Source organism: Gobio gobio (genome assembly GCF_949357685.1).
Source record: "Gobio gobio genome assembly, chromosome: 23".
Taxonomy (NCBI): domain Eukaryota; kingdom Metazoa; phylum Chordata; class Actinopteri; order Cypriniformes; family Gobionidae; genus Gobio; species Gobio gobio.
Window position 1 is genome coordinate 13794365 of NC_137119.1, and position 72089 is coordinate 13866453.

General features: G+C 41.2%; 1 protein-coding gene across 1 annotated transcript; it reads right to left on the minus strand.

Annotated features, from left to right (window-relative positions):
* Positions 1–18368: 18368 nt before the first annotated feature.
* Positions 18369–41808, minus strand: eef1e1 (eukaryotic translation elongation factor 1 epsilon 1). Its single transcript, XM_079805854.1, has 4 exons — positions 41707–41808; positions 40275–40472; positions 23754–23849; positions 18369–20670 (listed from the first exon to the last, which is right to left on the minus strand). Exons 1-4 carry the CDS (start codon positions 41788–41790, stop codon positions 20527–20529), a joined length of 522 nt encoding a protein of 173 aa, XP_079661980.1. The 5' UTR covers positions 41791–41808; the 3' UTR covers positions 18369–20526.
* Between the last annotated feature and the right edge of the window lie 30281 nt (positions 41809–72089).

Below are 72089 nucleotides of genomic sequence, written 5' to 3' on the forward strand. Positions count from 1 at the left end.
TCTCAAGATTACGTAAGAGGTAGCCGGCCCGGATTCCAGGCATGTTTAGTTGACCGAAAACACTTACAGGTCCCCTACCCGCCAGTTCTCGGGGAGACCACACGTGGAGGTTTCAGAGGTCTGGACACTGATGCCAATAAGTCAAGTCAAGTCAACTTTATTTATATAGCGCTTTTAACAATGTAGATTGTTTCAAAGCAGCTTTACACTGTTAAACAGGAAAATAATGCAGCATAATTTTATTCAGCTGTATAGCCATTCTGGAAAAAAATAAAATAAGCAGGTCCTTCCCAGGGAAGGGTTGTCGTGAGGAGCATCAGTTCTGGGAACCAGGTCTGAGTGGGACAGTAAGGCGCAACCATCAAGACCTGCTACTCATCCTCCCTGACCTTGCACAGTCACTGTGCAAGCAGGTTCACTGGGGGAAGCGCATATTTGCATAGGCCCCCGGGGCCCGAAATGTGCTAGTACATCCGTACCGAGGGTCCCCTAGACCAGGGAATAAAATATCTGGCAGAGGAATGTGTCCAGAGAGGCAAACAGGTCTACCTGTGCGGCTCCGAAATGTCTCCAAATCAGCTGGACTGCCTGGGGGTCAAGTCAACTCACCTTCATTTATATAGCGCTTTTTACAACACAGATTGCTTCAAAGCAGCTTTACAGTGAAAATAGGAAATACATTTTGCTTTAAAAGAAAAAAAAAGCTTGGCGCCACTTAAACAACACCATCCTCAGCTAAGACATAAAAAAAAAACAATGCGTTCCGGACGCCCATCCGCATGGCAACAGCACCTGGTGGCCAGAGAATGCAAACCATGACATTTTGAAATAGGTTTTGAAATAGTTTACAGAGGGAAAGGGAAGGGAAGGGAAGGGAAGGGAAGGGAAGGGAAGGGAAGGGAAGGGAAGGGAAGGGAAGGGAAGGGAAGGGAAGGGAAGGGAAGGGAAGGGAAGGGAAGGGAAGGGAAGGGAAGGGAAGGGAAGGGAAGGGAAGGGAAGAAGCTTGACGTATGATGTACGTGTTGATATACGCAACAGTCAATGTGTTGTCCGTCTGGACCAGTATATGCTTGCCCTTCAGCAGTGTTCGGAAGTGGCACAGAAACTCGAGGCAATTGATTTGCCACTGCACTTGAAGCCCTGTCCAGAGCACCGAGGTAGCATGCCTGTTGCACACGGCACCAGAGCCAGTGGTGGAGGCATCTGTTGAGATAACAACATGCCTGTACATTTGTTCCAGGGATACTCCTGCCCATAGAAAAACAAGGTCTGATCACAGGCTGAAAGCGCAGCGACAGGCCAGTATGATTGTCACCTGGAATTTGCCTTGGTGCCATGCCCATCTCTGGACCCGGTCGTGTAACCAGTGCTGAATGGGGCAAAGTTTGCTCTTTTCTCAGTTGACTTGAAGCCCCAGATGGCTGAGGTGCCTGAGCACCAAGTCCCTGTGTTTGCACAACTGATCTCATGAGTGGGCCAGGATGAGCCAGTCATTGAGATTGAGGATGTGAACACCCACCTCCCGTAAAGGGGCAAGGCATAAAGACACAGGGTGACAGGGACAACCTGAAGAGGAGCACCTCTTGCCCATCTCTGGAACGCAAAGCATAGGAATGGTCTGTGTCAAGGGAGAATTGAGACATAAAAGTATGCATCCTTCAGGTCAATCACTGCGAACCAGTCTTGGGCGTGAACGCATTTGAAAAGGCATTTCTGCGTTAGCATTTTGAATGGAAGTTTGTGAAGGGCCCGATTTAAAATACGAAGATACAAGATCGGTCGTAGCCCACCGCCTTTTTTGGGTACAGTTTTTAGTTTTTATCTTTTTAGGGGCTGTAAAACCTGCTGTAGGGACCGACTCTATCATGTCATCCGTCAGTAGGATTGCAATTTCCGCAGTTAGGAGCATCCTTGTCTTCCACTGAGGTGAACCGGATGCCGCTGAACCTGGGGGGAAGCGAGGTGAACTGAATTCCATAGCTAAGTCTGATCGTCCAAGTGAGCACACTGCCCATTGGCGATAGAAAAGGTGTACGAGAGTGGAAAGGCATATTGTCGCTCACTGTCAACCAAGCCCTCTTCGGACCCAGAGATTAAAGAAACAGAACTACCCTTGTGCATTATGAATGTTTTGGCCTGGTAGACTTGCAGTACTGTAAAGCTTAGCAGCCAGAGCTGCTGTTGTCTCACAGGTGCTGGATGAGAGTTGCGGATGACCCAACCAGGTGGTGGCACACTACACCTGGGGAATCCCCATGAACCCCCAGACCACTCCACCATCAAGGGTAGTGAGAGAGGGAAAACTTTTGAAGCAGATTTTGGCATGTTTGGCTTCCATACTGTCACTAATGCTTCCATACAGCCAAAGTTCTTCATGCATCTCCGGGAAGAAAGGCACAGGGCAGGGGCAAGGTGATTTCCGCTTCACGCTGTACCCACAGAAACCAGTCTTCTAGTCTGAGCGAGTTTGTGGGCGTAGCGGCCCGGGAAAGCATGGCTGTCAACTCTGAATCAGATTCAGCATGAGAAAACACAGCGGGAAGCTCTGCGTCATCTTCATCTTAAGAGGACAATAGCCCTCTCTCAGATGCAGCTATCGATATCTGATCCTTACCCAGAGCAACGAGTGACGTGTTGGGATGCCGTGACAACCCACGCTGTCAGCCGTCAGCTTGGTGGCACACGACACGCTGAGGTGCGGGAGGTCTGCAGGGTTTTTCCGGCGGAAAAGCTCTTACTGTACCCCTGGGTCTCCCAAAGTGTTGAGCAGACCCCGGCTGTGTTTTACACATGAGCAGTGGCTGGGCAACAAAAAAAGGGAACTCAAGTCTTTACAAGAAAGGTGAGTTGCAACCAGCGTGCTGACCTGGTCATGCTCCCAAGGGAGAACATGAACCACCCATGAACGCCGTCTCAGCATGCTTATGCCAGGCATGTGAGACAGCATATTGGACGGACAGACTTTAAGAAGACATGCTCTTTTAGAAAGGCTGCACTGTATGCACAACATAACCAACCCTTCGTGATGAACTTCGGCCTGGTTTTTCTTGTACCAAATGAATGATGATTGCTGAGTAGAATCAGTTTAGATGTAAATCTCACTCGCCAATATCCATTGGCTTGTTCTGTACCACTTAAAGGTGATTGGACTCAGGCAAGATCCCAATATGTCAGTCACTGACGTTAACGTTGAACATTTGGTTTTGGTGATTCTCAAATTCACACAGTTTTCCTAGAAGAATAACAACTTCTCTATCAGAGTTCTCTATCAGTCAGTCACTGACGTTAATATTGAGCGTGACACACTGATAGGGAACGTATGATGAAAATCACCAAAACACTTAATGCTGCTCCAAAATATTTATATTTAAATTTAGTTAGCTGACGCTTTTATCCAAAGCGACTTACAATAGAAGTACAATAGGGAAACAATATGTAAATGTTTTGATAAGTCCCAGTTAGTCTATCCCAGTGCACATTTTTTTAAATAAATCAAATAATAAATAGAATGATAGATAGATAGATAGATAGATAGATAGATAGATAGATAGATAGATAGATAGATAGATAGATAGATAGATAGATAGATAGATAGATAGATAGATAGATAGATAGATAGATAGATAGATAGATAGATAGATAGATAGATAGATAGATAGATTATAAATATTGTAAGTATTAGTATTAATGTGTCAAGTCAATTGTTTTATTATATTAATAAAAATAATGCAAAAGTTCACATAAAATATACTGCATATAATGTGCATCCACTCACAGAGTTCTGAGGCACTGTTAACCTAGTCTGGTCTTGAGGTACTCTTATTATTTAAGACCATGTTGATTGGTCAGAGTTTGTGTTAGGCATATGTATGTTGAGAGAGCAGTCAGTGCCTGGGCCGCAGCTTCATGCCTGCAGACATGCACCTAGCCAGTGAACAGTGAAGGCTGTGCAGCAGGGACACAGTCATGCAGGAGTAAAAGGTACATTTCTGGTTCATAAGCATGTCCTGTCAAGGTTAATCCATTAGAGACAGCCATCTGACTGCCAGCCACTGATGTGGCCGCTGTATGCCCAGAACGCACCTTAAACAGAGATGTTCTGGGCAGCTTATCTCTTTATCTCTGATCTGAAGTCTTTTTGCTGAATTTGCTGAAATTAAATGAACATTTAAAATAAAAACACATATTGGCCTAGGACTACTTCCTTTTTCATTCTATATGAGCAAATATTTATTTATATTAATAAAGCATTTCATATTTAAAAATATAATAAAATATTTATTAATATAATACAAATATTTAATAAAACATAATATTTGTGGACATCTTTATATAAAAAGATATAATGAGCTATAATTGACAGATTATGTTAATTAAATACTTGTATGTGAAATAAATTGTCTTATTATGTACACATTAAAACTATAATTACAGTAGTTATATAAAAATTGGCTTGATAACACACATTAGAAACATGAATTCATAGTATAGGGAGGTATAAATGCTGGTTAGGTAAATCAGTTTCACCATATTTAATAATTTCAACTCATGTTTATTTATTTATTTATGTTGTTTTATTTTTCTTTGTTCATTTCGCCAACTCTACATGATTTCTGCATTTCTGTGTTCATTACAGAAATATGACAAGAAAAAAGTAAATCATGGCTTTGAGAAAAACTCTTAATTTCACTCCAGGTTTAAATAAATTAGTCAGGATTAATTAAAACCTGCATTATAATGAAGCACAAATTAAAAATTCACAACCTGTGTGACAAATATGGAGATTCGAACAGAAGATATGCTAATGAGATGTTATTTGAGTGTTTTCTGACCAGTGGCCATTAGGAGGGTAGCTGAGGGCAATGCACTGCCCCTGACACATGAACCCAGATAAACAACTGCAGGCTGGAATCCAGTCTATCAGCTTTATGCCCCTGGAACTCCAAAGAGCTCATAAAAAGTATTCACTTTGTCATGCCGTTTCAGTTGGAATTACTTTTAGTATCACTTCTCACAGCAGCCCCAAGACATCCTATCAGAAGAGATTAACACAGGAGGTCTTGCTAAAGTTCCCTGGCAAGACCTGTGGGGCAAAGGGGGCAACCAGAGGAGGTGGTGTATGGAGGAGATCAGATACCCGCTTGTTTGTGAAGATAGCGGAAGAAAGGTGCAATTAAATTGTAAATTGAGCTATGATATCAGGCCATCATCTTTGATTTGATTTGTTCAGTTGCATTGGTAGAAATGATGCAAAATACCTTACATGAAGGCAACAGGTTGGCACTTGTGTAGACCCAACACATGAAAATCTATTAGATTCTATCAACTCAAGATGAAGAAAACAATTATTTTAACAATATAATTATTATTTACATCCAAATATTTCCAGAATAGAGACCATGGCCACTAATTAGGAAATAAATTCCCACAACCTTATTTTTGGCCACGTTTTATTAATTAAATCCCTTGTTTTGGTTAAATCGTGGCCACTTTGTACTAATTTGTCCCTAATTTTCAATTTTGTTAAATCTGTGACATTAGTTAACTAAAATGAGAGATGAAATGATAAGTTGTAAGAGCAAATTCTTAAGCCAGATCTTGTTTTTTTCTTCCATGTCATGTGTGTCTCTGTACAAAAGGACCAAAACAAAGTTACAGTATAAGCAGAAGAAAAGACTAAAGAGACTACACTTTTCGTTCCATTGCCTTTCATGAAAATACGAGAGAAACAGAGGAACTGTCTTGTTAACGATTGTAATTCTGGTTCCCAGAGAAGGGAATGAGACTCTGTGTCAGATGTTGACACTATGGGAATGCCTCTGCGTGATTGTGTCTTTAAGCACGTGTGAAATCAGTCCAGTGGCATGGTGGGACGTCACTTTGAGCATTGGTGGGTAAGGCTTACACTTCTCCGGTCCGCCATCTGAAAGGGAGGTGGGCAAGATTATAGGTTGTGCCACATTGGTGGGAACCTTCAGCATGCCTAGGGTGGAGGAAAGCCTTCACAATTCCAGGGGCAAACATAAAACTTACCCACCAAGGTTGAAGTTGTTCTGCATGGCCTGGTGGGTAATGTTGGGGCATTCAGGGATGATGACGAGATACAACTGTGGTCAGAATTATTGGCACCCCTGGTAAATATGATCAAAGATGGCTGTAAAAATAAATCTGCATTGTTTATCCTTTTGATCTTTCATTCAAAGAATTCATAAACATATAACCTATCATTGAAGTAAAATAATTGAAAATGGGGGGTAAATCACATTATGAATTAAGTGCTTTTCTCCAAAACATGTTGGCCAAAACTATTGGCACCCTTTTATTAAATCGTCTTCTCCTATAATGCCTGATGAGTTTGCAGAACACCTGACAAGATATCAGAGACCATTCCTCCAAACAGAATCTCTCCAGATTCTTCAGATTCCCAGCTCCATGTTGGTGCTTCTTCTCTTCAGTTTACCCCGCTCATTTTCTATGGGGTTCAGGTCAGGAAACTGGGATGGTCATGGCAGAAGCATGGTTTGTTCTCAGTGACGCATTTTTGTGTTGATTTTAATGTTTGTTTTGGATCGTTGTCCTGATCGAAGATCCAACCACTGCCCGTTATAAGATTTCTAGCAGAGGCCGATTTTTTATCTGTTGGTATTTTCTAGAATCAATGATACCATGTATTTAAACAAGATGTCCAGGACTTCCAGCAAAAAAAAAAATAAAAAAAAAAATAGTCTGACAACATTAAAGATCCAGCATTATATTTAACCATGGAAATGGGGTACTTTTGTATCCCTGTTTGCACCAAAACCATCTGGTGGATTTGCTGCCAAAAAGCTTTTTTTAGTTCCATCCGACCATATAGAATCCGGTCCAGTTGAATATACTGGAGTTTGTTTTTGGATGCGTGAGGAGGATTTTTTCTTGAAACCCTCCAGAACAACATGTGGTGATTTAGGGGTTGTTTCTGACCCCAAGACTCAACTAATCGCTGCAATTTTCCATCTGTGATCCTTGGAGAGTCTTTGGCCACTCAAACTTTCCTCCTCACCATACAGGACAATATAGATACATGTCCTCTTCCAGGCAGATTCATAACATCTTTAGTTGATTGGAACTTCTTACAGTTTTTTCTCAATTGTTTACACACAGATACTGGTACTTGAGACACAATGACCATAACATGTAACTCATGCACCAACCCCCTGAACCAATTCTGCTAAACTACAAGCACTATTCCTGCTATACACTCAAATTGCAGTTCTAAAACACTTTTTTCAAAACACTACACAATTCTCTGCATTTGGCACAATTTTCATGCAGAAAATCTCGTTTTCACAAGGAACACACTGCCATTCAAACAGACTCATCACATGGGCAAACACCTGTCACACAGATTTACAATTAGCAAACAGACTTTAGCATAAAAGGGCAACAGGTGAGCTCTTCTGTTTTGGAGCAGCATAGTTAGTTTTTTTTTACTGTATAGTAAATTCTTATGTTTTTTTGTATGTAGACTGGTGTTCTGAGTAAATATTTTACAACACACCTATGTATGTACTGTCTGTAGTAAGTGTAACACTGAACAAAAAAAAGTCATAATGATGAATGGAGAATAAGTGTTTTCCATTCATCATAGAGCTTTAGCAAAAAATTGCTAATTACATTTTTTTGAGGGGTACTGCCCATTGTGTGTGTGTGTGTGTGTGTGTGTGTGTGTGTGTGTGTGTGTGTGTGTGTGTTTTTTCTGTGTAGAGTTCTGAGCATATGAGGCATACCCTTAGAAAATGTGTGTAAACAATTGAGAAAAACTATAATTATTGCCCTGATGGTAGAAATGGGAATTTAGCTATTTTCATACAGCCTCTTTCTATTTTGTGAAGCTTAACAATCTTTTGCTTGATCTGACCAATCTGATTAAGGGAATTTGGCCTTTGAGTACTCCTGTGAAACAAGAAGTAATAGCCAGACAATTTCATGTTCCTTGCCACCCAGGTGTGCAAAAAATATAAATATTAATTGAAATGTACTTCAGAGATATTTTACTCATAAAAATGTATAATGTTATAGATCTAAATATAATTATATAATCAACACTTTTAACAATTGTTAAAGGTCCCATGGCATGAAATGTTCATTTTATGAGGTTTTTTAACATTAATATTTGTTCCCCTAGCCTGAATTTATTCATGTGTTACCTGGGTTGTCACTAAAATTCATGAGGCCCCGTACAAAATGTTTAGTGATGGGCCCCTTCTCCCCTGCATTTATGAGCATGTGATACTGTATAAAGGACTTTAGTGTCTTAGAGTAGTGGTTCTCTTACGAGAGGTTCTCTCGTATTGCGTAAGTTCCTTACGCTACGGGAAAGTATTCTTTCTTCGAGATTTCTGAAAAACCCAAAATTATCCTTAATTTTGTAACATTGTCAACGCAGTGCGGCAGCCTGGCAGACCATAGCAGGCTATTCCAGCGTGCTATTGGCTGCTCTGCTGGCAACTGCAGCAGCCTATCGGTGAGCCCGCGTGACGTGGCGACCAATGAGGGCGCTTCGCGCCCACCTGGCTTCATTTGCCTACAGGTGGGGCGTGGCCACGTGTATATAAGCAGGGCTCACGGGCTGCATATTCGATTTTCTTTTCTTCAGCGAAGCCCTTCGCATCGCTGGATCTGGAACCCGCCGCCGTGACCGCGCAGACAAGCAAGCAGAGGACAGCGCCTGAGGAAGCCGGCAGCATCGCGCCACCTTCAGCCTTCCGTGCCTGCTCTGCTATCCGGCAGCCCCATATCCTTTTACGCTCAAAGTGTTGTCGCCGCTGCGTCACACTTTTCACAAAAAGAGCCGAGCGTTGATACAAATGTCTCGTTCCACCTGCGGCTCGTGTCACGCGCAGCTCAGCTCCGGGGACCGCCATATGATCTGCGCTCTCTGCCTGGGCCGTGATCACGCCGCCGCCGCACTCCACGCTGGCGGATGCCAAGAGTGCGAAGAACTGACGATGTCGACCCTGCGGGCTCGACTCGTCCTGTTCGAAGATGATATCCCTCCAGTCCCTGCCACGCCGCGCAAGAAGAAGCGCCGCTCGCAGCGGACTCCGGAGCTCGCAGAGAGAAGCTCGCCGGAACCTTTCCCGCCCGCTTCACTCTCGCCTTCCCCGCCCCCACCCCAGGCCGCCATTTCTGTTGCCGCCTCCGGGGATGAGGCGGATGCGGCCGCAGAACGCGCCGACAGCTGCTCCATCATGGCTTCCGACAGCGAGGACTGGTCTTCCGCATCCTCTTCAGTCCGGGGCTCCGGACGCTCTCGAGCGGGTGAGGACGCCGAACTCTTGCGCCTTCTCACCCGGGCTGTCGAGCAGCTAGGCCTCGAATGGGCCCCGCCCAAGGTGGCAGCGCCGAACCGACTTGACGGATGCTTCCTAAACAGTCGCCGCCGTGCGCCCACCTCCAGGACTGCACCCTTTTTGCCGGAGCTTCACGAGGAGCTCGCAAAGTCCTGGAATGCGCCATTCTCCGCGAGGGTCTCGTCTCAGGCTTCTTCGACGCTCTCACAAGTTGACGGCGCGGCCGAGAAAGGCTACAACGCTATCCCTCCGGTGGAAGAGGCGGTCGCAGCGCACCTTTGCCCGCCTTCTGGTTGGCGCTCAAAGGCTGCCCTCCCGTCTAAGGCCTGCAGAGTGACGTCATCGCTGATCGGCCGCGCTTTCGCTGCCTCCGGTCAAGCTGCGTCCGCTCTGCACTCTATGGCCGTGCTGCAAATCCTCCAAGCTAATCTCCTCCGCGACATGGACGAGAAATGCTGTGACGCTGAGTTAATCACGGATTTGCGAAGCGCGACGGATCTCTCCCTTCGCGCCACCAAGACCGCAGCACAGGCCCTCGGACGCTCTATGGCCTCCCTCACGGTAGCTGAGCGCCACCTCTGGCTCACGCTCGCGGACATGCGAGAAACAGAGCGCGCGGCCTTCCTAAACGCCCCGCTCTCTCCGTCTGGGCTTTTCGGACCAGCGGTCAAGGGGATCGTCGACCGTTTCTCCGAAGTGCAGAAAACGACGCAGGCCATGAACCTTTTCCTGCCTCGACGCCCCGGCGCTAGCAATAGCTCCGCTGCTCGCCGTCCTCGTGACCAGCCAGCAACGAGCTCCGCGCAGCGCCCAGCGCGGCCCCCTTCGTCTCAGAGAAGACCGAGCGGCCGCCCCAGATCGCGCTCTTCCAGCCGTGGTAAGCCGCCTCCACCTCGGGGCCCCCGGCCTAGGATCACGCTGAAGCCCGAGCCTCCAAAGTCCTCCTAGCAAGAGGCGAGAAACGACGGTTAAGTCCCGCCGCGGCCGGACCACCGTCAAAACTCTTTTTCCTGTCAGCCCCCACCACTGTGGCTGCTGCAGATGGATTTCACGCAGCCAACGAGCCGGCAAAAATGCCTTCTCGCCTGTCAACAACCGCCGTTTTTACGGCGAACCAGAGAAATCACAAAAGTTGCATTATTTCTGGTCGCACGGCTCGCGCCGTATGTGTTTCAAATGCAGTAAATGTGCCCACTTTTCTGTGTTCACCCCATGCACACAAGCACTATAAACCCTGTGTCCCCCACTCACATAAAGCGGCCACCGGCCGCTCGAGTGCTAGAGTTAGGTCACGTGTCCGCTTGTTTGCGTCCACGACTAACCACCACACGCGCTGTCACACAGCCACTCTTAACCGGTCATGTTCCACGCGTAAGAGTTGTGCCCGCTCAAACGCGCTCACACATTTTCGCGAACATTATGCCTCAGGCGCCACGCGCCACGCCACACACCATTTATTTTCCGCCCAGGGTGGCCGGAGCGATGAGTGTAGGGCCGCACACAAGCCACTCCCCGCTCGAAGCGGCAGAGATGCAGTGTGTAGGGCGGCCAGCCATCGCGAGCGATCGGCTGGCCCACAGCACAGAGAGCGCGCGCACTGCGCCCGCCCCTCCTATACGGGCCGTCAAACCCGCGAAGCGTTTCGAGCCCGGAGGCCGTTCTATCCCGTGTGGCGCACGCGAGAGCGTGGGAAGCCATTCCAGGTGTATCAGAATGGGTGCTGAAAACAGTGAAGCACGGCTACACTCTGCAGTTCGCTCGCCGCCCTCCGCGCTTCTGTGCGCGTACAGAGACGAGAGTGAGCGAGGAAGTAGCACATCTACTTCGAGCAGAAATAGCCACGCTGCTGTGCAAAGGGGCTATAGAACCGGTTCCCCACTCTATGAGCGAGTCAGGCTTTTACAGCCGGTATTTTCTCGTGCCAAAAAGGGATGGGTCGCTCAGACCGATTCTGGATCTGAGGCGTCTGAACAAAGCTCTTATGAAAAGATCGTTCAAGATGCTCACGACCAAGCAGATCCTCGCGCATATTCGCCCGAGAGACTGGCTAATCTCCCTAGATTTGAAAGATGCATATTTTCAAATCAAGATAACGCCGCGTCACAGGCCATTCTTACGATTCGCCTTCGACGGCCAGGCTTATCAATACACCGTCCTTCCGTTCGGCCTGTCACTAGCACCCCGTACATTTACGAAGTGCATGGACGCGGCCCTCGCTCCTCTGAGAAATCGAGGGATGCGAGTATTGAACTATCTGGACGATTGGCTCATCCTGGCGCAGTCGGAGGCCGAGCTCCTCGCCCACAGGGCAATGCTGCTCAGCCATCTGGACAGCCTAGGGCTCACGGTCAATTGGACCAAGAGCTCATTAGTGCCCACGCAATCAACCTCATTTCTGGGTTTGAATCTGGACACTGTGGCAATGTCAGCCCGCCTGTCACCCCATCGCGCGCGCCAAGTTCGGCGCATGGCTGCGTATTTTCGGCCAGGCAAAATCGCACCTCTCAAGCTGTTTCAGAGGATGCTGGGACGTATGGCCTCAGCTGCAGCTGTGCTCCAGCTGGGCTTAATGCGCATGCGCCCGCTGCAATGCTGGTTAAACGCCCGAGTGCCTCACAGGGCCTGGGCGTCCGGTGGCTTCAGGATCAGAGTGACTCAGGGCTGCGTGTCAGCCCTAGAGCCCTGGTTAGTAGCCGACTGGTACCAGAGGGGAGTGACGATGGGAGCCATCTCACACCGCAAGGTCATCTCGACGGACGCCTCCACCACGGGTTGGGGCGCCGTTTTCGAGGGCAGATCAGCCTCGGGCCTTTGGTCGAGCGAGGAAAAACTCCTACACATAAACTGTTTGGAGATGATAGCGGTAGAGAACGCGCTCAAGCAGTTTCTCCCGCTTATACGAGGACACCATGTGTTAGTCCGGTCGGACAACACCACAGTGGTGTCCTACGTGAACCGGCAGGGCGGTGTCAGGTCCAGAGGTCTGGGCAATCTGACAGAACGCCTGCTCGTGTGGGCACACAGCTCGCTGCGCTCGTTGAGAGCTGCGCACGTGCCGGGCCACCTCAATGTGGGCCCGGACAAGCTGTCCAGGGGCCTCATTCTCCCAGGAGAATGGTCCCTGCACCCCCAGACAGTCCAGCTGGTATGGCGCCTGTTCGGCAGAGCGGAGCTCGACCTCTTTGCAACAAAAGAGAACGCCCGCTGCCCGACGTTTCTGTCCAAAAGCGAGGATGCGCTGTCCCAAACTTGGCCCAGCCTCCCGCTGTATGCTTTCCCGCCGATCTCCCTATTGCCCCAGGTCATAGCGAAAATCAGGGAAACGCGCCGTCCGGTGCTCCTTATAGCACCGCGCTGGGAGAACCAGATTTGGTACCCAGAGCTGGTGAAGCTGTCGCACTCACCCCCCTGGCCAGTTCCGCTGAGAGCAGACCTTCTCTCTCAAGCAGGAGGCTCAGTTTGGCATCCCCATCCAGAGCGATGGTCTCTGCATGTATGGGTGACCAACGGATACCCGTTGACCTGCCCGAAGGGGTTATGAACACGATTTCACACTCTAGAGCCCCCTCGACGAGGCGGTTATATAGTTCTAAGTGGTCGGTGTTCACTGAATGGTGTGTTTCCAAGGGATTGGACCCACAGCAATGTGGGGTCCAGCGGGTGCTCTCCTTCCTCCAAGAGCTTTTGGAATTGGGCAGGTCCCCTTCCACGCTCAAAGTGTATGTGGCGGCTATAGCAGCGTTCGCTCAGACGACGCTAGGTAGCACGCTAGGAAGGAACGAGCTCATCGTCCGTTTCCTCAGAGGAGCCAGACGGATGAATCCCCCGCGGCCCCCGTCGGTTCCTATATGGGATCTGGCCTTGGTCTTAGAGGCCCTGAAGGCTCATCCCTTTGAACCGCTCGAGACTGTGGAACCAAGGTTCCTTTCGCTGAAAACCACGTTTCTGATAGCTCTGGCTTCAGTGAAACGCGTGGGGGATCTACACGCGCTCTCAGTGAGCCCGGCGTGTATAGCGATCGGCACTCCCTTCAGGGCGCAGATTATCTCCCTCTCGGCTCTGCCAGCATCCGATGAGGGGGACGGTGGCAATTTCCTCTGCCCTGTCAGGGCATTGAGGGTTTATGTCACACGCTCCGCCGCCTTCAGGCGTTCTGAGCAGCTATTTGTTTCGTTTGGTGGGCGCACTAAAGGTCTCGCCTCCTCGAAACAGACCCTGTCCAGGTGGATAGTGGACGCGATTGCAACTGCATACGCTTCCAAACACCTGCAGTGCCCGCTAGGTGTCAGAGCACACTCCACCAGAGGCATGGCCTCTTCGTGGGCTTGGGCCAGAGGGATTTCCATCCACGATATCTGTATGGCGGCAGGCTGGGCCTCCCCGTCTACGTTCGTGAGATTTTACAATCTGGAAGTTCCTGCCTTACAGGCGAAAGTGTTATCAGTTCAATAGGGCCGTTGGTTCTGCCCAGTGATTCTGCGCAGACATAGCTCACATACTGGTAGTAAGTTCGGTACTAGGCTCATGTGAATTTGAAGGAGACCGGCGGTGCCGTTCCCTCATTTACGAGACGAGCTGTTGTGAGTTTGAAGGTGACCGGCGGTACCGTTACCTCACTCATGTAACAAGATATTGTGAATTTGAAGGCGACCGGCGTTGCCGCTCCCTCATTCATGAGACAAGGTGTGGTGAATTTGAAGGAGACCGGCAGGTGCCGTTCCCTCATTCATGGGACAGGGTGTTGTAACCACCCGTCGTAAACCACCCGTCAGTTCGAATGAAGTGTCTGTATATGTGGTGGCCCGTTTTTTCTTTACCGGCCACCCTGCCCGAGCAGTGTTATGGTCCCCGGTTCCCTGGGATACATATGCTGTATGCGAGGCGCGCACGGCGTTGACAATATGTTCCCGTAGCGTAAGGAACTTACGCAATACGAGAGAACCTCTCGTAAGAGAACGATACTCGGTTACTTAACGTAACCTCGGTTCTCTCTAGAAGAGGGAACGAGTATTGCGTTCCTTGCCGTGCGCCCCGCTGGCTTTTACGCTTCAGAACTAAGAAAACCGAATATGCAGCCCGTGAGCCCTGCTTATATACACGTGGCCACGCCCCACCTGTAGGCAAATGAAGCATTGGTCGCCACGTCACGCGGGCTCACCGATAGGCTGCTGCAGTTGCCAGCAGAGCAGCCAATAGCACGCTGGAATAGCCTGCTATGGTCTGCCAGGCTGCCGCACTGCGTTGACAATGTTACAAAATTAAGGATAATTTTGGGTTTTTCAGAAATCTCGAAGAAAGAATACTTTCCCGTAGCGTAAGGAACTTACGCAATACTCGTTCCCTCTTCTAGAGAGAACCGAGGTTACGTTAAAGGGGCTATATGCAACTTTTTCCCCAAAATAAACGTAACAATAGCCTTTTTATTTTACCATTTATGACTCAAACATCTCCTGATGAGCATACTGACACCTTGTCCGCTCACAGTGGGTGCACCTATAAGCCTGTATCCTATTTTTCCTATTTTCTGGCGGGTCGTCTTTTCCCGCGCTGTCTGCGGATGTGACGTCACCACCGCTGCGAGAGCGAGCAGAAAATGAGAGCAGTTCTGTTTTTTGGCCACAGGTGTCAGTTGCGAGTTTAAATTTCAGAAAAACGCATATAGCCCCTTTAAGTAACCGAGTATCGTTTTTAACCCTGGTCCTTGAGTACACATAACACTGCACATTTTCTCTCTCTCTCTTCTGACACACCAATTTGAGGTCTTAGAGTTTTTACCAATGAGCTGCTAGGTTGAACCAGGTGTGTTTGATTAGGGAGACATCTAAACTGTGCAGTGCTGGGGGTTCTCCAGGGCCATTTCTCAATATGCGTTCTTGTCTGTACTTGTGTTCTCGTGGACTTGTGAAACGTCGCTGCCCAAGTACTGTTCCATTTTGAAGTTCACATCTAGCCAAATACAGTTCAAATCCCTGCATGTGTTCTTGATCCTCCCCTTTTATTGAAGATGCATCTAGAGGTGACTTGAGTGGATTTGAGAAAGACATATCCCAGAATGCATCTTGCACCAACCAACAAGCGTCAATAGCTTATGAGGAAACCAGTGTAATTTAAAAATACTACACTGTTAATGTGTCAATAAATGTAGTTTTAAGACTTTTCAGGCGAGAATATACTTTTTTAAAGCTCAAATCTGTGGTTTATTTATAAAGAGATCGCCTATTTGAAAATTATAGTAAAAGTATCTGGTGTTTTTTGAAGTTGTGAGATCCAGCGATCGTTAACCCCGTCGAGAGCAGCCTTTCCTCAGCTAGTCCTTCTGACGTTTGCCGCTGGCTCTGATGTCTCTGTAGGGGTTAAACATGAGATAGAATTCATCTTGTGTAGATCTAACAAGTGATCTTTGGTCTCATGATTCTATAATTTGTTCCCTGGCAAAGTGAAGTTTCATAACTTTATATATTTAGGCTATTTAACTTTACCATTGTACCACTGACTTTGTATGTTTGACTGAAATGTTTTCTTTATTTCTTGTATAGCTTCTTATACCTTTTACTTATACTTTTAATGGCTATTGATCATACATAAACTGACATTTAACAAAAAGAGACTGGGTTGTGTTTTATGTCATATTTAATTTTATTACAGTGATAATCATATATATGCACAATTGTGATTTTTTAAAATGAAAATGAAAAGAGACAGAGTGGTGTTTTATGACATATTTCGTTTTATTGTAGCCTAAAATATACATACAGAGACCGGAGTAGCCAGAGTGACGCTATCAAGAACGCTGCTGTTCCATTAGCAGAATCACCAGACTTGCGTCCATCCTTGGGAGTTTGTTCTCCTGAGTCGAACTTGGCAAGTCTGAACTACCAAGGACTTGGTATTGAGAAACGTCCCAGTAGCTGGGTTGGGATCCACTGCCTTAAGCCTAGAAGGGCATAAAAAGAGAGATCCCACATTTACCATGTTAGTCTCTCCTCAAGGCTCATGCCTGATCTCACAGAACGTGTTCTAGGGGCTGTTATTGTCTCCCTTACTAAAGAACAATAACACAGACTCCTACAGATATAATGAATGCCAATGCACCTTCTATGCTTGGCCCCTAATCTCTCGAGATCCAGGACAATTTCATGTCTTTAACCCCCCCCAAACCTGTGGTACCCTCAAGCCAAATCCATAACCCCTTAAATGAGAGTCTCAATGCACACATGGTGCACAAGGCCCACATCCCTCTCAGGAGTCTGTTTCATGCAGCTGGGACAGGGTTCCGTGCAGCAGAGAATCTATTTCTGGAAAAGTCTGTCATCCGTGTCAGTGTTAAGGTGCCATCACGGTGCCTGGGGTCACACACATGTACTTTAGCACCTTTTAAATCAGACGCCTTCTGTGATTTATGAAGTGAGCAAGGAGCATCTCAAAGATTCTACACATAGACTCACACCTGTGATCCTTCCATCTTATTGCAGAACATAGGTAAGAGGGTAATACAAAGGTAACTCTGGAGATAAAAGACGCTGCTCTCTTTACTGAGCCATTGTGTATTTAAGTAAGAGTGACAGGCCTTTGATGCTAGTGTTTAGCTCAGAATACCTCATTCCACGATAATATGCATAGCTGCATATGTAAAACGCTTTTGCCTCTGAGACATTTAATTCGCAGACTCGCAAATGTTTTTGACATTTACATTGCCTCAAGTGGAGTATTTCCACCTAAATTTGCTTCTCGTCATTCTAAAGTAAAGCTATTAATTGTGTGTGGATGCATTACCACTGCGTAACTTTTTCCTCTTCCTGTTTTCCTTCAGTCATGTAATTGCAGTAGACAATCAGATGCCTGCTTTATGGGTGCATGGTAGAACTGTCACTTCCTGTTGGGTGCAGATAACACTGGAGCTGTCACAACCAGTTACTTTGCGCTAATGCGCCCCATGCAGAGCTGATAGTTTCATTGAATCAATCAGGGTCTTCTGTTTTCCCAGCTTCACATCTCGCTTGGCATGCAGCTCTTTATCTTGTTAACAAGACATAATGAACAGTTGGTGAAAACTTCAGGCACTTCAGGGGACAAGATGCAAACAAAATGTGAGCGCAGCCTGGCAAAGTCAATGTGTATCCATCTTTCTATTGTGGTCTGTAGCTGTGTCAATGATGCAAGCATGTTTCATTCTAGTAGAATTCTTGTTACAGTACTCAACTTTTCAGAAGTATTACACCCATTGTCCTGATGTGCAACTTAATGTATCTTCACTAAGATCCTTCTGCATAAAAATAAAGGCATTGGCAAAGTGCTAGTATTTGCTCTTCCTGAAGTCCCAGGAGCCTTTTTGGAAAGCAATAGGTGGTTTGTTGACCTTGTGGCATGCTGTGAGACAACCTGCCATGTGGAAGCTAATTCCCCAAACTTCTTGAGAACTGCAAGGCAAATTAATTGCCAGAGTTCAATTGAAGATGAGACTGAAATAAAAGAAGTCTGCCTATGAAGAGTGGATTCCCTCTAACTCTGCATAGAGGACAAAGGTCCGAATTTATTGGAGTGTCCTATACCTCCTGCTGTTGATCTTTGTGACTTCAACTTAGAGCTAAAGCTATAACGACCTCTTGACACCTGAACTGATGTTTGAAAAATGTGGAAAACTTCAGTTGAAATCTTTTTAAAGACATCCATTCAGGAACATCTGCTACATGGGGTTTGGTCATCTTTTGTAGACGTGAAAGAGACGATAAATTTCATCTTGATGAGGGAAGCCTCTTTTAGATTAGCCGCCCAATTAAATCTGGAGACAGAAATAAACAGGCAGACAGAGACTCCACTGTGGATATCTCCATTATCTGGTCACAAGGCCTGTTCTGATGACTGCAAGATTTCTGTCGCTTCTTCAGTTTGCACTTCCACAAACACACATTGCTTTGTTCCACAGCAGTTTTTCTATGGACACACTGAATGTCAGATGAGAATTCTTTGAATTCTGCAAAAAATGGGATGTGTCATATATCCAGAAGGAGGACTCGTAAAAAAAAGGACACAGATAGTTCGGTTTTCATTTATTGGCACAAGAAAACATTGTTGACATTAAAGAACACAAACTTGAGCTTGAGAGCAGCAGACATTTCATAAAGAAGGCTTACAGGAAAGGAAGTATAATAAAAAGAACAGAGGGATGTTTTTGTCAGCATATGCACAGCAGATAAGTAAACGTGCAAAAACACATCTCCCTTTCATAAGAAGAGGATTTTCCACCATAAAGGCTACAAACAGAGAAGCTCCAAACCAGATTGGCCACATGTTGTAAGTTGTATGAAGCATTTGGTTTCCCAAAAGATGTTTTGAGTCATTGGTTTATGATCAATAAAGCTGCGATGCTCTCAGGAACAAGTTTCCTGGAACTGGAAAAGCATTTTTATCCTAAACCCTTTTTCAAAATGACACTTGAACATTGAAAACCTTTGATGCATGATTCACATAACATAGAAGTGGATTAAGCTTTTGAACACTTGAAATGTCTAAAGAAACCCACATCTATGAACAGTCCAGAAGGGGATTGTGGGGAAAAATTACACACTGGTTGTAGATGGGAGTGAAAAGCGTATGAAAATCCGGATACACCAGTGCTGTCTGTGCGGCTAAAGCTGGTAGTCTGCCCGCTGCCCCAGAGCAAAAACATGACATCCTGTCAAACCCCTGACTACTGCCCACACCAGCGCTGACACTACGCGAAAGAGACGAACAGCAGAAGAAAATGCCAAAATGAGGAAAGATTTGTGTGGGTTCAAAAGAAGCATGAGGGACAAGTTGGAAATTTCTTTCAGTATTATCTTCTTATGGAATTAAGGACAACCTTATCTGAAAAAGCAATTAATACATTTATTTATTTTAAATCATTATTAGTCATTATTGTCATTATTAGAATTAAATGCGGTTCCATTAGCAAAAGAAAGTTTCATTTTAACCACAGCCACTATTCTCATTGATCATAAATTTAACTACACGCATACTAAACTCACAAATAAATTAACATGACATGACTAGTGGCCATGAACCAGCTCGCACAAAACAAAACAAAACAGAAAAGACCTGGGGCCCGTTCTTCGTACCTCGCTAACTCAGTTAGCCGGATTTGATTGTTGACGATTTGGCATGATCTTGGATTGTTTGGTTCTTCGACGCTCATCCTGGACTTGCTGTCATAGCAACAGGTCCGTTAGCTTAAACCTGCTCGCGAGCAGGCTTATTTCATGTAAACAGGATTAGATTGCATCTTGAGGTAATACTTAAAATCTGTCCCAGCCACTGCTACTTTATTACAAGAGTTCATTACTGAACCAGGGGTAATAATAATCATTTTAAATAATAATAATATACAAATTTTAAATTGTATATGTATATGAGAATGTATATAATATTATAATGTTGTGTATAAACTATAGACACAGCCACTTGATTAAGCGATTTATTTGTGATGGAATAATTACTTTATAATTTTATTGGAAGTTTGCACACATGTTGTACAGTTAATCTGAGCCGTACATTAATTTAAGTGACGGATATTATGGGATGGCTTGATGCAGCGCAGGAGATGCAGAGAATTTGATCTTGACCCTTAAGAAACTTTAATACTAAATCGAAAATATAAATAATTGGTAATCATGTAAAAAAAAACATTTATCATTGATCTATTATAACTTTTATGTTGGTTTGGTCGTTTAGCTGTTTCCTTATAAAGGTCCAGATATTCGTGGGTTTTTTTGTGTAATTTGCCAAGTTTTTTGCAGGTGGCTTTTTTAATTATATGATGTCATTACGTTGCTCTCTTGACGCCAGCCAATCGCTGCATTGCTGATCATGGTTTCGAGTATCGATGCATCTGCCCTCTTCAGGGAAAAAAAGAACGCGCAGTGATCTTAGATCATTTAATCCAGATATTTTAATCCAATCCGCAAATTCGTTTGAAGAATCAAATTAGCCAGACATCAGTTATCACGATTAAAAGATCTGGGATCTGTCAAATCATCTCAGATGTATTAAGCGAGGTATGAAGAACGGGCCCCTGCTTTACTTGTCCTGACTGTTTGGGTAAACGTCAGAATTGTGGAGTAAAACACAAAGGGACAGCTCTGTGTGTTAGGTGAGCTTTGATATGGTGACCTTAAGGTCTGGCTTATTTGACATCCCATAGTAATCAAAACTTTCAGTGGTGTCCACTCGGGTAAACTCTGTTCCTCAGAACCACCACAGGAGGCAAATGGTGCCGTATGCCTGGATAGTGCTGGATATGATCAAACCACCTGGTGACATTCAGATAACGCTCTTTCTCCTGTATAGCCAATTCCACCTAAGAGAAAGTGAGGACAAACATGAGATGGTGAACATTAAAGGTAAAACTTACGTGTACAACACTACAGAGACATCCAATACAGTGCATACAAAAAGTATGTGTTTTTTTTTTTTTACAGTGTGCATCTAGAATAATTACAATATTATATACAGTGAGGAAAATAAGTATTTGAACACCCTGCTCTTTTGCAAGTTCTCCCACTTAGAAATTATGGAGGGGTCTGAAATTGTCATCGTAGGTGCATGTCCACTGTGAGAGACATAATCAAAAAAAAAATCCAGAAATCACAATGTATGATTTTTTTTAACTATTTATTTGTATGTATGATACAGCTGCAAATAAGTATTTGAACACCTGAGAAAATCAATGTTAATATTTGGTACAGTGGCTTTTGTTTGCAATTACAGAGGTCAAACGTTTCCTGTAGTTTTCCACCAGGTTTGCACACACTGCAGGAGGGATTTTGGCCCATTCCTCCACACAGATCTTCTCTAGATCAGTCAGGTTTCTGGCCTGTCGCCGAGAAACACAGAGTTTGAGCTCCCTCCAAAGATTCTCTATTGGGTTTAGGTCTGGAGACTGGCTAGGCCACGCCAGAAACTTGATATGCTTCTTACAGAGCCACTCCTTTGTTATACTGGCTGTGTGCTTCAGGTCATTGTCATTTTGGAAGACCCAGCCTCGACCCATTTTCAATGCTCTAACTGAGGGAAGGAGGTTGTTCCCCAAAATCTCGCAATACATGGCCCCGGTCATCCTCTCCTTAATACAGTGCAGTCGCCCTGTCCCATGTGCAGAAAAACACCCCAAAGCATGATGCTACCACCCCCATGCTTCACAGTAGGGATGGTGTTCTTGGGATGGTACTCATCATTCTTCTTCCTCCAAATACGTTTAGTGGAATTATGACCAAAAATTTCTATTTTGGTCTCATCTGACCACATGACTTTCTCCCATGACTCCTCTGGATCATCCAAATGGTCATTGGCAAACTTAAGACGGACCTGGACATGTGCTGGTTTAAGTAGGTGAACCTTCCGTGCCATGCATGATTTTGAACCATGACATCTTAGTGTATTACCAACAGTAACCTTGGAAACGGTGGTCCCAGCTCTTTTCAGGTCATTGGCAAGCTCCTCCCGTGTAGTTCTGGGCTGATTTCTCACCTTTCTTAGGATCATTGAGACCCCATGAGGTGAGATCTTGCATGGAGCCCCAGTCCGAGGGAGATTGACAATCATGTTTAGCTTCTTCCATTTTCTAATGATTGCTCCAACAGTGGACCTTTTTCACCAAGCTGCTTGGCAATTTCCCCGTAGCCCTTTCCAGCCTTGTGGAGGTGTACAATTTTGTCTCTAGTGTCTTTGGACAGCTCTTTGGTCTTGGCCATGTTAGTAGTTGGATTCTTACTGATTGTATGGGGTGGACAGGTGTCTTTAAGCAGCTAACGACCTCAAACAGGTGCATCTAATTTAGGATAATAAATGGAGTGGAGGTGGACATTTTAAAGGCAGACTAACATGTCTTTGAGGGTCAGAATTCTAGCTGATAGACAGGTGTTCAAATACTTATTTGCAGCTGTATCATACAAATAAATAGTTAAAAAAAATCATAAATAGTGGTCTCTGGATTTTTTTTTTAGATTATGTCTCTCACAGTGGACATGCACATACGATGATAATTTCAGACCCCTCCATGATTTCCAAGTGGGAGAACTTGCAAAATAGCAGGGTGTTCAAATACTTATTTTCCTCACTGTATATATATATATATATATACTACATTATATGCAGCATTTTATACAACTAAATTAAAAATAAAAGAATACACATGTTAATAAATACCTCAGGGATAATTTTACAAGTGTCTATTTTAGTAAATCATGTTTTCATCCATAGATTTCAAAAAGCATAGGAACTTGATACATTTTGTCACTGAAAACCATGTCCTCCGGTGTGACACCATATCCTGATTTTAAATCGGGCAACTCTACTGACAAGTTTAATTAGTTGAAGGACTCCATTCAAGGTCATGTTACTGTGAAGCTCATGTCGTGCACATGATACAATTTTGTCTCAGAATTGTTCAAATATTTAACTTTTTTGGAAGCACTATAACAAATGTTAATTTCTGCTCTCCTTTGGTGCGACATCCTTTAATCCTTAAATAATGTCACACCATAGGACACATGGTAAAAAAGTAAAAAAAAAAGTTAAACAAAAATGAATACTTGAAATTAGTGACCCCTTATAATTTCTCAAACATCCGACTTCACATAATATGCTTTTTTTTCTGCAAAAGTGGTTGAACAAAAAAGTACTGCTTATTTGTCAACTACCCATTTACTTTTTAATATGGCAAACTTTGTGACAATAATATAACACACTTTCATAATTTGGCATAATCGTTTATTATTACTTGGGAAAGGCAATTGAGCCTTCTATAACAAATATTTAAAAAAAGATACAAAAAAAAAAAGCCAATCAGTCATGTGGTCTGTGCTTTTAGACATTTCCTGTTATCTTGAATATTTTTATTTTTCAGAGCTGGTATAGGTAATTGGTTCTACAACTCACATAAATAGTTGTACTAGTGAGTAGTGAAGGGGTACATTTTGCAGGCATTTGTATTCACTTTGACAAATGGCAAACAAGTTCCTTTGTGGTTCAATGTTTTACAGTAAAGCATGAAATCTACTAAGGGGACGAATACATTTTTAGACACTGTACATCTAACTGGCTCTATCTCCAGGGAGTTTAAACTGAGTGAAGCACAAATGCCTTCTGGGTAATGACAACTATGTCAGTCATTTAGTCAGTCAATTACAAGCACTGACATGTAGAGATGTGATATTCTATTCCCTTTCTCTCTAATTCTCATTTCATCCCTCTCTTCCTGTCTCAATGGGCTCCTTCAGGCTCCTTAAACTTCCTTGGCTGCTGTCCTGGGAAATGACATCACTATGTGTCTCATCTTTTTGCTGTATCAGGTTTCTCATGTGCTTGAAGCGTCTTACTGCTTTAATTGGAACTCTGCATCACTTCTCTCTAACGACTGAAGTTCACCGCTGAGGGACTTACAACGATGTGGTGAATGCCGTAATACATGAGGATGTCTGCCAGGGTGAAGACGTTCCCAGCCAGGTAAACTTTGTCCTCCAGGTATTGGTTAAGCTCCTGCAAGGGAAGAATAAAAGGAAGTGACTCTGGGTATGCTGTGCTGCCAAAAATGAGAATTTGTTTGGAGGGTAAACAGCAGTTCTGACCGTCATGCATAAGAACAGGGATAAAACTTTAGATGCATTTAACATTGACAGCCTGAAGGCTTGCTTTAAACAAAGCACATCATACAATACATTGACGCATGAAAATTTGGTTCACGAATAGTTTAGCAGGATCACCAACATATAAAAGCTCTGTTACTAACACTGTTGTTCCATTTACTGCAACTTAAGAGGTCAGAGCTGCTGGCAGTTTAACAGGGCTCCAGAAAAAAATTAATAAGCACAAACTAGACTTTGTAATTAGAATTTGCAACAATTTAAAAATCTAATCACCACTGGTTTATTTGCATCAATATGTGGTTTTATCAGATTCACCAGTTGAGGAGACTGCATTCCAGTGTCTTTTTCACTGCTTTATGGCAGTGAATAGCGACCAGGCTAAAATATTAAAAAATTATACAAAAGTATCACGCAATGATACAGTTAGACGTGCACCGTATATGGAAAGTGTTCAGGATGCATACTATAAGGTTTTGCGAGAAAGCAACCTTATTATTCAGTCAAAATACTGAGCTCGGCCGTTACTCTGTACGCGCTCCTGTGAGTGCGTGCGAGCCGTCAGCAGCCGCACTGTTGTCATGGTACCCAGGATAAGCACACACACTCACCATTTTGAGAAATCAGGCTCAATAGAAACAAACGCGACTCGTCTTTTCTATAAGGTATATGATAATAAATAATACAATAATACTAATAATAAGGTAAACCTCCTGAAGTGAATGTTGTGCACCGGTTATCATGACAACATTGCACGAGTGGCTGCTGACGGCTCGGACGCACTCACAGGAGTGACGGCTTTATTTTCATTTCAGGGTGAACTATCCCTTTAAGAACACCACCTGTTTGTGGCGTATTGCTTTATTGATGGCTTTAAAAGTTTCTCATCCGATCTACTTTTAAAGCCAGACCTATATATGCATTAAAAAGGCCTCGTGAGAATGTAAGTTTGTTTGTTCGTTTGTTTTTAGCGGCATGCCGCTATTTTCATGGTGAAACAATATCAGGGTTTTTACTATTTATTTTTGCTAAAAACTCAAACTATATTTGGCTTAACTTTGTTAAATTTCTTCAAAAGAGTTAACTGAATAAAAATTTTTCTCACAGGGTTAAAAAAACTTCACTGTATCTGTATATGCGGGGTGTTTGTTGTGCAACGAAGCAATGAAGTTATGTGTTGTGTAGTGATTGTATTTTTGCTTGTGAGGTGACCTTGGGTGTTATGAAAGGCACCATAAAAAAAAAAAAATCATTATTATTATAAAAGCAGCACAATATATTAAGACATGCTTCAATGATAAAGAGTTATGACAGAAAAAACATGTTGGTGGATCTACTAGTATTAAAAATGTGTGCCATCCTGGAATGGCCTGTTCTGCAATGGGTATAAACAATCTGGTCCCATTGGTTTAAGATTTGACATGAGAATGGAAGATGACCATCTAAAGGCTAGAGGCATTCAAACACTTCAATGAAGGTAAAATGAATTGTAATATTGTAGTTTTATGGGTCTCTGATTGATGGAGTTCAGGCAGACAAGTGCGTGTGCTTGTCTGAGTGTGTGTAAAAAAGTAGCTCATCTGATCACTGTTCACTGCCTCCATTAGCCCTCAAGACGCTGTGCTGTATTGTGCACAAGTGCTGAAGATGCTCCTGTCCCCTGAGACCTACACACACACACACACACACACACACACACACACACACACACACACACACACACACACACACACACACACACACACACACACACACACACACACACACACACACACACACACACACACACACACACACACACACACACACACACACACACACACACACACACACACACGCTGTAGTATCCAGGCTTTGGAAAGTTTCACATCAAACTCACAGTTGCTCTGTTTGATGAAGAGTGGATGGACAGCCTACAGACACATCTGTGTTACACTGGACCGTGTTGAGTTATAAGACCTTGGCCTAAGGGGTTTATATCTTCTCTCTGAAATGAAGCTTAACATTGAACACAGTTCTGCACAAGTGTACAAAGTGATATGATTGTATTAGAACTATATACAGTTCAGATTATGCCCAAACATCCAACCAAAAATGAAACTTCCGTCATCACTTACTCACCCTCATGCCATTACAAACTCATAAACATTCCTTCATTAATATATTTCGAATGAAAAGCAAGTATGGTTATACCGTTGACATGACATGAGGGTGAGTAAATGATGACAGAATTTTCGTTTTTGTGACCTAACCCTTTAAGATGTATAGACAGTGGGAAAAAAGGACATTAAATATCAGAGTACGCATGAAACGGAAGTTGCGAAAGTCTTTTTTCCTATTGTGATGTAAATAAAATAAGACAGGACAGTGGGAAGGGGAAGTTATTTTGATTAAAGATTATAAGAGCAAATAAAAAAATTTATTAAAAAAAAACAGGTTTATACATTATTTATCCTTAAGCCCTATTTGGACGGTAATTGTTTCTCACGTGGAAGTCCATAAAAATAAATTTGCATGCCACCTCAGTGATAAAACTCATGCATTTGCATGGTGATTTATTCAAGGTGGAGCAGCGAGTTTTGTGATCCTGCACACCTGGGAATGCGCTGCTCACTTGGTCAATAACATGATTGTATGCTGTAAAAAAAAATGCCCTATGCTTGGTATAAGAATTAATGCATATTTAATTTAACAATAGGAAAAGATTTTCCTTATTTGATTATTTAAGTCTGTTTAAAAATAGGAAGATATATAGATGCGCATTAAAATGGTTTTCTGTCTTGTATTTTATCTCAAAACAAAGGATGTCATTTTATTCCACATGGAAATGAGCGGAAATAAGTTCATACAGCCTCTTATTTACATGAGTGAAACATAATGCTGCTTGGTTATTTTAACATATATAATTGCGTAATAACGGCCCATTTCAAATGTTTACGTGCTTTTCTTTTTCTTTTTTGAGTGATTAAATATATTGCCCCTGTAAATACCAGAATTTCAGTAATAAAGTCTAGATCTTTAAAATGCATCCAAATTACAGCGAAGCGCAATCGTACGGTGCTCTGCAGTAGTCAAAAAGGATATACAGGTGCTGGTCATATAATTAGAATATCATCAAAAAGTTGATTTATTTCACTAATTCCATTCAAAAAGTGAAACTTGTATATTATATTCATTCATTACACACAGACTGATATATTTCAAATGTTTATTTCTTTTAATTTTGATGATTATAACTGACAATTAAGGAAAATCCCAAATTCATTATCTCAGAAAATTAGAATAATGGGAAAAGGTTGAATATTGAAGACACCTGGTGCCACACCTGGTGCCGATATTTATGACGATATAGAAAAAAAATATATGGAACAAAGTTTTATTGGTTATTGCAGCTGGTAGGCAGCAGCATTTATTAGTGCCAACAAAACCATAACATAACATTTTAGTTTAACAATAACTAATGTACTTTATGCCATGGTCTGTCTGAATATTTGATTCTGATTGGCTGGAAGGTGTGCAATAAAATTGTTTAATGCACAGGTAGTTCCAAGACAGATGAATCCTCGTTCTATATTAATGCACTGTTTTCATTTCAGGTGTGTTTACACGGAGCACTCTAATCAGTTTAAAAGTCCAAAAGTCCAAATGAAAATGCTGCATATAAACACTGCTTTCATAAGGATACACACATTTTTCTGAAGTGTTAAACTTTTTATTTTGTAACAATTTATGAAGATAATGTTGGAATAATGACACAGACATTGCGTTTTTTTCCCCAGGTACTTTCTACTTCAACTGCACCTGACAGAAGAATTTCTTTTTCGGAGGTGTTTCTTACAGCAACACCAGATTGGTTTAGATAAAGTCTTGTGTAAACTGTGCACAGAATTATTCAATCGGAATGACATAAAAGTGTGCATGTAAACGGGGCTATTGAAGTGCACACACGCATACATCCCTCGCATTCAGAGAGCGGAGATCGCGCTGCACATTCATGAGCACAGAAACTTGCTCCGCGACTTTTAACAATTAAATAGCTAAGTTACTGGATCACTACATTACATTTCTCAGCAAACAATGGGGTTACATCGCAATTTTTCAGTAATAAACGCACATCTTGGTTAAGAGACACGCTGAACAGACGCAGTCACACAGGTACGAATCTCTCGCTCTCTCTCGCTCTCTCGATAATTAATCCAAATAAATGCTATAATCCATTCATTCAAATAAATGTAATTTTACGCACTACTTTATTTCTGTGTCTGATTCAAAGAAGGCAGAATGCTAGATCTAACGAGCCGTAACTGATGAAAATAACTGTCAATGTTACCCTTCCGGTCAAATATTGCACTGCAAACCAGGGCTCCGAACCGGTTCAAGGAACGAAAACGAACGAAATTTTAAGAGGAACAAAAACGAAAACGAAATCAAAATCAATTTGAATCGTTCTGAACAGAAACGTTAATTTGAAATGACCATTAACCGGCTAATAACGTTATTTTATCGTTCTCTTTAATATTTTTATTTGGCAGTGACCAATCATGAATTGAGTAGTACAGCATGTGACGTTGATGGATCAAGCGTGAGTGAAATGCCCGCGCACCAGTCATCTATGAATCTACCATCAGTGCAGACTCAGAGCGCGCATTTTCATGCCTCAAGTACATTTCTTTCCCCGCTGAGGTTTACAATGAATGTGCAGGTATTGGAGGACATTCTTTTCGGACGTTTAAATAAGCAGTACGGACTTTAAGCTCAAATAGACTGATTTAGGCTAGTTTATGGATTCCGTTTAAGCCTATCCAAGTAGGCTACTAGCATCTATCAAACATTTTTCGTATAGTCTTTCAGATTGCCAATACAGGACAGGTCAATGTTTTCTATAGACGGTTGATGCTTCGTATTAAATGGTATGTTATATTGCATTAAATGATCAAGCTTTATTAGCTGACTGAATTTGATTATGTGATGCAAGGACGTGTTGCGCAGTGTTTGCTTTGAAATTAGCAGTTGACGGTGCATTAATGGATATCCAGTTTATTTATTCATACATTTTTTAAAACAAGTCGTGTTGAAAAAAAGTTATGTAATGTTACAAAGAATGTTATCACTCTTCTGAAAAGAATTAGGCATATAGAGGGCCACTTTCGATAGTCTAACGCTCCAAAACAGGTCCGCTGTTTATGCTTTGTAATTAATGCATGTATTTCTGTTGTGGTTTTAAAAATGTTATGAAATAAATATACAAGTTTAATTACCATGCGTTATATTATTATTGAGTGAAAATAAGTCGATTTATACATATTTGTTTAAAGTATAGGCTAAATTAAAATAACGTTATTAACCGGTATTTTTTCAAATCAAACCGTTTTCGGAACAGTAATGTTTATTGAGGAACGCAAAAACGGAAACACTATAATATCGATTCTGCTCGGAGTGAACCGATTGATATTTTTTTCCGTTTTTAAGCCCTGCTGCAAACATCAATAGCAGCTTTAAGTTGTCAATGTTTAGTTAGCTGTCAAGAGGGCTGACCTCTTGTAACCAAGTAGCTCCCTTTTTAGGTACTAAGTCGTTATCGGAGGCTGACATGCTGCTCTTCGTGTATACTCTGACAGGTGTTGTTGTTGTGCGTGTCGCTATATCATTGATATCGGGATATGACACTTTTTATCATGTAAAAATTTATACCGGTATTATCGTGGACGGTATGATATGGCACACCCCTACTTGACAGTAGGGATGGGCGATATGGCCTAAAATCCATATTGCGATAAACATTGCAGCCTCTTGCAATAACGATATATACTGCGATATAAAAATTATAATGGAACCATTTCAGAACCGGTTAGACCCTAAGGAAAGCCAAACTGCTAAATGTATTTTTTTTTTAAAGAAAGAAACGTTGTATGTAGTTTTGAGAACATTTATTGTGCAAAACTGTAATTATAACATATTGTTGCAGATAAATACAATTCAAGTACACTAGCTGCAGAGACTTTAACAAAAAAAAAAGCAGAACGTTTTAAAAAACGTACTGTACGTGCTTATCCATATAATGGCAGTGAATAGCAACCAGGCTAAAACTTTACAAAAATTATACAAAAGTATCACGCAATGATATAGGGAGATGCGTGCCAGATCTGTACCAATTTCAGTACCACAATTGTTTTGTTTTTTTATATTTAAGTATTTAAAAAAATTAAATGCAATTCAATAAGTTTATTATTTATGATGATAATCATTATAAGTAAATAATACATAAACATTTAAAGGCTGTATGCTGTTTAAAAGTAAACATTGTTTATAAAAAAGATCAAGTGAAAAATAAGCAACCATCTAGGCATAATTTTTATTATTATTAGTTGAGACGAATTATTATTACATAGAGACAAAGTTAAATCTACTGTAGGCTACAACAGTAGCCTAATATATTCTGAAAAATTTCTCACGTTAAACCAAACTTTTAATTTTGACGGGTTGCCGTGAACACCTTTGAGTGTCTGTTCATTTTATGATATGACAGTTTTCTCAAACGAAATGGTAAATTCTCATGAAGTGATGGTTTACGCGTTCGTGTCCTCTATAGCAGTGTTTCCCAACCTTTTTTCAGTCATGGCACCCTTTGAAAATGTTCTCCATTTTGTGGCACCCCCTCGCATACGTTACGCTAGGGGTATAACGGTACAGACTGCTCAAGGTTCGGTTTGTATCACGGTTTTAGGTTCGCGGTTTAGGTACGGTTCAGTATTTGCTATGTTCAGGGAAAAAAGGACTACTGTCAAATAAAAATAAAGAAAATAATACGAACAAATAATATAAAATACAAGCAGCAGCACAAATAAATACTTTTGAGCAAAGATACTAATAAAATAAACTATGCTTTTCAGGTTTTTCAGGTAGCCTACGTCTAACATTAGTTTTCAGGTACAGAAAATTATCAATGTAAAATAACATTGCATATTTGACTGTATAAACTAAATATTAATCCTATTAAACTTACAAAAGCATTTCAATCAAGTGCAGTGAGTGATGTCCTTGTCTTTTGTTGTTTGATATTAAACAGACAGCAGTAAAGGCTACTGCCCCTTTAAGACCTAATGCATGGATATGCGTCGTCTTTCTCGACTGTATAAAGTTTACTTAAGGCATATACAGACTATGTCTGCTAGGATACTCATCAAGATGGACATGTTGACATACTTTTTGTGTGAGTTTGTCCGTTCAAGAGCAAGACTTGAAAGAGAACTCAATATTTGCGCGCTGTGAGACGTGTGCGCGCTTTCAGATGAGTGCACAGAGACAAATTTTCTCACAGCGCTCGCGACTTCGCATTCGCGTCTTCTGGCACTACACCCGGGTGATGACGGCGAAAATGACTGGTCATATTCGAACATACGGCAGCACTCGCATGCATTGAACAAAGTTTACAAAGAGAGAATTATTTTAAAGAAAGAAAAATGGTTCCGGTTGGGAAACACTGCAGAGACTACAAAGACAGTGAGCGAGTGTGTGTGTGTGTGCGCACGCTCATCTGTGTGTCCAAACAATGGATGTTGCACCGGTCTTTTTTACCAGCTCCTCCGTTTCGCTTTCAGCTATGTTTACTCAAGATGACCAATACGATGATGCATTGCTGCCAGTTGCAGCTCGTGGCTTTAAATTTTGCGGGTAGATTCTGTCATCAGCGTGCATTATCGCGATAGACTTAAAATCTCTATCGTAGGCCAATTTTGTATTGTTTATATCGCATATCGTTTATATCGTCCATTACTACTTGACAGTTGTCCAAAAGACGACCATTGACACCTTGCACAAAGAGGGCAAGACACAAAAGGTCATTGCAAAAGAGGCTGGCTGTTCACAGAGCTCTGTGTCCAAGAACATTAATAGAGAGGCGAAGGGAAGGAAAAGATGTGGTAGAAAAAAAGTGTACAAGCAATAGGGATAACCACACCCTGGAGAGGATTGTGAAACAAAACCCATTCAAAAATGTGGGGGAGATTCACAAAGAGTGGACTGCAGCTGGAGTCAGTGCTTCAAGAACCACTACGCACAGACGTGCAAGACATATTGTCGCATTCCTTGTGTCAAGCCACTCTTGAACAACAGACAGCATCAGAAGCGTCTCGCCTGGGCTAAAGACAAAAAGGACTGGACTGCTGCTGAGTGGTCCAAAGTTATGTTCTCTAATGAAAGTAAATTTTGCATTTCCTTTGGAAATCAGGGTCCCAGAGTCTGGAGGAAGAGAGGAGAGGCACACAATCCACGTTGCTTGAGGTCCAGTGTAAAGTTTCCACAGTCAGTGATGGTTTGGGGTGCCATATCATCTGCTGGTGTTGGTCCACTGTGTTTTCTGAGGTCCAAGTTCAACGCTGCCATATACCAGGAAGTTTGAGCACTTCATGCTTCCTGCTGCTGACCAATTTCATGGAGATGCAGATTTCATTTTCCAACAGGACTTGGCACCTGCACACAGTGCCAAAGCAAGCAGTACCTGGTTTAAGGACCATGGTATCCATGTTCTTAATTGGCCAGCAAACTCGCCTGACCTTAACCCCATAGAAAATCTATGGGGTATTGTGAAGAGGAAGATGCGATATGCCAGAACCAACAATGCAGAAGAGCTGAAGGCCACTATCAGAGCAACCTGGGCTCTCATAACACCTGAGCAGTGCCACAGACTGATCGACTCCATGCCACGCCGCATTGCTGCAGTAATTCAGGCAAAAGGAGCCCCAACTAAGTATTGAGTAAGTGTTTTTCATTAAGAATAATAGGCTAATGAACCCATCATTCAAGCAATCCGTCCCCGAATTGGCGCTAACTTGAAAGCAAAAGTAAAATGCGCACGGCCAATCATAACGGTGCGTGTCCACTGATGCGGAGCGAGTCTTTTCAGTTCATCCCCATAAGAATTTATTGAAAACACTCGCTCTGCACTGTTAAGAAAGCCTGTGTGGACGTGCGCATTTTACTTTTGCTTTGAAATTAGCGATTTAAAAGCCTCCGCCCGGTAGGGATGGGTACCGAAACCCGTTATTAAATGAGCCCCGGTACTAAATTATGAAAGACAGCAGTATCGATAAAGCTCCAACGCTATCGGTTCTGCTGTCGGTACTGGAGAAATTAAGAAAATACACTTACTATTTATTTTTTATATATAAACGTTATCTTGCAAATTATATCTTGCCAGTCTTTTCTATATTAAACCATTTGTCTGTGATTGCTATTCACAATCCCGAAGAGAGAGATCTCGCTCACGCAGATCTACAGAGCACACAACATGACAGTCCCTGCTTAATGAGTGACGATGACCAAGAGAACTAAACAAAAGTTTAGTCTGATTACACTTTAGGCCTGTGATATTAATCTAATTTTACTTTCAATTCGATTTTGCTTCCAAGGATTATAAAAAGATATAAGGTAAAAAAAAATCCCTATCCCTACCCACCGGTGATACCTGGTATTACCAGTGTTGTCACACGTTGAGGAAAAATATCTTCAGGGTCACATAATACTGCAATATTCCATAAAAAAAATTATTGCGAAATATAAATAAATGACTATTAAATATTTACTATTGAAACAACCTATTTAACCCTCATATGAATTCCTACCTGGCGATGGGGACATTTTGAGGTTAATTCCGTGCTGTTGCAAATGTTTAGTCATATTGCTAGTACAGCCTGCTTGCTTGTTATTAGCTTGTCACGCGTTACATTTTGCATCATCATCATTAAATCTTTCTAAATTAATCCATACTTTTGACTTTCTCTTCACCATGTTGTTCAACAAGAAAATATTTAACGCAAAGCCTATACGAGTAGCGTGAGGGCTTTTCAGTGCTGAACTGCGTTAATTGCTTGTGCTCCTGGAAGCGGCAGGCAACACAATTAATATTCATGAGCAAAGATGTCACTATTAAAGATTAGGCTCCCAACGCTTCGTCGAAACGTCGCACCAGAACCGTAAGAATTTGGTTCCAGTATTTTTCTAAAAAACACTACTGGTTCTGTATAAGAACTGGTTCTTGGTTCCCAACCCTATTATGGACCCTGGACATCTTTCTCCTGGTGTTTTTTAGAGTCAGTAGAAAGGTCTCTTTAATGTCCTAAGTTATTGGAACTATGACTTTAATTGTCTACCACCTGTAAACAGTGTCTTAAGGACTGTTCCATAGGTGCATGTGGAATAATTGTTTTTCGTTCATTGCACAAGCATGAAAAACATATGTTTAACCCTTTTCTATAAAAGATATGCAAAGCTTATTTGGATTTTACATAATCATCTTTAAAATACAGTATACTGAAAAAGGAAAGCTGCTTTTTTGCAGTTTAGAAGACTGCGGCTCCAATGTCACCCACCTCACAGTTTTAGTCTGAAACAAAACTCCCTCTTACAGTCGATTCAACTGTTCTTGTCTTCAAATCCACCCATCAAGGATGAGCTTTATCCTGGTCATTGTAAACTCTCCCTCGAGTCTTGTTGTTACTCTGGTGTCTATTCCTGTAGGCTGCAGGACTCCTGTTTCTCCTACTTTTAAATGTTGTGATCCTGCCTTAAAGAGTGCTGTGAGTTGGTCAGACAGTGGCGTGCCGTGGGCATTACATCAGCCCTTTATTACTGTTTAAACTGCCACTATTAACCAGCGATCAGCAGGCTATGCTCCAGACCCATGCTCGGACAGCACTGCGCCACACACTGACAGCTACCGCCGAGAGGCGTCCATCCCGCTGAGTGCCTGTGTTAACGAGACTGCCTCTCACTGTCCACAGACAGACGTTTTATACCTTTAATCCTTTCTGAACTGAACGCAGGACAGCGTGACCCCTGCTACCCTCAGTGTGTCAATTAAAGCCCATCCGACACTGCAGTGCAGATGTTTCGGTTTAAAAACTCCACTGCTATTATCGAGAAACATTGTGACCACATACATGCTAAGTTTGGAGTGGCATTTTCTTTGAGAGGATGGTACTTTAATATTTTTCATATGTTTTAGGGGGCATTTAAACTAGCACGTTTGCTGCCCCGCAGCTTTGGTCTGGTTTCACACTCAACTTGATTCTATCGAACCTTGGTGCATTAGTCATCACAAACGTGCACAGCAAGGCTTGTATTCTTAAAGCTGCTAAGAATCATCTCGGAGAGCTCCTAATTTGGCTTAATTTCTAACTAGCAGTCTTAGCTTCAGATTTAGATTTAGGACCAATCTGATAGCAACTCTGAGCGAGGAAAAGACAAAAACTTAATCTTAGTGAGGAGGTGGGGCTAACCCCGTTGCTAGGTATGACAAATTCTTTTGAAGACTGTGATTGGTTGTCCAAGACGAAGAAGAAAAATAAGAGCGCTTTTAAAAAGGTCAAGGTTACTTTTATTTATATAGCACCTTAAAACAATATTACTGCTGACCAAGGTACTTCACAAAAACACAATAAAAAAAATTTGTCAAACAACACAAAAACAAAAATACAGAGTATACAAATTTTAATTCAACAACTAAACCATCAAACCAAATTAAAATCAAAACAAAGAATTTAACTCACTAAGACTTAGGGGCAAATATGGAAAAGGCTCTGTCACCTTTGGATTTCAAGCAAGACAATGGGACGGTTAATAGTTTGTCAGAGGATGATCTAAGAGATCTTCGCGAAGAATATGGACAAAAAAGGTATGAGATATATACTGGAGCCAGACCGTGCAAGGCTTTAAATACAAAAGTTAAAACCTTGTACTCTATTCTGTTTTTGACAGGTAGCCAATGTAATTGTTGCAAAATAGGAGTGATATGCTCACGCTTTTTCACGCTCGCACACAAAGAAACGAGCTGCAGCTTTCTGAACGAGTTGCAAGCGTGATAGGGAAAACTGCTTAATACCAGCATTTGAGCATTGAAATAATCAAGCCTTGTTGAAATAAAGGCATGAATGACTGTCTCTAGGTCACTAAAAGATAGAAAAGATTTCAATTTCCGTAAACTCCTAAGTTGGACAAAACTGGCTCTGACAACAGGAGTTTATTTGCTTGTCAAATTTTAACTCTGAATCAACAACAACACCCAGGATCTTTACATAAGTGCGGATGTTTGCTTGCAGAGGTCCTCTACTAGAAGTCAGACCATCTACCAAATGAGGGGAGCCAAATAAAATGACTTCAGTCTTGTTTTCATTTAACTGAAGAAAATTATCACCCATCCAACTTTTAAGGTAATTTATACAGGCTAACAAATCCGATAAGGGTCTATTATAAGCCTTCACCTTATAGATTCTTTATTTTTTATTTATCATGCTGTTAATTTCCTACTTAACGTATTTGATAGACCTAAGAATAAGAAAAATTGCTTTGCTCTTTCCAATTACACTGATTGATGGCATGTCTATTTAAATGGTAGTTTGAATGTTGGTTTAATGTAGCAAACATAGAGTCAAATACAAGAAGGACGGGAAAGCCCAACTGGACAGAGGAACAGTGTTAACTGTTAGCCCAGTTATTTGATGAACACCCTTAAGGCCACCCTTAAAGGAAAATTCGGGCCGGGTGTCACAGCACGGAGCTTATAGCGCAAAATATTAATGCTTCAATCCCCCTGCTTATGCGCACCAGTGAAGACTGCAAGAAAACTGGTACGTGTTGCAATCAAAAGCAAGAGAGGAAATTGCAGCACACACGCGGGAGTCATCACGCACATGTGTGTGCTATACCACTTTTTTGGTATTTAACAATATTTTAACAACCTTTCTGGGCCTTGAAAGTGCTAATTAAATAGCCATCTATGGAGGGGTCAGAAAGCTCTTGTATTTCATAAAAAAACATCTTAAAGGGGTGGTAAAACACATTCTTTCGAAGGCTTGATTGTGTTTGTGGGGTGCACTGTAACATGTGTTCGTGCTTCGTTTTTAAAAAATTGCATTATTTTTCATATATTTTACCTTTATTCTACACTGCTCTGTCCCTCCTTGTAAAAACGGTCTGATGGTTTCCAGGTTCTATAAAGCCAGTCCCTCAAAAATACGCAGTGGGCTCAGATTGGTTAGCTGGCCCAGTGTGTTGTGATTCGCTAACCGCCTAGTGCACGTTTGTCGCAAACGTCACGCCCCTTACCTTTACCGGTAGACTGTGCTTTGGTAGTATTAGAAACAATGGCATCAATAAAACCATACCAATTTGAGCCCGAATCAGACCCAGACAATTTTAGTGAAGATGATCGAGCAGAACCTGTTTAGTCCTCAAGAGTAAAGACTGCGGATCTATAGTGATCGCTACTGAATGGCACTGTTACTTTTACTGTATTTTTAGAACGAGTATAGCCAAATATCTGTCGCAAGAACGATTAACCCAAAACGAACACTAAACATTGGCTTTACTAGTAGCCAAATCAAACACAGAACCATGTTTAGCATGCCTGTAGATAAACAATACATAAATGCTCTAATCAAAGAATAATTTACACAAATGCAAAGTTAGCTGTTGAGATTTTAAAAAAAGTTTGTAACATTAGGTGTTTGTCGGATAACGTTAAGTATGAATGAGCATTTAACAAACTGGTTTGCAGAGCTAAACAGCGTTGTCATCTGTGTACTTCCTTACTACAACGTACAATTAACAATACGAACTATTAAAGGAAAACACATCAACGAAAAATAAATCATACTTACAGGTTGTGGCCCGTAAATAGCTTCTGTTTTCAAATCCATCTTTCAGGACAAGCCGTTGTGCGGATCCTGCATTGAACTCGCGAAGAGTGTGGAAGCTTTCCTCCGTGAAATGTACAGCGGGAGCCGCGGGCGCCCGTTGTGCATTCACACTGGCAGCGTTTGTGTCGCGCAGCTGAACCGCGGCTCGTGTATTGCTAATACAGACGAATATTGTCCATTATGTCACATTTTCCGGTCTTCTCCTCCGACCCCTGTCTGTCTCGTGCTTTGATTTATGATGGGCAGCATATATCTGTTGCAAATGCGACCGTGTTCCCCACTGTCTCATGCACACATGCACAAAACATGTTGTATGTTAAGCGCACTGCAACGCACCCCCGTCCCTAGGAAGGCTGAACAAAGTGGACCTGCAATCCGGATGAAAATAACATCGTTTCGTCTGCATTGCGGCAACAACACTCCAGCCTAACTATACCGCAGCAACCCTTTAAAACTACTGATATTTATAAAATGTATTTATATGAAAGATTTCAAACTTAAAATGATGCCATAGTATTTAGTTTTACATTTTTTATTAATGTTTAAGACAACATTTAAATAGGTTTCTTAAGACCCGTCTATACTATATTAGCACCAACACCAGTGGACAATATCGTTCAGTTCATTCTAAGCGCATGCTTGTATGCCGCTTTAAATGCTCGAGTTTGTTACAGCAGGATGGATTCTGATTGGCTGTCAATGTTTTTATTGTTCATCACAAGGAAAAAACGCATGCGTCAAGGGTTCAAGGGTTACTCTTTCACCGTATCTTTTTACTCCTTTCAATTTTGTACCGCTGACTGCCAGAAGCTATTTATTTTAGTCTATAAAGTTTTAAATACGTTTTCAAACACGCCACTTCGCTTCAGAAGGCCTTTATTAACCCCCCGGAGCCGTGTGGAGCACTTTTATGATGGATAGATGCACTTTTATGGACTTCAAAAATGACCCAACAATTCACTGCCATTATAAAGCTTGGAAGAGCCAGGTCATTTTTAATATAACGCTGATTTTATTTGTCTGAAAGAAGAATGTCATAGGATGACTTGAGGGTGAGTAAATCATGGGCTAATTTTCCTTTTTGGGTGAACTAACCCTGGGGCCTCTGGGACCTTATATAGACAGGTTTGTGCCTTTCCAAAACATGTCCAATCAACTAAATTTACCATAGGTAGACTCCGAATAAAGTCAAGGCAAAGTCTGAGAATACTTATGTACATGTGAATTTTTTTTTTTTTTTATAAATTTGCAAAGATTTCAAACTAACTTCTTTCACGTTGTCATTATGGGGTATTGTTTGTAGAATTTTGAGGAAAATAATGACTTTAATCCATTTTGGAATAAGGCTATAACTATAACAAAATGTGGAAAAAGTGAAGCACTGTGAATACTTTCCGGATGCACTGTAGAAAGGTGTCAGAATACACAGCGCATAAGTTTGTTGCAAAAGGGGCTGCATAGCCACAGACCAGTCAGGGTGCCCATGCCGACCCCTGTCCACCGCCGAAAGCGCCAACAATGGGCACGTGAGCATCAGAACTAGACTACGGAGCAATGGAAGAAGATGGCCTGGTCAGATGAATCACGTTTTCTTTTACTTTACTGGATGGCCGGGTGCGTGTGCGTCACTTACCTGGGGAACACATGGCACCAGGATGCACAATGGGAAGAAGGCAAGCTGGTGGAGGCAGTGTGATGCTTGGAGCAATGTTCTGCTGGGAAACCTTGGGTCCTGCCATCCATGTGGATGTTACTTATGTGGATGACACGTACCACCTACCTAAACATTGTTGCAGACCATGTACACCCCTTTCCTGGAAAAAGTATTCCCTGGTGGTTGTGGCCTCTTTCAGCAGGATAATGCACTCTGCCACAAAGCAAAAACGATTCAGGAAAGGTTTGAGGAACACAACAACAAGTTTGAGGTGTTGACTTGGCCTCCAAATTCCCCAGATCTCAATCCAATCGAACATCTGTGGCATGTGCTGCACAAACAAGTTCCATCCATGCAGGCCCCACCTCGCAACTTACAGGACTTAAATGATCTGCTGCTAACATCTTGGTTCCAGATACCACAGCACAACTTTAGGGGTCTAGTGGAGTCCATGCCTCAATGGGCTATTGCAATTAGGCTATTAGAAATGGATGAATAAATGACGATGCTTTGAATATCTCATGTACATGTGCTGAGTTTTCAATGTTGGCAGATTTTTTATTATTCTTTTATTTCATTTATTAAAATTTTGTTATAAGTGGCCTAAGGAGACATTGGAACTCACATTTACATACATTAGGCCATCGATTGGCAGCAAAAAGACTTACATTTTATGAAATTCTAACATATTATAGAGAAAACAAATCTGAACAATTCACTGTTAAAAACATTGTAAACTAGTAAACACTGAGTGTATTAAGTTTTTCCTCACTGTGTATGTACAGAATTGTAGCGGATTATCATACAAGCGTAAATATTCTTTAAAACGGCTTTCTCACAGTTCTTTCATATTAAATCTTTAAATTGTCTAAAGCATTGTTAGAAATAAAACACTGTGCAGGAAAAAATGAGTACTAGACCATTGTTTTTATAAATACAAGAACCACTTAAGGCTTACTCATAATCATCTTACCTTCAATGTAACTTTGACCTCTTCTTTAGAACAGTTGTCTAGTCGTGTTATTCGGTGTTCGAGCCATTGCTGGACCACGGCCCTCTGTTCAGCGTTGTCTCCTAGCAGCTCAGGTCTCTTGGCCTCATGGACCAGATGGGATGCTATAGTGACCAGACCAATCAATGCCGGTCCATTGTTGTTTTGGAGAACAGGGACCTAGAATTGGATAAAAAAAATATATAAAATCTACTTACAATATGTAAGCAATCAATAAGGTTGGATCTATTCGTCAAATCACTGTGCATTGTTTTTAGGCTGATGAAGAGTGCCATTTATTACTTAAACTTTTCAGATGATTTCATATGAAGATTTACAGCGTTGACTGAACACAGTTATCAATCCCAAGTTTCAACCTGTTAATTCACTCATGATATTATGACATAATACTTCAAACATAATGTTTGTCATTGTATAAGTGTGGCAGCCATGGCAGAGTTTTACATAAAAATAAGACTAACCTAACTAAGAAACAATACAATACATATGTAATTGTTAACAGGTCTGTATTTTGGAACATCCTTTTGGAGTACACTGACAGCACACGAGGTAACTTTTTTTTATTTTATTTTATTTTTTTCTCCTCTTCATTATTTATAAAATGGGACTGTATGCGTATAGTATTGCAATATGTTTGTATTGTTATTATTATTTTCATCATTTTTAATCATCATTATTATTGGTATGAATGCAAATATTAGTGATCAGTGTCTGTAGTAACATGAAGTTAAAAAACAATTTTTGGGGACAATGTAAATAACATTTCTGACAGACCTTTGAATCTTTTCTCTTTAGAAATACATGACAAATTTATAGGAGCCTCAAATACACCTGGGTCTGAAAGCGCTCATGACTTTTGTTAATTTTTTCTACAATAATTTTTACTTTTGGGGGCATCCACATGCTGCAATACAAGTTAAATGGCAATGGCAAAATGGCAATGTGGTCTTTTTGAAGCTTAGAGTTTATGTACATTTGTAAACTATCAATGTTATGTTCCAAAGGCTCTCTAACATGTTGTCTGAAATAATTGAAGTAATATTTTGTAATGTTACATGACTACTGTTTTTGGTGCTCCAATGTCACAGTAACACAGATCTGTCAGTGGGGCTTACTACCACTAACACACGTGAATACATTACTTGTTTAACTAAAAAAAATGTTGAGCATAATGTATGAACTTATAAAATTAATTAAATATCCATATTGAAAATGCTGCTATAAATGGAAGATGGAAACGATACTGAAACCATACGTATGTAATATAACTACTCTGATTACACCAGTCATTCATTCATATGATCTCTAATATATGGCATATTAGCACACATAAACATAAAAATATAATACAGGCTCTCAACTCCAAGTATATCAGGTTCATCGCTTGATTCACCTTCTTGCCTCCTTGCGTGCTGTATTTATTTGGCTTCTTTAATCCTAGAAATCTCTCGAGCGAGCTCAGCTCCCGAAGCGCCATCTTGATCACACCGGAAACCAATCTGACACATAAAACGCTCGCTGAATGGTCGAGATCCTCTAGTTCCGCCCCTCCAACGTCGTGATGGACAGATGAGACCACGTGCTGATTCTATGCTTGATTTCATGTGGTATAAAAACCCCAAATATGTATTGACAATTTTAAATATTTTGATCAATCAAAAACAAACAAATGTTTTATTATGTATTATTAATAATGATAATTACTACTGCTAACAATTATAAAGTTCACTAATCTATACTTTCAAATGAATATATTCCCAAAATAAGACCAGCAACTTTATTTTATTTTATTTTATTTATTTGTAGGCTATATTCTGATTTATTTTCAGCAAATAATCTGATTGGTGAATGTTTCAGTGTTGTTTTGAAAAGCCAACTCATGTTCTTATTGTCAAGTCAAGTCAAGTCAACTTTATTTATACAGCGCTTTTAACAATGCAGATTGTTTCAAAGCAGCTTCAGTGTTAAACAGGAAAATAATACAACATAATTTTATTCAACCGTATAGCCATTCTGGAGAAAACGGTGATGTCATCAGTTAATTTAAATGATCATACAGTGACAATGAATGTGGGCTTTAGATCAGTAATTAGATCAGTAATTGAATGGTTAATTTAGTTTAATAATTAGATTCATTTGGATATTTAGGCAAGGCAAGTTATATTTAGTTGAAAAATTTAGTGTGCATATAGGAAAAATTGTGCATAGTTACTCATCTTTGTCCAAAAATGACCAAACTTTAATAACTAACAAATAAAAAATACATTTGTGTATTCATACACATTTTTGCGATTATCTTCTCAATTAAGGACAAAGGCTATTAAAGTTATAGCTACAGTACATGTCGGAAGAACATGTAGGCACATATGTTGGATTTTTATGGGCCATTCTACAGAATTGGTGCAGACACACAAAAATACACATTTTCATAAATCATTTAAGTATTCAAGATGTTTATTAAGATCCTTCTATTATCTAACCCACAATAATATTTAAAATATCAGTAAGCTTAAAATATATAAAATCATATTTGATTTGATAGGCCTAACCCCTGAATTTAAATTGATGGAAATTATATTGAAATATTTTTTGCTATTTTTTTCATTGTTGTTTTTTTTTTTAAAATATATATATATATATATATATATATATATATATATATATATATATATATATATATATATATATATATATATATATATATATATATATATATATATTTTTGTGAAGTTCAAAAAATATATATTTATTTTGTATTTTCTTTGTAAATCATGAAACTTTACGTAAAAAAAAAACCTGTTCCGCGTTTTCATGTCACCACCGAAACAATGTATGTTTTAGTCCACTGGCTTAACTAAACTAAACTAGGCTTTAACTAAAATCCTACATTTTTGTTTAGGAAATATTGCTGTGTCCCCTCTCTCTCATAGCTATAGGTAGTAGGCTAAATAGGTCTCATCCTTGTGTTCAAAAGTCTGAAAATCTGAGTGTAACTTCATCTAAACACCTTTTTTCAGCAATTAAGTACACTTTTTCGGTGTTATTCCATAAAATAAATGTTTTATGTGTGTACAACTGTTCAGAGCTGTGCTAAGTAACCATGTGCCGATTAGCATCTTTGAGCAATAGGCTCAGAAGTATGTAAAATTGTCATTACCGAAACAGTCACGACCGAACGATGGTGAAGTTTTCAGTTGTGACATCATTGTTTTTTGGGGGTGTAATTCAATAACATTTTGTTTTTGTGTGTGTACAACTGTTCAGAACTGTGCTAGCTAACCATGTGCTGTTTAGCATCTTTAAGCTAGGTTCAAAAGTCTCTAAAATTGTCACTACCGAAACACATCATTGTTTTGGTATAGTGACAAAAGGGGACACATAATCCTTTATGTTAATACAGTTGTGCAAAACCCTTAGTATTTTAGTATGTTTTAGTGGTGTTTTACTATGTGATTTAAAATTCTGTAATGTGATGTGGTCACTACCAAAACATTACTGTCACTATACCGAAAATGTGCAGTCACGACCAAACATGGGATATTTTGTCAAAAATAAAGTATATTGAATTATCAACTAAGATATAGTGTTTGGTTAAATGTATATTCAAACTATAATGAATCCTTACCTTTGAAATCAGTATGATTAACTTTATATATTTTACAAAGTAAAATGGATTGGATTGGATCTCATAAATTACACTTGAAATAATGTTAAAATTGTAATTGTTATTGATTTACCTTTGAAAACTTTTAGTAAAATAGCAACAAAAAAATAATTCTCATATTGTCTTTTAAGAAAGTTTTGGAATATTTTCCCTCTCCCTAAATTTGTCACTACCGAAACAAAATAATATAATTTATTAACTTTAATTATAATAATTAATTATTTATAATATTGACCTATTAAGATTTTGTTTGCATCTTTTTATTATTAAGTGCACAATTACTGTAAATGTGTACCTTGGATATTATACAATTTGCATAGGCCTACATAAAACATTTGCGGAAAAAGATATATTTTTTTTTTCAAGATGTTTCCAGCTGTAGAATGGCCCATACAGTATTACAGTATCCACACACACACACACACACACACACACACACACACACACACACACACACACACACACACACACACACACACACACACACACACACACACACACACACACACATATATATATATATATATATATATATATATATATATATATATATATATATATATATATATATATATATAGCCTATATATATATATATATATACACACACTGTGTGTGTGTGTGTGTGTGTGTGTGTGTGTGTGTGTGTGTGTGTGTGTGTGTGTGTGTGTGTGTGTGTGTGTATGTATAGCTCTTTTTTCTTTTTTTTCAATTGTTGATAATGTGTAATGGACCCACTCAATCAGGAAATTATTGAGTCAGTCTTTCTTCTTTTATTGCTCCAACCACAGTGAGGATTTGTAACTTGTTTGAGAGCGTTCACTGAAACAAGACCCATCATAAAGATCAAAGAGATGCTGAACTTCACAGGAAAAGCCCACCGACACAGAATTCAGACTCATTTTTAGATTCTGCATGGATGTATTGTATAAACAATTCCCATGTTTGTTTTCATGCAATCATACTGTAAGTATCTTCTTGATGGAGAATTGAGAAAATAAATCCTTGTGATCTTGGCATAGGTCAGCTCAGACACAACTGTACAGCAGATGAAAGGGATGCAGTGCAGTTTATAATAGCATCCTATATGTATTTACTCATTGTTTTTCATCTAAATCTTGGAAATGTAAATCAAAATGACAGCGAGGGTTTAGAGTTTCCCGAGTCCTGCAGCAAGTTTCCCTCTGCTTCACTTGGCTGTCTGATTCCCAGCATCTTCCTGCTCGTCCTCCGTGCGGCGTGTCTGTTTGGATTTACACAATCACTGTATGACTCCTCCATAATAAAATGTCAGATATCAATCAAACCGGCCTTATTAACTCTATATGGTCCAGGTGTGGGTTACATCATGGAAAGCGACTGCGGCTTTGGAAGTGTTGCGTGCCTCTCTCTCGAGCACCTATCAGTCAAATCGCTGCCTGAGATGTCTTGGCCGAGACCTCTTATTTTTCCTTTGAGGAGGACAGACAGTGAGAAAGGCAAAAAAAAAAAAAGGCTTCTGGTGGTGCTCGCATTGCATCCTGTTTAAAACAATGCGCAAGAATCTCATAACCCACAAACCCTAAACAGGATCACAAAAGCCTTTCTGTGATGTCGTGTCTCATTTCAGGAAGACGCGACAGCATCAGTCCAATCACAATCATAGCCTACTTTGTCCTAAATTGGAGACATATTTATTGCAGACACATATGTTATTCCTATTTGTTTACAATGTAGGCTAGCCTATAAATGAAAAGAATCAAATGAATAAAAAATAAAAACAGCTGGCCTAAATAACACGCATAATGAGCACATATACAAGCGATCAGAAACTATTAGGTGCTCAAGAACAAGGTAAGTCTAATTCTGTTGTTTCCCCTGCCTCGGCTTTTGTTTGCGCATCGCGGTACGTCAGACAGTTTTAGCCCGTAGCACTATCATGAATGCCCGCCGCCAGCGCAGAGCGAACGCCGCTGCAGCGCAATGCCCGGAGCTGCCACATCCTGTATGTATGAGCCAGCACGCAGGACAGCGATCCCCACTCCCGGGAACAATCCGTAGCCTGTGGGAGTATTCCGATGCCAATTTTGATACTACACAATACGGGGTCACATTAGTTAGATATAGGCCTATATTGTGTGTGGGGGAACCGATCTCCCACTATACCACTTTCTCTTTCTTTCCCTCCCGTTATCCTGATTTGTCGAGTTGAGGCGCGTGTCCCGTGCATAACTGTCTGCACTGCTACCTTTCATAACCTGTAAGTGCAGCCGCTGTACATATTTAAACGTACAGCGGGATCGGGCGCAGTCAGATGGGCAGCGGTAGCAGACGTGCAGCCTGTCAGGAGGCATCGGGCAGATCTTGTCTCGGGACGGGACGCGGGACGACTGTATGACAGTTCGGAGAAACGCAGGCCTGACGCCACAAGAGGCACATATCAGCTGCGGCGAGCGCATGTTTGTGATTGCTCCGTATCTCTTTCTGTCTCCGGTAATCCGTAGATTTACACGGCACATCACACCGCACGGATCGAGAGGGAAGAGTAGGTAGGCATAGGAGACCTAGCTTCCAAGAACATAGCTGTATTTATATCAATCTTTGTTTTTTAGTTAGCCTATTTAATAGTTCCTTATAGCCTATTCTTATATATTTATGTGACACCTGCATGCAAATTTCCCCCCAAAAAATTAATATTTCTGACCCTGGACCACAAAACCAGTTAAAAGGGTAATTTTTTTGAAATTGAGATTTATAAATCACATGAAAGCTGAACAGCTTTCCATTGATGCATGGTTGATAGGACAATATTTGGTCGAGATACAACTATTTGAAAATCTAGAATCTGAGGATGCAAAAAAAAAAAAAAAACTAAATATTGAGAAACTTGTCTTTAAAGTTGTCCAAATGAAGTCCTTAGCAATGCATATTACTAATAATAATACATTTTTTATATATTTATGTAAGGAAATTCACAAAATATCTTCATGGAACATGATCTTTACTTAATATCCTTGATAATTTTGAACCATACAATGTATTGGCTATTGCCACAAATATACCCGTGCAACTTATGACTGGTTTTGTGGTCCAGGGTCACATTTGAAATCTTTAAAAACATACCTGTTCTTGCAGGACATTTTGGCATGTTAATGTCACCATGAAACCAGAACTGACCATTCTTGTTTTTGTAGAATTTTACAATGTGTATTATAAAATAAAAATAATTCATTCTCAAATGACAACAATCCTCTCAATTCCCGCGCTACATTTTTTCTAATTCGAGAAACCATTTCACTAATAAAAATTCAACATGAAATGGCAAACCATTTTGCCTCTCTCATCTGATTTAGGATTATTCATTTTGATGACGTGGGGGGAAAAGTGGTCTCTATACAAGCGTTAACTTGCCATTCTCACTGTTGCTCTGCTGGCTCTCCAGGTAAGCACAATTTGAATTCTGTACACGTCATGGACTATGGCAAGTGAATCAACAAGACCAGGAATGTGCATTAGTAAGTGAAAATTTAGATTTTATGTTGGCTTTAAAATGCAAGGGACAAGCCAATGTTGTGTAAACACAGGGAACATTTGGAAAAGATCACACTTCATACATGCAAATGCACTGCGAGAAGGGAGTGAAATGGCTGGTGACAGAAAGATGCTTGAAATTTGCTGGCATCCCACATCCTTTCCTTCTCTTTTGTGACACAATATTAACATGTCCACCCGACGGAGGGCAGACCCTGGAGACACAGAGAACGCTGGAAAAATGAATGCAAGTGACAGCACAGCTCCTCTGTTTCACAACACTCAGAGCAGCCAAAGGCCGAGGGTCACGCTACAGGCCGTGGATCCCAAACCGCTGCTCACGCCCAGCACCACTCATTTATGAGTTTTAATTACGCGGTGAAATCTGTTTCCTCCAGCCATGAGGGAAAACATCTACAGGGAAGATGTTGATTGTTATATATTCTGAAAAGTCGATTCATCTTTGTTGCCGTTTCCCATTGGCCATGCAGGTTGTCTGTAAACGAGACAAATTCTTGGAGGAAGCCTTTAAAGTCAAGCTTTTTTTGCATTGCCCACCAGGGTAATTACACATACACACACTTTTAGTAGATCATAGTGAACATACATTGTGCAAAACACTCAATTACATCACCTAAGAAAGCAGGATTTTTGACCAGTCATTCTTAAACCAATGAACAAGTGAAATTTAAAGCTCATCCAGCAGGGAGCACTGTGGTTCTTTCCAACCTCCTGCATGACTGCGTTTGTGATAAAACGCACGCCTTTTAACATGCAAAACTTCTGTGAAAGGCAAAGACAAGCTGCCGTGTGGCTCACAGCCCACTTAATGACAGAAACACATCACCAACTGAAAGGCAAAATGCCTGTTATATGAGTTTACCTGCATAATAAGAGCATAATATAAAACAGACTACAATATTTCTGTCAACAACAAAAAAATCTAACCCTTTTGTTTCCATTAGGAAAACATATGTTTTCGTCTGACAAGAACAATCCTTATAATATAATAATGACCTCTCAGAACACCCTAGCAAATGCACTAAAACAATTTTTTTTAAGAAAATGTAAAAATGTAGTATTGTGACTGCCATCAATTTCATTTGCTAATATATCAGTCAAAAGAGCTGAAGCTGCTTGACAATGATGCAGTCTACTACAGAATATTGTTTTCTAACTATAAGGAATTAGCTATATCAGCACTTTATTTTAGTTCAGGAAGTGACTGTTCTTGTCTCGTGCAGGCACATATTTAATCTACACCCACAGAACTTCTCGTGGTTCGCAGCAAGTAGATTTCCGTTTAATTGGAAAACCAGCATTTACAAAGTTCAACGCATCTGCCAACCTGTGTATTGGTTCATTCAATATTTTGCCTAATTTATTAATGCTTTTAACCAATAATAATAGTACTTTTAAAAACTATTTTAATGGCAAAAAAATCTGGGCCTTCTCCTGATGAATCCATAAATATTATCATGATTAACAGTGTGTATCCTCTTAAAACTGTGTTTATGTGTTTGTGAGGGAACGAGAGAGAGAGAGAGAGAGAGAGAGAGAGAGAGAGAGAGAGAGAGAGAGAGAGAGAGAGAGAGAGAGAGAGAGAGAGAGAAAGAGAAGGAAAGATGGCCGAGGTGACAGGTCCACCCTTAGCCCACTCAGTTGATCTATATGAGCTCAACTTTATTGCCAATTTCAGCTTTGGGACAGCTGAGGCTCTGACCATCATAAACACACACACACACACACACACACACACACACACACACACACACACACACACACACACACACACACACACACACACACACACACACACACACACACACACACACACACACACACAGACACGTACACGCACACACACACACACACAACCAAGGGGAAATAAAGTGTTGGCGCAGACAGGCATGTCCACAAAGGGAGTGTACACATTTCAACACATCTGCACCTAGAGGAAACTTTTATTGCTCAGAGGTTGCTCTTTCATAGTGCATGAGACTTAAGGGAGCACTCATTTATGGTTCATTTAAATGTCCATGTTGTCTCATATACCACTCCTAATTCCTAAGGTGAAATAAAATTAGAAACATTTGTTGCCATACAGAAACCTTAAGGTGCGGTCACATTAGCAAAATTATTTTGCAGGCAAAACACGTAATAGTGTGGCGACACATGAAACACAGCTCAGAAGTGGCTTTCAAACAAGCAGCTTTCTGTTGGTCAACATGGCTAATTTGCGTAACCAACTTGAACACGAGCAAAATCTATGTAGGGAACTTTTTCTGCATCATGTGAAAGATCTCGCCCACAACATTTCAACGGTAAATTTGCCTGCACATGTAGTCATAGCTATAAAATGTGGCTAGTTAGGCTAATGTGGCTAGTCAAAATATGAATAACATAGCTCAATTTATTTTGTCTTGGGAGAATAGTGAGAAAATGAGTTCACACTGTAATGTCTGACTTGCAAACCTTGGTATCTGGTATCTCTATTTAATCTCATTGCTGTCTAGGAGAAACAATTGACAAAGAGATTTTTATTTTCTATAAACATGTCTAGCTTTATTAGACATACATACATAATGCAGATTTATGGAGCTGTCAATCAGACTCAAAGGTTGCACATACGTAAAAAAGCGCCTGCTTATTCTAGTTATACACATTGTTAATGTACAGATTCGCATTTAAAATTCATAACCAACATATCATCCATACAACACCACTGTAGTCTAATGAACTCATTTTTTTTAGACATTATTCTCAAGTCTGACCACATATGAGGCGGCCCTCCTTAACATATTCTTCTTCTTCTTCTTTTTTTCTGTGAAGCACGCTGGGGGAAGTCTTAGTGAGCTAGCAGGACCGCCACACTCTCACAGATTTGACAGTGTTTCCTCGGGCTATTCCAGCACGGCTGGTTTGAGAGACAGAAGCTTCTGTAGTGATGAACACCATGAAATGGCCCTGTAATGAATAATCACTTTGGTATATGTTTCAGTCAGGCCAAGACGCCATTAGCAGAGTCTGTCTCGCTGGGCGAAATCAATTCACACACAAACACACACACACTCATGTTCTCTGTTTACAACACTGTCACATCTGAACTGGATGACAGTATTGCAAATGCGAAACATTTTGTCTTTTTTATCCTTCCCAGCACTAAGTAGTGATCAACAGTCAACAGTTTACAGCACTGACCTGAGCAAGTTCAGAGTGATTTCATGGCAAATGAAGACCTTCACAGATAACAAGAAGAAGAAGAAAATCATCCAAGATGGCAAACAAATTGAAAGAATATAATTTATTCAATACCGAGAAGTATTTATAAAAATGCACCTAATGTTTATTGAATTCTTATGTATTATTGTTGGGTCATTAGCATAGCAACATGCTAACATCAAACTCCTTTGGAATCAATTGTGTCTTCTGTGCACTTCACATGACAAGAGCTATTTTTGTTGAGTTGCTGGCTACTGAGTAACATTCCAAAGTCTTCAGCCCGTTACTTACTGTAGGCTATGAGGTAGCATTTCAGTTAGGATTTGCTATCTAAGAAGGCAGCTCCCTATGTGGGGAAAAGACAGCTAGGCAGCTTACTTGGGTTTGAAACAGAGCCCTTTTTGAAAGTGTGTAGTTGTCAGATCCCCTCAATGTTTAGGTCCATGCTCTTTCTCTCTCTCTCTCTCTCTCTCTCTCTCTCTCTCTCTCTCTCTCTCTCTCTCTCTCTCTCTCTCTCTCTCTCTCTCTCTCTCTCTCTCTCTCTGTAATTAGGCTGATCAGAAGTTACTATCATGACATTTAAATGCCTTATTCTCTCTCCAGTCACGAGGGCCGCTGCCATAACATGAGCTGACAGGCACACACATCAGATGAACCACATATGAAAATGATAGACTTTTACTGATATCGTGTTATTAGTTAACATGAACTTCTGCACTGTACAACTGCTAATAAAATATTATCTCCAAAACTATAGCGAGCAGTCTTGCTGTTTTATAAGCAGGGATCCTTTAAGGTAGCTAGCATAGGTGGCAACTCTGCATGCCATACAGATAGTGTTCCTCATGTAAAGCGCACAAGAAATTCAACTTACAAATGATTTGAACAAAGTTTGATGTTAGCATGTCGCTACGCTAAAACAAAAGACCACAACGCAAATATTCAGTTAAAGTAGAATATTTTAACTAGATTGAACTTCATGATACCTGTAATTAAATAAACATAAATATATATTTATTTTCGAGCTGGGCCGTGTCAATAGAAGAATACTGGCGAAAGCATATTGATATTAGTGAGCTTTAAAAAATGAAAATAATTGTGAATGTTGACTGTATACAGTTTAGTTTGAACTCATTTTGTGTTGATTAGAAGCAATAAGCACACAAGAAAATATTACTCATTTAGCTGCAAGCTGCGTGACAAAACATTTAATTTTCTGTTGCAGCATAAAAATGATAATATAAAAAAACATAATTTACATGGCTAATGCACATCAATTGCTCTTTATTTTTGTTGCAGTAGTGCTAAAGGTTTTATGTGTTTGTCAATTAAAAATAAAGTCAATAGGCTATGTTTCATTTTGATCAACTTGACACATCACATTGTAATTACGACTTTCAAACTGGTTCATGAGAATTATTATTGAAGAAGTTAGGGATGAATAGGAAGAGGATGAAGAGTAAGGGAGAAAGGGAGAAAGGGATGGTAATCAGGCTGTTCTGGGCGTCTGGTGTTGGCAGCCGGGAGACTCAGAGTGGGGTTCAATGTAGGCCGTGTCATTAAGACCCCTGATACAATATGGAAGGGAAGAGAACAGGGGATGGTAAAGGTGGTTGAATGGATGAGAGAGGGAGGGGAAGGGAGGGTTCGAAAGAACCAGAGAAACAGTAATGTAAGGGGCGGCCCGATATAAGAAGGTTTTGAGAAGTCAGGTGATTGGTTGAGGTGTGGCCCCGCTCAGTTAACTAGTTAACTTTATTAAGTGTAAAATATACAGATTTCCCCTACTGTGACGTCATAGTAAAGGCAAGCCTTGCCATGATTGGTGATGATCTGCCCTATTAGCATAGATCCCGCCCTGAGCGAGGCACACACAGTTTGCCATGTTTATATCCTTGCTATAGCATCTATTGATATAATGTTTGCTCCGCATAAACATAATGAATGTTCTGTTTTTGGACGTACCAAGAGTACTTGCAGATAATAATGAAATAAAAGGCTAAAGAGACTAACTGCACTTTTAAAATGAAAATATTTACTTTAAAATACATTTCAAATCATTATGTATGAATAATCTTTAGTTGGGATTTAAAAAAGTACACTTATTTTGATGTGTTGGTTAACATACTAAAGCACATTTTAAGTGTTTTATTACAATATTACATGTAAAATAAATATACAGTATTTTTTTAAATTTTGTTTACCGAAAATTTTTATCAGTACATTCGATAGAACACTTTACCCTTTTCCAAGACAATAAAAATAATTATGAAATTACATATAAAGATTTACTTAAGTTCTACTTAAGTAGTTCAATAAAGCACTGTAAAGTTCTGCATTTAATATTAAATTTACACAATAATACAGTTAACCCTCAGAGCCCAACGGCATCGCCCACGACGTCACACGGCACCTCCGATAAATATCTATATTATTTCATGAAACTTTTATCGATTTTCTTACCGTTTTTTCCAGCAGAAAGCTAACGAGCTAGCCATCACGGGGGTGTCTTTGGTGTCTTTGTAGCCTTTACAGAAGGTTTTCTATCCAGCCTGGAACATGTGCATCTTTTTGGAGTTGTTCAGCAATAAATCAAAACGCTTACATCCAAGATATATCCACTTGATGTCCATAATTTATAAATTTTCCGTCATTTTTGCCGCTAGCGCGATGCTAGCTGCCATTTTGGATGAGGGTTTGACCAATGACAGGCTGATCCGTCATCCACGTTGGTGTGCGTCATTACGCATGAACCACAGCTCTGTTATTGTGGAGAGAGAGACGAACGGCTAGTGTTGAGGAGAGAGAGAGAGAGACGCGCTGCAGTTTTGTGGAGAAAGTTTGAGGAAAAAGTTTGAGGATAAAGTTTGAGGAGAAGTTCCTGATAGGAACTGTTTTGAGGCTTGGCACCAGTAAATATCCAAAATCCAAAGAGGCCAAAAACGCCTGGACTTTTTTTGGAAAAATGTAAATAGTTTTGGTTCTGTTTAAGTTATCATGTTTATTCCTGAGTTCCAGGACTCCAAAGACTTGAACAAACTGTTTTCCAGAGGAAATATGCTTAGCTTTTATTTATTTATGTGTGTTTTCAATAAATATTTGAGTGATTCAATTTCCGTTTTATGTTTTAATTTGTCTTTATGGTCCCATAACTTATTTTACATTCAGGTGACATCAATGCAACACAAATATACTGACAGTGCAACTTGTCTTGAAAAAAAAGATGTGTGTCAATTGTCTGTGCACAACAGGGTTGATGTTTTACAAGCTTTTTTAGTAAATAAAACCAGGCGGAAAATTAATTGTAAAAATACCCTTAGGTCTTAAAGGGTTAAGTGTCCGAAAACTCCATTCAGTTTGCATTTAAGTATATTGATTTAAAGTATTTTATTTCTGTAAGCCCCCTTTTAAAAGTATGCTAAAGTGCTTCCGGAACCTTCCGGAACTGCCTTTATGCATGGAGCGTGCCTATGATGACTTAAAAAAATGGCATCAGGGTATGCCTCTCACTATAGTTGTTGGAACATAGATAATATTTTGGTGGTTGAGTTTGAAAACAGCGTTAATAGTGCATGGTCACAAATTTAGCAAACGGACCAGAATGTAAGACTCTGTGTATGTTTTTATGGTACAATGTGTGTCTGTACTTGCCTAGACCTCTGGACCCCTGGCTACATCCTCCATCAAACCTCCATCAAATCTGAGACATTTTCACTCACTCACTCTCTCTCTGGCCCTTTCTCTCTGCTCCATAACCCATTTATCTCCAGATAACTTTGTCAGATTGTCAACCAAACTCTCCGGTGGGAACTCGGCCCAAAGCCTATTAAGAAGGAATAAACTCCGTCCTCGCTGGGCACTGACAGGCAATACCTTTCCCGGAGCGTTACTGTGACGATGTTAACAGCGCTCTTGTTACTGTAGCCACAGCCAGACGGGCCAGTAATCACATTTCCAACAGTAAACGACAGACATATTTCATTGATTACATAAAAGAGTAGAATTGCTTTCCCCTGACCAGATGTAAACCCGGTTTAACACGGCTGTGATTGCGTTGGATGTCTTGGCATGGATTGAGGTACGTTGGAGAGAAACGTGTACATTAACGAAGAGATGCGGTGAGGTTTTCTCTGTGGTGGCGGTGACTCCAGTCTCATGAATAATTAGAGTGTGTTAATGTTGAGTGTAGCTGATTGAGTCAGAGCCACTTTTGAAGAGCGGTGTGCTGAAGGGGTTATACCGACAGGAGGGAAACAGCAGTCGTAATTGCGTCAGGGAGAGAGAGGTGGAAAAGAGGAGGGAATTTTGGCCCCGTCTGGACACCTTTTGTTTTTTGAATCCCTTCATGTTCTAGGCTTGGGAATAGAATGTTATTTCTCACTTGCCAGAACATCTTTGCCCTACATTTATGTCTGTAATAACTGAATCCTCTTTGAGCAGATTCATTTTTGTTAAAGGGATAGTTCACCCAAAAATGAAAATTTGATGTTTATCTGCTCACCCCCAGGGCATCCAAGATAGGTGACTTTGTTTCTTCAGTAGAACACAAATGAAGATTTTTAACTCCAAACGTTGCAGTCTGTCAGTGGTATAATGCATGTGAATGCTAGCAAAATCTATGAGAGAGAGAGATAAATCTATGAAAAACATGCACAGACGAATCCATATTAAACCTTGCGGCTCGTGATGACACATTGATGTCTTAAGACACGAAACAACCTGTTTGTGGGAGAAACCGAACAGTATTTATATAATTTTTTTACCTCTAATACACCACTACTGTATGTCCAACAGCCTTCAGCACGCAATCACTTCCGGTAAGTGAGGTCAATGTACTATGTACACGATATGGCGCAGTTTAGCAAAGGCCGGAAGTGATCGCACGCTGAAGGCTGTTGGACATAGTGGTGTATTATAGGTAAAAAATATATAAATACTGTTTGGTTTCTCGCACAAACCGATCGTTTCGTGTCTTACGACATCAATGTGTCGTCACGAGCCGCAGGGTTTAATATGGATTTGTCTGTGCATGTTTTTTTACTCTCATAGATTTAAAAATCTTAATTTGTGTTCTACTGAAGAAACAAAGTCACCTATATCTTGGATGCCCTGGGGGTAAGCAGATAAACAAAACATTTTCTTTTTTGGGTGAACTATTCTTTTAAAGAAGAACTGCAGATTTGACCAATGAAATTTCATATTTGCTGCATTTATAACAACATTTACTGTATAAAGTGAAATGACAGCAGCGATGACAACGATGGCGGGCCTGAACCACAAAAGCGGCGGTCGACCACTGTTCTGTTTCTGCTCTCTCTCCAGCGAAACCCCAGTTTAGCGATGTAATGACCCAGAACTAATGGCGCCCCATTCATTTAGCTCTATCAATGTCAACGTCACACACGCTCACACAAGACCGCATACATCTACCCCATGTATGTGTATATGAATGTATGTACGTATGGGAGTCATTACCCACCATTACATGAGGTTGGCACTGTGTAGTAAACAGCCATATAATGCAGGTTGTCAGGACTAGCCTCACTTAAGTGCTGTGAGGTACTTCACCTCTGATCATCTGTGCAGTTATCAGTGACATCATTGTTTCTTGCCATGTACATAAGTGGGAACATTTAATGGAGGGAAAAATATTTAGAAAATAATGACTCAAATTCCTAGTAGCCCTGCCCATATACCAAAACCTTGAAGTTAAGAAACATTGGTTGTTTTGTGCCACTACAAGAAGAAAACCATACAAAAGATTCCATCTGGAAAAGCATCACATAAGTCATGAAATGTCTAATACTTCACCTGTATAGTGCATTACGAGTGTAAGAATGTGCACAAAAATAGAGAACTCATCCACGTGCTGTTATGACTGACTGTTGTGCGACACTGTCACTTTCATTGTGGATGGAAAAATGTCTTCCTTATGGAATCTTGTGGAGTCAGTGGAATCATATTTCACTTTCATTGCATGAAAAAGAGCTTCGACTTCCTTCAAAATATCTCCATTTGTGTTCCATAGAAGAAATAAAGTCGATTTTCATTTTAGGATGAACTGTTCCTTGAAATTTATACTGTTTATACCGCTCTGGCTATGAAACAGTAGAAGGATATTGTGGTAATGGAGTTAAAATCTCATTGTTCGTGGTTCTCCAGTGTTGAGTAAAATGATTCAGTTAGAATGTGAAGTATTTAAGGAAAAGGGAAATAAAAAGCAACACAGCCCTGTATTTTTCATCTTCCTGCTGGAGACGTCCATCTGTTCCTCTGCTACAGATTTGAGTAGTGTTCTTAGTTAACTCAATTACATGAAGCTTCCTCTTACAGGGCGCAGCAAGACTCTCTGACTACCACAAACAAACCCCCAACAAGGCACACAGTTAGCAAGAGGGTTGAGAGGTTCGGCCAGGAAGTTCATTGTTGTGTGAAAGAATTAGAAAAAAGAATAACCAATCCAGAGACATTGTTCAAAGCCTTTATTCTGTCTCTCTCTTGTACCCTGAAGGCACACAGAGACCATCCATTTTAAAAGCAGCCATATGCATTTAGGTAGTTCCTATCTACTTATTTCCTATTGGTATTATCCACTTAAAGGAACCATTCTGATGCATATCGCATGGGCCCCACTTCCTGAAAATGGTTGTTAATGACATCATATTGTGACCAGCCATCAGACCTGTCAGTCATCAAGAAAAATGAAAGGCGATTTCATTGAAATACCTACACTTCTACCCATAAGGCTCTCTAGGGAGGACCATAATAGTTGTGAACCACTCCCCAAACAACTGGTACAAAAGCTGTCACTGGGACGTACCCCTTAAAAAGGTTCTAATATGTACCATTGAGGTACTAATATGTACACTTTTGGTACCAATAGGTATGTGGTACAACGGTATACCTTTTGAAGATACAGATTTTGTACCTTTTTTTCTGAGAGTGATATTAAAGGGGTCATGAAATACATGTTTTATTTTTATAATGTTTTCTAGGGTGCACTTAGGAAACATTATAAAACAATATAGAAATAAAAGGCATTTTCCATTGATTTTCTTCTGCAGAGGCTTTCTTTCACCTATAGGCACATTCCATAACAAGATGTTTTCTGGGCTTGGCTAAAATTAAAGCTGTTTTTGACTAACAAGGAGGTTTTCAGTTCTGAAATTTACAGAATATTCTTACAGTAGTACAATTACAGTACTGTCAAAAGCTCAAGAAAAAACTATTCAAAAATGCATGACCCCTTTAAAACAGTGATACGTAGCTTTATTTTTAATGGAGCAAGCAAATGTATCTGCCTCTTTAATATCAACAGTTTCATGCTCTCATTACTTTTTCAGAACAATTTTTGAAATGCAAACAAGGGTAATTTTTAGAAAACACCATAATTTGTGACTTATTACTAATATAATTAACAGGATACTTACTGTACTAACATTAAAATGTCTAAATAGTTTTTCCTGAGAAAGAATGAATCTTTATCCTGGCACTTTCTGTTCATCCACGTTATGTGACACTTATATTGGTCCTGTCAAGCTCAATAGTTTGACTCTGTTATGGTAAAATAAAGTCACAGTGTTTGTTTTTTAAGAAAAATTGTGCAATGATATTTAATTGCACATGCACTGATCAACCCTATTCCATTCAACCACAGAACATGTTTTGAAAAAGATCTTATGGATTATTAATTCTAGTGTTGAGTTGAAATAATGCAGTACTTTAGAATTAGATTGAGGATTAGTAACGGTAAATAAATATTGGTATTTTGCAAGGGTGTAACCACAGACATGGCTTGGATCGGAGATAAAGATAGGGTAGACAATTTCAGAGAGGCTAGCAACAGCACGCTAGCTTTGAAAGCATAAGATCCCACCCTCCTTTCAGAGTGCTCTCCAAAGCCACACCTCCTCCAAGTGACATGAACATGCACAGCAGAGTCTGCAAAGCCCTACAAGAGACTGCGTCAAATTACCTCAAGTCTCAAAGCACAAAACATTACAATAATAATGAATGTAAACAACTTACATAGCTCTTACTTGCTCCACCGCGGACCGAATGCAATGATTGGATGAATCAACCAGTAGGCCTATAACAAAAAGTGTTTATAAAAAAATTGCCTACCCTACTTTTATTAATTTTGCCTTTGGTTTATTCCACAATGTCCATGGTGGTTACGGGCCTGGTAATTTGAAGGGGAAAAATTATTACATGTATGTTCAGAATTTACTTGAAGGGGAAAAATCTGAAATTTTCGGATACACATGACACTTGGTTTCCTGAATATATATTATGTATAATAAACAAATGAAAGTGAAAATCTAAAATAATCAGTGAAAGACAGCAAAACTATTGTGTTGACATGATGACAAGGTGTTTGAATTATAAATCTGAAAGCACACAAAAAGGAACATCCCATTTCCCAGAGTTCTTTGTCTGTCAGGATGTCAGGGCTCAAGTGTCCAGTATTGGCTCAGCTAGTCTTTATTTCTGTCACAGTTATCTGATCAGAGCCTCAATCTCTGTAACTACACTCTCCCTGAGTCCTGCCCAGCCTGAACCTCCTGACAACACACATATCATTATACTGTCTGAGTACCGCGCTACCTCTGAGTGGAGCTGACACCGTAATATACCTATACATCCCCTGATACAAGCACCTCCATCCCTGTCTCTCTCTCTGTCTCTCTTTCCACTCAGTTGTACACTGACCCTGTTTTATTGGCTCCTTCAAAGGCAGAGGGGGTGGCAAAATGCATTCTCCGCTCTCTCTGTCTGTCTGTCGCACTGATCAGATCATTTTTTTCCCACCAACTGCACATGGCAGCGGCTGGGGTTGAACCTGCGCACATCATCAGGATGCTTGTTGCGCTAATGAGGGTGCAGATGCACGTGGAAGAGCCTCTCCTGGTCCGAGACGCAGAGGAAAGAGGGAGGGCGGAGGGGTAGTGTGCTATAGAAATGTCAGTTTGAGAAAGAGGTGGAATCAGTGAAGCACCTTGGCCCACCCATCCCGAGACTGAGTGGACCGAAAAACGTGGTTAGAACAATTACTCGTCCAACTTCTGTCACAGCCAATCAGATCTGACGGTATCCTGCCAGTCGGGAAGTTAACCCAGAGACTTAGGCCTGAAACATACTCTATGCAATGAAGACATGAATTCTTTCAGCTATGCAAGCTATATGTGTTGCTGTGCTCCGAAATGTGTCAGAACGCAATTCACAACTGTGTTTGTGCCAATATCAAAAGGAGTATACTTTAAAAGGCTATACGTTCAGCTATAGGTATACACAACCAACAATTTTGTATACCAACCAACAAAGTATAATTTTGGCTTAGCGCATGATCATACATTAAATATATTCAACGCAAGAAGCTCTAAAGAAATCTGGACAAAACTATCCGTTAGCATTCATTTTAATTCCATTTGCTTGTATGGCATATTTGACCTGTATTTTGCTATCATTTCTTATGTGTTGCTCCAGATACATTTTATTTGAGACAATTACCTGAGCTGTAAAATGTCATATGACTAATCACTCTGGAGCTACAGGAAAATTATGTAATGACAATGCTGATGGCACCACAACAAAACAAACCTTCTGTGACTACTCTAAGCTTTGAGGCAGAAAGCATGGAAAAATGTCATGTCACTGGTAAAACAAATGATCTCCACTTACAAAAAAAACAAAAACAAAACAAATATTTAGTCAATATCATACATCATGGCCGACATAATGGCCCACATAATTATGTAGTTACAACATCTACCAGCAGGGGATACCTGGGCTATGCTAAAGAGGCTAAATCAACTCCAAGAATTTAAATACTTGAGTATATTTCTGGCCCAACCCGATGTCACGGCAATTTGTACGTATTTTACTAGGTGGCTAATTCATACGAATTTGTATGATCGTACGATTTTTGTTAAATTGTATGTAATTGACGTGTTGGTCAATTCGTATGATTTCGATTTCTGCAGTATAGACGAATTGTATGAATTCATACAAGTTTTTTGTATGAAAAGAACAGTTTTTTCCCCAGAGCTGTCTCTTTACTGAACTCAAACCCCCGTTGATCCACTTCCCTCATAAACTGATAACTCTCCTACCTCACATCTTCCTTCACTTTGTTATTTGCACTACCGACTGTTTATCACAGTAACAACTGTTTACATATGCATCTTACACTGCCATATCTTAACTGGATTATGCTCATTTGCACTGCCGACTGTATTTATAGTACCAATGTTTACATTTGCATTTTGCACTGTACTTCTAACTGTAATATGCAACCACTTTCCACTGCACTTTACACTTTTTTTTTTTTTTTTCGGATAGCTCTGTCCATAATTTATTGCACTACCCTAATCCACTGCTATTCCTCATATTAGCCTAGCATATTATTGTATACCTCTATCTGTAAAATTCTGTTTATAGTAATAGCCATCTGTATATTGTATTCATAGTACATATTCACCTGTAAATTCTGTTTATAGTAATAGCCATCTGTATATTTATTCACTGTACATATTCACCTGTAAATTCAGTTCTGTTTATAGTAATAACGTCTCTCTATTTATACATATTTATACATATTCAGTACATATTCATGTCCTGCACTTACGCATCCATTGTATATCCTGCACTTGCTGCTATTGCACTTCTGGTTAGACCTAAACTGCATTTCGTTGCCTTGTACTTGTACTTGTGTAATGACAATAAAGTTGAATCTAATCTAATCTAAAGTGAGGTCCTACGAATGATTATGAATTAGCCACCTTGTACAAATACGTACGAATTGGTAGTGAGATAGCGTTGTATGGCCAGTTCAGGTTGTCTAAAAGCAAATAATACATAGAATAACTTTAAATAAACAAATGTTGTTTAACTATTAATTTCACTTCACACCAGAGTGTTGAGGGTCAGCTTTACTGAATGCCAATTAAAAGACATCCCAATAAACATTGGGGTCTTTGAAGTTGTCTTTATTTATAATAAGTACATTAAACATTGACTAACAAAATGTTTTATCTTAAGTGAAAATTGTATTTGAATATTATAACTAATACAGAGCTATAGAGTTATATATATTATATATATATTATATATATATAGATTGATAGATAGATATAACTAGTTTTGATTAATATTAAATCAAAATTTAACCAAAATGTTTTTTATAAGTTGGTCCAAAGTACCATTGTTTTTTTTCCACCAGTATACATGTATTCATGCATACACATGCATTCAGTAACAAATTTAAACAAACAAGCGCATTAGTCTTGCAGTTATGACCACCAGTTACACCCTGGATGCTCAAGAAGTCTGCTCGGTTCTGTAGTTTACTATCTCTTTGTCTCTCTAAAAGGGTCATTATCCAGTAATGATGGGTCTTCATGGGGGGTCCTGAAGCACCGGGAGATCCTGCCGTTGTTAGTGTCACCCCTTCAGTCTCATCCATCACCAACACTACCCCACGACCACTTCCTCTCTGTGTGCCCACTCCACCTCATTTACTGCGATTAGAGTTGTTATGCCCCTCCGTGTAGAATATACCTCTGACAGGAGAAGGATACACCCCGTATCTCTGTCTGTCTGACTGTATCTGCATCTCTCTCCCTCTGGTTTTCATTTGTGTCTTTCTCTCTGTGTGTCTGTCTCTCTCTGTCAGTCAATAACACATCTGACATCTTTAAGTATTTATGTTCTAATTCATATACTGCTGCTGATGTCAGTATGGCTAGCAGAGCAAATGGAAAGAGAATAATGCCCTAATATGCAATAGATACATTTATTGTGTACAAATGGGTACAAAACAGGCTTTGACCTCAGATTTTTATTTTATGTTATTGAGAGTTTTTTTTTTTTTTTTTTTACAAAATATCAAAGGAGAGATTAAAGGAGATGCTTAACCTTGTTTGTCCAGTTATTGTAAATGAGGTTTGCAAAAGGGACATGGTGATAGAAAAAGTAAAAGACAGACGGAAAAATGTCAATGCTTTTGCATTCTCTCGCAAATGGTTTACATTCCCAGAGAAACCTTGCATTCACTTGCAAACCTTTTGAGTTCTTTGTGAGCGAACGCAAAGTTTCTAGGGGAAGCACAAACGTTTTTGCGAGGAAACACAAAGATTCTCAATGGAAAAAACACAAAAAAAAACTTGCAAGAGAACGCAAAAGCACTGAAATATATTGTTCCCCCTTTCATCACCATGTCTGATTTGTGTGATTTTATTATTGTAAAAAACAAAAAAGAAATAAAAATAATACATAATATATACACCACTTTTAATGGTTGCACTTGCATTTCCCTTTCGAAAGGGAACTCTCGCTGCGTCTAGCTGACGCTATGGGGAACGCCCTCGGCGTGACTGGTGTCTGAAGCTACTATCGAATCACGGCAAAGTCTTTGACCGACGTCAGCCCATGACGTCATCAACGTGCGACCCGGAAGTATAAAAGGGCGCCGTGCCAACACATACACATCTTTCTCGTCTTCAGGGACTGTCTGTTTGAACTGCTATACGAGTTAAGGTAAAACAAATTCAATTATTAATACACACGAGTGTGTATTTACTGCCTGGGATCAAGAGCATGCACAGTCAAGTTCATTTGAAGTTGTTTGTGTGTGAGTGTGAGCGGTTTTCAATCTGAGATCGCTCCACTCTAGTCTGGTTTTTTTTCCTGAGGGAAGAAAGTTTGGCATCTGGGACTGGATGATGCTGTCCCGCTCAAGCTGAGGCTGAGCGTTGGCATACATCATGGGTTCTCAGATGCAGCTCGCCGATCGTCGCGACGATCTGGCGGTTAACGAGACTAAACAGCAAGTGCTCTTAGGGATGGCTGGTGAGAGTGGTATGAATCCTCTCAGCCACCCTGACCGTGTATGCTGAGCTGATGAATGTTATGGAACGTACTGCAGGCAGGCTGCGGCTGCCATGTTGGCGCGTTAGAGGAGAGATCGCTCGTGGTAGATTGCACAATCGTTTTCTCCTTGGCCATAAACCATCAGCTCAGATGAGCCTTCCATTCCTTCTTGATCTTCTTACAGAGATCGAGAGGGCATGGAAGAATCCATATTCGACCCAATATTCATCAGCATCAGCGTTTAACTTCGCTGATGTCGAGGGGATAGGGGAATATGGATATGTGTTGAGGCTACCGACTGGCGAGGAAAGTTCGCAGACTTTTCTCGCATTTCGTGGGCATCAACACTGAGAGCTCAAACTGTGCTTTAATGGCAGGGGCATACACGGCAGCGGGTCAGGCTGGTGCTGCTTTTCACACCATGGTGGTGTTTCAGGCGTACCAGGCGGACCTGCTGGAGGATCTCGACCAGGGGGCCGGGCTGTCCCCTGAGGCGGTTGCTGAGCTGCGCCGCACCACAGATCTTGCTCTCCGGGCCACCAAGCAGACTGCTGCTGCCATCGGCCGCTCTATGGCGGCTATGGTGGTCACGGAGAGGCATCTGTGGCTGAGCCTGGCTGATATCGGGGAGAAAGAGAGAGGCTTTCTCCTCGATTCGCCGGTTTCGCAGACTGAACTTTTCGGCACCTCCGTTGAGGCGGGGGTTGGAAAGTTCAGGGAGGCGAAGGCGCGTTCAGCGGCATTTAAGACATGCATACCGCTGAGATCCGCGCCCCCACCCAGGCAGGCGGGACCTGGTCCTTCACGGTCTGAGGACCGTAGGCAGGACCAGAGAGCTAGCGTGTCCTCTCGTGCCCCCCCCCCCCCTCCGTGGAGGAGCAGGGCACAGAGGAGATGGGATTCCCGGGGGGAAAAAGGATCTGAGGGAGGTGATCCAGGACCAACGCTCTCGGCGTTGGTGATGGATCACTTCCCTTGAGGGCGGTTACATCCTAGCCCTCTCCTTTTTCCTTTTTAATGTCTTTTAATGATTTTTTACCCAGGCACTTCTTACATCAGGCCTGAGGCGGGCCCATGATGAGTAGAACTATGTTCTGACGGCCCGCCCGGACCTGCTCAGTGAGAACGCCCCTTTCAGGCATTCAAGGGCGGTAGAACATGGTGGTGAGAACCGCACAATGAGTCTTCGCTCAGCATGCCGCAGGTGAGAGTGGTCATTTTTGTGTATTACACTAAAAATATGTATTTCTTACAGACCCCAGGTTTCCTGTATAGAGTTGGGTATTCATCAACGACTGAACGCTGAGGCGTCAGTTGGGATGTGGATGAAGGAGGCGCGTTGCTGAGGCACCGCCACCGTTGGTAATATGTACCACTTAGATCGGAGGCTCTAGTAAGGCAGGTGCCAATGCTGAGGCATCAAGGTACTGCTAGCCTAGCTGGCTATCAGGTTAAAGAGGGGCAAAAACGCTCTCCTGAAGGTCGGCTGTCAATTGTAGGCCTCAGTAGGCCTCTTGAACAAGGCGCGTTTTCAGTTGGAAGGCCTCAACCAGGCCTCACTGGAGGTATGTACCGATGTGCGCATCGGGACAGCTAGCCTGGCGGCTATCAGGTTGTAGGCCTCATCAGGCCTCCCTGAAGGCCCGCTGTTAGTTGTAAGGCCTTATTAGGCCTCCCTGAGGGTGAGCTCTCAGGTTGTGATCACTACCAGAGGCAGGTTGTAGGCCTCATCAGGCCTCCCTGAAGGCCTGCTGTTAAATTCTAAGGTAGTAGGCCCCATCAGGCCTCCCTAAGGTGTTCCTGGGATCCAGTCATCTAAAACAGTTAAGCACGAATTGCAAACAGGTAGCAGGCCTCTCCAGGCCTCCCTAAAGGCTGATTATCTGGTAGTAGGCCTCAATAGGCCTCCCTTGAGAGCGAGTTCCTTAATCAGGATGCTCGGATAGCCTGCGTAGCTTGACTGTCGACTAGTAGGCCTCAATAGGCCTCCCTGAGGGTGAGCTCCCAGGTTGTGGTCACTCGAACGAGGTAGTAGGCCCCATCAGGCCTCCCTAAGGCGTTCCTGGGATCCAGTCATTTGATACAGTTAGCACGCATTGCAAAACAGGTAGCAGGCCTCTCCAGGCCTCCCTGAAGGCTGGTTATCAGGTAGTAGGCCTTAATAGGCCTCCCTTGAGGGCGAGTTCCTTAATCAGGATGCTCGAAAAGCCTGCGTAGCTTGACTGTCGGGTAGTAGGCCTCAATAGGCCTCCCGGAGGGTGAGCTCCCAGATTGTGGTCACTCGAACAAGGTAGTAGGCCCCATCAGGCCTCCCTAATGTATTCCTGGGACCCAGTCATTTGAAACAGTTAGCACGTATTGCAAACAGGTAGTAGGCCTCTCCAGGCCTCCCTGAAGGCTGCTTCTCAGGTAGTAGGCTTTAATAGGCCTCCCTTGAGGGCGAGTTCCTTAATCAGGATGCTCGAAAAGCCTGCGTAGCTTGACTGTCGAGTCCCAGATGGTGGTCACTCGAACGAGGTAGTAGGCCCCATCAGGCCTCCCTGAGGTGTTCCTGGGACCCAGTCATTTAGCACATATTGCAATCAGGTAGTAGGCCTCTCCAGGCCTCCCTAAAGGCTGGTTATCAGGTAGTAGGCCTTAAATAGGCCTCCCTTGAGGACGGGTTCCTTAAACAGGATGCCCGACTAGCCTGCGTAGCTTGACTGTCAAGTAGTAGGCCTCCATAGGCCTCCTTGAGAAAACAAGGGTAACCTCAGCAGGCGGTATTGCTGTCAGGTAGTAGGCCTCACTAAGGCCTCCCTGAGGACGGAGTCCCGAGCCTGGATGCTTGGGTTTCCAGCATGGCTTGCGGTTAGGTAGTAGGCCTCTATAGGCCTCCCTGGAATACCCGCTATCAAGTAGTAGGCCCACAGGGCCTCCTTGAAGTTGAAGTTCCTGAGCTAGGCACTTTGATTACCAGTTCTCTGTGAGAAATTGTGGTAGTTGGGCTTACAGCTGGAGGTTACTCGCCAGGCAGGCTCAGCTGCTCCCCTCTATGAGGGTCGTCTATGAGTGCTCAGCCGCCTGAGCCTGGTCAGACGGTCGTAGGCCTCTCATGAGGCCTCCCTGTTAGATCAGTCATTAAGGCCCTTTCGGCCTCCCTACTGCTTTGAAACACAAGCACCTGGTAGATCCTTGATTTGAGCAGGCAGACTCCCCTCGATAGCAAGGGTTGAAAAGCACTACGCTGAGTGTTGCTCTCTTGGATAACCCGTCTCTGAGTTCCGGGCTAAGTAAGACTGCCTGTGTTTCAGTCCCTTAGCTTGGACGCCCCTTGGGCACCATCCAGAGGCTCTGTTTGAACAGACAGGGTTGGCTAAACCGAAGTGTCCATAACACTTAGGGCACCAGGTCAGGCCTCCCTGGTGGCACTCGGGAGAACATTTCCCGAGTAGTGACTGGCTGGGGTTCCTTCGGGTCCCCTAGCCACATTCCCTTGAAGGGACCCCTTCTTTGGAAGTAGTGGTCCCGGGCCTTCAAGCTGTCTAGATGGAACTCCACGCAGTGCGTTAGGGTTCCGTTTAGTTGTATAGCTTGGGCTATGACCGTAGGGAGTGCTGTCACTGTCAGCCCAGGACCTGAGGGGGAATCGCTCAGGTTTTTCTATGAATTACTTGAGTTGACAGTTGTCACTGCCAATGGGCAGACACTCCCCTCAGCATGGCGGCGTTGGTATATCGTTCCCCATAGCGTCAGCTAGACGCAGCGAGAGTTCCCTTTCGAAAGGGAACGTCTAAGGTTACGTATGTAACCTCTGTTCCCTGAGAACAGGGAACGAGCGCTGCGTCGCGTTGCCATGCTTCAGGGACTATCTGCCATACAGTCCCTTCAGACGAGAAGATGTGTATGTGTTGGCACGGCGCCCTTTTATACTTCCGGGTCGCACGTTGATGACGTCATGGGCTGACGTCGGTCAAAGACTTTGCCGTGATTCGATAGTAGCTTCAGACACCAGTCACGCCGAGGGCGTTCCCCATAGCGTCAGCTAGACGCAGCGCTCGTTCCCTGTTCTCAGGGAACAGAGGTTACATACGTAACCTTAGACGGTTGCTTTAATATTAATTAATTCATTTAACGTCCAGTAAGGCCCAGCCAAATGTTAGTTTGAAGTTACTGACATATTTCACATAAATAAAAGAGCATATATGTTTCAAAATTTTATATAAACAAAACATTTGTTATGTTTGGGTTGAAGGACTTGACAAATGCAGTCAACGCTAAAATATGTGCAACAAATTAGAAAATAGAGTGAGATTATTTACTTCTCTTCCCAACATCCTGTAGAAAGGATGAAAATAGTCATTAAAATAAAATTGCATTTGATGAACATTAATGTGTTTTTAATTATAAGTTATATAATATACAAGATTTCCAATAGTTGTCTCTTCAAAGAACTTGGGGATTGTGCAGACCCCAAAACCTCAGCAGCATTTGAAAACTATATTTAGTGTCAACTATACAAAATATAATTTTTTTCCCTGAAAATACTATAAGGAATAAGAAAATATATTCTAATGATCTTCCCATATTGTACGCTTTATAGTATGTTAGTATTTAATTTATTTTGGTTGTGTGGAATTCACATCAATGACTGAACCGCAGGAAATTACACACATAGAGAGGAGAGGTAAACAATCATTAAAGTAGCATTATAATGTTTTTTTGTAAACACATCTGTGTATTTACAAATGATATGCAGTCTGACACGCTGTTTGCGCTTGTCGTATAACAGCACTATAATTTATATTATGGGACAGTGTCTATTTATTTGTGCCTTTCTCCCTTGAATATGAACTCTAAAAATAGGATAGAATGACAGTCTACAGCGGAGATCACAGATCTTTAGCTCCGGGCCTTTTACCATCCCATCAGAAAACATCTCATCCGCCTCCTCCTGCTACAGTCATATGTAGTTTTTCTAATCTTTAAATTATAAATTGAAAATGACAATTGGATTAAAGTAGTGAATAATTGAAGTCCTTTAGAAAAGAGTTTCTAAAAGAAAAAAAGAATAAAAAAACAAGGGCCGCAATTTTACATACTAGGTCTGAAATGAATGTTTGTCGTATTGTTTGTGAAGTGCCCAGTCTAACTGTCACCAGAAGGAGATGTCTGCATGGAAGATATTATTTCTGGCTAGTGTGAGTGCGTCTCCAGGCACAGTCTTGGCTCTTTTATTTTACGTGTCATAATGCGATGGTGGAGTTCTCCCTGCGAGGCATCGTGGCTATTGGAAAGGCGAATAACATATGTTGTGTCTCAAATGCATCTCTCTGCTTTATTCCACTAGCGCAGATGACCAGTGAGCTGTCCAGTGCCAAGGGCTGAGGGGCAGAGGGACAGCACTCTGTGTTTGTCACAGATACACTCGTTTATCTGAAGAGAGAGAATTGAGTGTATCCGGAGAAGAAGCGAAATGGTAGAAATGTGGCCTAACAAAGCCCCAACCGTGAAGATTATGTTATTTGACTGTCTATCGTTCTTGAAGAGGGATGGATTCTAAACATAATTAACACAGGATTATATACTCTATATACTATAGACTCTATAATATAGATGAATAATAGATTAAAGTGTTTTTTTTCCCCCACTTGAATTTAGAGGAAACTAGAGCGAGTATGGAAGATTAAAGGAAGATATGGGTGAACAGGATTATGAAATGTTACAAGCCAAATTCAAACTCATGCCATCAGCTTGAGCGTGTTCCCAGCATGTTTAACTGCTAGGCGTAAAACTAAGATTTACTGAAAAATCTGTTTGCAATGCTATCTACAACTAGCACACAAGCAAAAATGTGAAACTTTATTGCCAAAAGTTTTGGGACGTCTGCTTTTACATGCACATGAACTTTAATTACATCCCAATCTTAATCGGCAGGGTTTAATATGGAGTTGGCTCACCCTTTGCAGCTTTAACAGCTTCAGCTCTTCCTGGGAAGGATTTCCACAAGGTTTAGGAGTGTGTTTATGGGATTATTTGACCATTCTTCTTGAAGTGCATTTGTGAGGCACTAATGTTGGACGAGAAGGCCTGGCTCGCAGTCTCCGTTCTAATTCATCCCAAAGGTGTTCTATCGGGTTGAGGTCAGGACTCTGTGCAGGCCAGTTAAGTTCCTCCCCACCAAACTCGCTCATCCATGTCTTTATGGACCTTGCTTTGTGCACTGGTGCGGAGTCATGTTGGAACAGGAAGGGGCCATCCCCAAACTATTCCCACAAAGTTGGGAACATGAAATTGTCCAAAATGTCTTGGTATGCTAAAGCATTAAGTGTCCCATTCACTGGAACCAAGGGACCAAGCCCAACCCCTGAAAAACAACCCACACCATAATCCCCCCTCCACCAAACTTTACACTTGACACAATGCAGTCAGGCAAGTACCGTTCTCCTGGCAACCGCCAAACCCAGACTCGTCCATCGGACAAGAGAACACGTTCCTGGAGATCTATCCACCTGCAGAGTTCAGATCAAACCCTGATCCAACACACCTGTCTGTATTTATCAAGTGCTCCTGGAGATCTTAATTATCTGTTTCAGTTGTGTTTGATCAGATCTGCAGGAACAGGATTGGGCACCCCCGAATTAGAAGACTGGCTGTAAATTGTGAGTGAATTTAGCCATCTTCAGTCTAGCTCCCTAATAAACAATAATTATGCGTCGTCATAAAAACATAATTACAATGTCTAGTAATCTGTCGAGTTACTCTACAGATACAGACAATCCCACCTTACCCAGAAGGTCCAGTAGTCTGCCGCATATTGATAGCGGCTTCCTGACGCCCTCAAATTAGATTCAATATCCCAGAAATTGAGCGAGAGAGAGAAGAAAAGCCTGTTTCCACCTGGTATTAAGATGCGATTTCGGTGAACCAATCACAAGTGGTCGGCCAAGACCACTTTCTGTCACCACTTGCTTTTGGACCATGGCCTCTTTATTCATCACACTCAACTACATCACTTTCGGCGCACAAATACTACTGAATAAACAAACATGTGTTGGGTGGCTTACGCAAATTATAGTATAATATATATTGTGCCATCTCCCGGAAATGAGTTTTTGCAGGGTGGGATGTCTTGCAGATAGCAGTCAATAAGGCAATAGCAACATTAGCAAAATAGTTTTTGTGTTGAGACATGACAACTTAGTGGAGCTTCCAGAGCTTCAGACACAGACGACACACCCACTGGCCAAAGGTTGCCCAGAAACGCCCCAGACACAACAATAAAATAATAAGGAAATACAGACAGAGGAGACACAAACACCACCACGCTCTTCTTGTGAATCACAAGTCATTTCTGAGTTGTTGTTTTTTTGTCTATACTTTTTGCATGTTTTTTGGAAAATTCTACACCTTTAATGATAATAATGGCCCAATTTTTTTTTATTCTGAAAAATAAATCAATTTCATTTAAAAGTGAAATTGTATCGATATCAGCAACATTGACAGTACTAGGTATCGGGCCGAAACTAAATTGCCCATTGCTAGTAAAAATGTTAAAGAAGAAAATTAAGCAGTAAATGTAGTAGCCTCTACCTCCATCCTGCTGCTGCTTCTGTCCTTTTATCTTTGAACCAAAAGAGAAAACTTATACAGACTGTTCTCTCTTTGCATGAGAAATAACTATGGAGGAGTTTGAAAAGAGGGAGTAAAGTTTAGAAAAAGGCCTTGAGCAATTAGGGACCAACGAGGGAAGAAGAGCAACATAGTAAGTCTCACAAAGCTAATTACTGATGGCACCGGATGAGTGATTTAATATTTGCCTCCAAGAATATCAAAAGACCACTGAGTCCACAATGTCCATCCAAGTCCAGAAAAAAACAGTCCATAACAAATGCAGAGTGATACAGGAGCAGTAAACAAGCATTGTGTTTTTGCTCAGATGAAGGGCCACCAGCGGCCACTGTCATCCCTCGTAAACCTGTTCAGATCATGCAGAATATCTGCAGTGATAATCACCTGCCCACAGGCCCGTACGGCCCTGCGCTTGGCTGTAATTGGAGGTCTTGTTCACATACAGCAGCACACCTAACTCACTCTAAATAAACGCCAGTCCAGGGGCTGAAATGATATACGCTTATCTTTTTAATTTTTTTTCACATTGCTGAATGTATTTTACCCAGGGCTTTGTCTGGGTCAGAAGTAGTTTACCTGCTCTCTGCCCTGTGGTTTGTAAATGCATGCATTTGTGTGTATGTGTATTTGAGACTTTTGACTTTAAGGCATAGATGACAAATACATTGACTGAGCACCACTTAGCATAGCTGCTACTGAAAACCCCTCTGGCTCCTGTTGTGTTTAGAGATGTTTGATTCACATGATAATAATATACTCTCCATAGAAATGCATAGGAATGCACATGAATTCAATCTGCCGTCAAAAGAGGAATATGACTGAATTCAAATATATTTTTTTAAACAAATATTTGCTTATATATATATATATGTTTGTAGAAGCAGTCAAGCATAAAATCAAG

Excerpts from the sequence above, each read along its gene's own strand:
- eef1e1 (XM_079805854.1), bottom strand. The coding sequence starts at position 41,790 with ATGGCGCTTCGGGAGCTGAGCTCGCTCGAGAGATTTCTAGGATTAAAG. Across the intron at positions 23,850-40,274 it reads AGGTCAAAGTTACATTGAAG|GAGCTTAACCAATACCTGGA; the intron begins GTAAGATGATTA and ends CTTCCCTTGCAG. Across the intron at positions 20,671-23,753 it reads ACGGCATTCACCACATCGTT|GTGGAATTGGCTATACAGGA; the intron begins GTAAGTCCCTCA and ends ACTTTCTCTTAG.